General features: G+C 37.9%; 2 protein-coding genes across 8 annotated transcripts in view; one reads left to right on the top strand and one right to left on the bottom strand.

Moving 5' to 3' along the window:
- Nucleotides 1–25,067, top strand: part of LOC136849284 (BTB/POZ domain-containing protein 9-like) — a 35,958-nt gene extending 10,891 nt beyond the window's left edge. For 5 of the 7 annotated variants that reach the window (XM_067122588.1, XM_067122587.1, XM_067122585.1 and 2 more), the window contains exons 2-11: nt 243–437; nt 1,920–2,049; nt 2,230–2,460; nt 7,683–7,841; nt 11,438–11,552; nt 12,064–12,283; nt 15,430–15,659; nt 15,785–15,974; nt 16,289–16,475; nt 19,166–20,184. In XM_067122588.1, coding sequence (XP_066978689.1) covers nt 256–437; nt 1,920–2,049; nt 2,230–2,460; nt 7,683–7,841; nt 11,438–11,552; nt 12,064–12,283; nt 15,430–15,659; nt 15,785–15,974; nt 16,289–16,475; nt 19,166–19,519 — 1,998 coding nt within the window. In that variant the 5' untranslated portion in view covers nt 243–255 and the 3' untranslated portion in view covers nt 19,520–20,184. Of the gene's footprint in view, nt 1–242; nt 438–1,919; nt 2,050–2,229; nt 2,461–7,682; nt 7,842–11,437; nt 11,553–12,063; nt 12,284–15,429; nt 15,660–15,784; nt 15,975–16,288; nt 16,476–19,165; nt 20,185–20,711 lie in introns of those variants that run through there. The other 2 variants (XM_067122589.1, XM_067122584.1) reach the window with 1 other exon arrangement.
- A 13,015-nt stretch (nt 25,068–38,082) lies between these two features.
- On the bottom strand, nt 38,083–57,423 carry MCTS1 (malignant T-cell-amplified sequence 1 homolog). Its single transcript, XM_067122590.1, has 4 exons — nt 57,106–57,423; nt 46,381–46,533; nt 44,504–44,604; nt 38,083–38,456 (listed from the first exon to the last, which is right to left on the bottom strand). Exons 1-4 carry the CDS (start codon nt 57,114–57,116, stop codon nt 38,173–38,175), a joined length of 549 nt encoding a protein of 182 aa, XP_066978691.1. The 5' UTR covers nt 57,117–57,423; the 3' UTR covers nt 38,083–38,172.
- Between the last annotated feature and the right edge of the window lie 14,666 nt (nt 57,424–72,089).

Here is a 72,089-nt window from a genome sequence, read left to right as displayed (position 1 = left end):
CATTAGTTAGGTTCCAGTGAAAAGTTTGTGTGTGTGTGAATTCGCGCAACTCGAATCGTGTAAGATCGAAGTATTACTGTATGGCATTAATGTTACCGAAGGCCTGTTACTTGCTTATATTCTAAATTATAAAAGGATTTAATACCAAAAGATTTCAGAAGAAAATAAGCTAACATTGATTGTGAACATGTGTTTTAAAAGCTTTCCAGATTTGTATAGTTCTCATATGTTTCTTTTTTCAGAGGAAGGACAAGAATGTCAAACATCCACCTGGGTCTCCCTTACCCTGGGGGAGTAGTTGACCATTCAAGTAATTTGGCCCATGATATTGGTGCTTTGTATCTCAACGACGAGTATAGTGATGTTACTTTGCAAGTTAATGGTCAGACATTTCATGCTCACAGAGTCATCTTGGCTGCAAGAAGTCAATATTTTAGGTAAGCTTTCCTTTTAAATACCAAATTTTACATTTAAAGTCCCATCAGTTTACGTGAGCCTATATTTGTGTGTAGCACTCCAAGAGACATTGTCTAATAGAGAATAACAACACTCATCCTCAGAGTTTCACATTTGGGAACCTGAATGCCTCTTCAGCCAGAGCACACCTGTCATTGCTACTTCCATTTTCAAAGAATATTCTTTAACCAGTACATTGCCTAAATAGTTCATGATAGCCCTGAAGAAGATGAAAAAGTTGTAAGGCTTGAGGAGCCTCAAGAATAAAAGTGATTTATTGGATGAAACTGGTGAACCAGTTATGGAAGGGCTGACTTTGATGTGTACTATATAGGATATCATCATAAAGTTGGTCATTGGACCAGGAAGTGAAAAAGTGGATTACATCAATAATATATTTTGCACTATTTTGTGAAAACTGTAGAGGAGTAGGATTGGTAAAATGCATTATGAACATCTTGGGAAAGGTGCAGAAGGATTGACTGAGAAAAAGTGGTATTATTATGCTCAGCTTGGATCTTTGTCAGAAGAATTGACCAAAAAATTGTGCTCTATAATGGTGCAACTACAAAGGAAATGCCACATGAATAGAAGGTTTCTTATTTTTTGAGGGGTGGGATTGGGTGGGAGATGATCTTGGGAAGGTATAGGACATATTGTCTAGACAAATAGATGGACAACAAGAAGGTAGTTGTTACTAAAATGGCTTGAGTAAATTGAATTGCAACACAGGAAGATCTAGAATGAAAAAAGTGACTGTTTTATCAAGGAAGGAATGGAGATAGTGTTGGTGTTCATCTAACATCCACTTTGAGTCTTTTGTTTATTATATGAATGGAGGTGATGGAGAGGCATCTGGAAAGAGCAGCAATAGCATGGATAAAGTGGAAAAATTGCTGACCTGCATATGAAGTAAGTGTTTTAGTGGAACACAATTCAAATGTTTGTGTTTTAACACCTCGGGGACATTGGTTGTTACAAGGATAGTATTGAAGATTTTGGAGGGGTGTGACAACAGATGCTGACATTCATGACTGAAGTGTATTAGGTAGATTGTTTTACATATGAGAGTGTAGCTGAGGGAGATGGTGGCCAGAAGCTTGAAAGTAGACTGTGACGTCTAAGATGGAAATTGTTTACATATATGTAATGAACTGGCTGTTCCCCAAAGGGGGGGAACAGCCAGTTAGAGAAGTGATTGATATAATTCATAGGTCGTCAACCAGTAGGATTGCTAGATGATCGTGGAGAAAATTATTGAAGAGTTAATGTATTATGGAGATTCAGACAGAAAGTAGCCAAGATCAATTAGAGTGAAAAGCATTAGTCAAACGTCTAATCCTGTAAGGGGAAAACTTGACTGGGGAATATGCACAGTAATGGTATTATGCTATATAAAAGATTAAAATCATTTTGAAACTTTGCTTATGATCGTATGATGTGATGTGTATCATTATTTTCAGGGCACTTTTGTTTGGAGGCCTAAGAGAGAGTCACCAAGCAGAGGTGGAAATCAAAGATACAAATCTAACAGCATTTAAAGTCCTCTTGAAGTATATTTACACTGGATGGGTCAGCCTTAGTTCGGAAAAGGTAAGTAGAGTATGAGTCTGCTTCCTTTAATGGCTGATGTAGAGATGGCTAAACCCAGTTGTTATATGGTTGGTCATTAATGCTTAATTGTTCCAAGTACAGAAACCTTGTTCTTACTGTATTGTTTTTAATCATATACCATAATAGTATAATCAAACTTCATGTTTTACATTCTTGTAGGAAGAGACAGTGCTCGATATCCTTGGCCTTGCTCATCAGTATGGCTTTGAGGATTTGGAGTCGGCCATCTGTGACTACCTGAAGGATGCTCTTTGTATTCCAAACATCTGTGTTATATATGACATGGCTTCTCTCTACAATTTGACTAACCTCAAAACTGTATGCGAGGATTTCATGGATAAGAATGCTCTTTCAATTCTTAGCCATGAGTCATTCTATTCTCTCTCACCGGTAAGTTTGATTTTATATAAAGGTACATCTCCCTTCCCCTTGTGTATTTTTTGTCTTCAGTTTCAGTTTTCTTAGGCATTCAAAATAGTACTGTAAATGGTTTTGTATTTTTGTAACTCGTTCCTATTTCCATTTCTGTTTCTTAAATGCTTAAATCTTGCCCTTTATTAAAATACCTTACTAGTAGCTAGCTTTTGTAGTATCAACCTTTTAGTTTTGGTGATTATTTTACACTATTAATGTTGAAGGATATTCTTATGCTCAACCAAATCATGATTAACAATTGCTTAATTAGGGAAATTGGTAAAGTACAAGAAAGAGGACAATTTTATACAGTAAAGGAGTAAGAATAGTTTATTTATTGTAGAAATTATAAAATATCACAAGTATTATACATTTTAAAAGTGTAAGAATAAGCATAAATGTCCTGGACTTAGGATCAGGTTGTGTACTAGGGTGTTTTCTGAGCATTCACCCTTCCTTCCACATGCAAGCACAATATCTTTTGGCAGCTTTTTCCATTTAGAAAAAAAGAGTAGGAGTAAAGATAGACTCACAGTGTTAGTGAGGAATAGGTGCATGGTTGAATTGTGTAATACTAATCTTCCGTCACAGTGCTAGTTTTTAATAACCAAATAGGAAGCAGGAATGTCAAAATTAGAGAAAATGTAACTACATCACCCTAAAATAATTACTTATGTAAATAAGAAATAATTATATATTTGTGTTAGTCACATTGAAGTACAGTACACCCTAATTGTATAACATACATAGTAGTGTCTAATGGGAAAAGGGAATAGTTTTTAAGAAAACATATATGCAGTATAAACTTGATCAGTATGTAAGTACCATATGAAAAGCTTCAGTTCCATATCAAAGTCAGACAGACAAAGAATGTACACTCTTTATTTTCAAAGTTATTTCCTATTTTCAAAACCATTTTGAAAATTGGCGGTTCCAAAATTTGTTTGCGGCAAAGTACACTGATTATAGACATACCAATTTTAAATGTTCTTTTAGTGCTTGTCGTAAATTTATTATGCAGTATAATGTATCTTTTGAACCTGAAAACTTGTACATTATTGTTGTATGCTCAAAAATGACAAGTAGCAAAAAAAAGTCAATGGTATAGTGAAGTTCACCCAAAATTTCTTGTTTCATGATGTCATCTTAGTCTTAAGAGTTGAGAATGGGATTATGTCATTTGACATCAATGGAATCTCAGATGGTTAAGTAGCAAGGTTAAAGATCTGGTATGAAGCATTTTAAATACAAGTTGCAGAGATTTTGAAAGTCCATACCTTCCATATCAGCACCAGCAAATTCAGAGTTGTGAACAGATCACTCCAAAAGTCATACAGGTACCAGTTTGTACATTAGAGGAGAAAGCTGGAAATTAAAATGTCTTAATCATATACTTTAGTTAAAAATGTATTATCTTCTTTAAAATCAATATAAAAAATAAGCCTACCTTATGTAGGTCATTATCTGGGGAGATATCTTGAGAAGTATGTGATTATATCTAAATCTACTATGTATGATTAATAGAAATGTATTTAAGTTATCAATAATGTAATTAGCATCCAGACAGGTACCTGGTAAAATTGTTTCTTAAGCAAAAATATTTTTGCAAAGTTAAGTTTGCTTACTATGATCTTTTTATTTCATTTTCCATTTCATATTTAAATTTATATAAATTACATTGGGAGTATTATTTATGACCAAAAGATTAATAAAACTAAACCTAGGGACAGCATACAAAAATAGTTGTTATAGTTTCAAGTAATGACTTCATACTCAAGTTTTTTCAGAGATCTTAATATACTGTAAGTGAGATCAGTATAACAAATGAAGTGCCATTTGCTAAAAGTAATTTTGAGGTTTTTCGTTTGTTGGAAAAGAAAAACAATGTACTCTCATTTTTTATGGTTTTGCATGTTTTAGCACTTCAAAGTGGTTCAAAATCATGTCAAAGTCTTATAGCTTTCATGTTGATCAATCATGAATTCCTCATCCCCTTTTTTCTGGGTGGGTGTAGTGAATGAAAAATGGCAGTGAGACATACAGACAGTGGCTAATTACTGTACAGTGAATTAGCCACAATTTTTCACGTTGATAATTCATAGAATAGATTTACAGTATGTTATTCTATTTTTGGTGTATCACCCATGCCTTCATTTGGAAGCTTATTAAACGAACTTCCCGAGGAGGAAAAACAGTAGTAAGAAAACAGAAAAAGCATATTATAAAAAGCATGCCTGCCATGCTGCTATATTATTTAATGAAATATGTTTGAGAGAAGGCCTTTTTCCAAATTACCCTGTACAGTATTACTGAGATAGTTTTTTGTTGAGTCGACTGAGGATTAGTACAACCAGCCCATCTCCAAACAAAGCACTCTTTCAACAGGTCTTTGGTGGGAGGGGGCAACAGAATTTAATTTTTTAGTTTTGGTTGGAAAAATTAGCTTAAATTACTTCTGCAAAATATCTTTTAAAAAGAGTGTGTGTCATTTGTCTGAAGGGTTAAGGCTTGTTCTCTGATGTCACTATCACCAACTCGAAGGAAATTGGCCTAGTTGTCTTTTAAAACAATATTTCAAGCTCTAGGTTTAAGAACAAAACTAGAGCAAGTTTGTGCCTCTTTTTCCCAAAAGAATAGTTTTTTTTATTTTTGGCTGAGTGGGTGGTTAAGAGCTAGGCCCCTTCTGTTACTGTGTACCGTTTTCAGAAAACTGGCATGGGTTTCGTACACAAAAAGTTATTACTTTAGTTTCCGAAATAAAGAATTACTGCATATTTTTCAGTTTTTGGCTGGGAGGGAGCTGAAATGCTTGGCCCCTCGTGTTACTAGTTACTGTCTTGGAGAAAACTGGCTCGACTTTCATTCATTTGAAAAAATGAATTTATCCGCAAGGGGCCATAAAACTGTGCCCCTAAAACTATGTTACCATTTTTGAGAAAATTGGCTCAGGTCTCAAGAAAAAAAAAGTTTCCTGTCTTGGCTCTCAAGTTATTACCACAGTCAACTTCCCGAATTAAAATATGAGCATTAACAATTGCATGTTTCTTCTGTACCTGGACCATTGGTCTGATCATTAGATATAGTGTTTTACAGCTTGATCCGATTTGTGAAATAAAGATGATTTTAGAAAAAATTATGTGTGTACATTGTACATTCTTCAGGATAAACTACTAATTGTTAAGGATGATGCATGCCAAGATGCATTTTTGCTTGATGTGTCTTTTTGTAAATTTTTGTTTTGTTTGAAATAAAGAGGAAGACTCAGAATTCCTCGTTTTTTGGTAACTTGAAGTTGACAATTTCAGTATCCTTTCAGTTGTTTGCATTTTGGTAGGATGTACCAAGAATTGTTGACCAATCAAGATTTTCTGTATGACTGAAGTGCATGTTTCATTTCTCTTTTTAAAATGTTTTTCATGCATCCAAATATTGAGCTCTAATAGAATTTCAAGCTCATTTTTATGAGGAGGATCTTGACTGCATATTAGCATCTTATGTATCTTTTCCTTCATGTGCATCAGTAGGTTCAGAGTCCCTAACCAGAGTCATCTTTGTTGTTGCTGGTCACTTTTTGAGAAATAAACATTGCCCATGCACTTTATTAGTTTTTCATGTATGTGAGTAAATTGCGGTACAGCATATACTAGTATAATACTTGACCTCATGTAATAGTCATCCATTTTTATGCAAAAGAATCGTGACTTATCATGTACTTGTGTAAAGTTTTGATTTTGTATGTCATTGGCACTCTGTGGTTAGATTATGTGTACATGTTACACATCCACTTCACAATTAGGCTAGTGTATGTAGTACATCAAAAATAATGACAAACAATCAGACATCATAGCAATTGTTAATATGATGTTTTTACATATAAATTACTATGGAAGGATATCACATAAAACATATATCTACTTGGAAATCAGTAACAAAAAAGAAACAAAAAGTAATGATGAACCATGAACATTGATGAAATGTTCGTTATTGACTTAGGAACCACTTACATATCTGGTATGTTACCTCCTAAAATTAGCAAATGTAACAGATACTTGGTGAACATTGGAAGAGGTAAATCATTACTAAATTCGTTTTGGTTTAGCAAAAAACCTAGGGTTATGCCAACCTTGTCATGTAGCAATATCTGAAAATTTGGTTTGGTTTAACGAGTCTAAATGACAGCCATAACTATTCTTGGCGTTCCAAAAAGTCCAGTTTCTTTAGTAGATTAACCCTTGTTAATACCAAAATATACTAGCTGTTGTCACATTGTTCCTTCTATTTTATGTCTGGCTAATGACTTTTTATGTTAAAATTCATTCTCTTGTTAATTAGTACATATTCCCAAGTTGTTAGTATAACTTAATTTTCTTGTCACTAATTGGCATACAAGGTATAGTCCAAGCAAAATACAGTAGTTCATAGCTTATTTTATATCAGTACCAATTATTTTGAATGTTGAATGTATGGATATATTTAAAAGCAACTTAAAACTGCTACGTAGATGGAATTAACAAGTAATTATTGCAAAGCAACCCAGAGTGATAAATGTTGGACATCAAAAAAAAAAGTTGAAAGGAAAGGCCATGTTGGGGCAGGGATTTTGTTCTTAAAAAATTTGTACTGTACAGTATATAGCTGGAAGTGGTTTTGGTAGTCCTAGATTTTAACATACTTACTTTCTCACAGAATTTGAAATTCAACATTTAATTTTTGAGTTGTTTTTTCTTCAGTGACACATCTCATTATCTTTAGTACAGTTTTCTGGACACATGCACTTAAAAAAATTTTGCTTTATGAGTGTGGGGCAGTATTTGATGTGTTGTGTACTTGAAATTTTTTTCACTTTATGAGTAAAGGTTATTCATAGATTCCAACTTAGATTATTTTTCTAATACTTTACAGTGATATATTTGCGAAAAATAAGGTTCCATAGAATTGAAAAGATTTAATTGCCTTTTACCAAATAGATAGTACTGTATATCAGTAAATCTAATCTGATAATAGAATTTATCCTTTGGTTATTCCCAGTACAAGATGAAGATGTATATTTTAAGATATATGCACTTAGAATCTTTGATATTGTGTACTATATCTTAGTTACTTTAATTTTACTTTTATCTAGCTGTTTTTGCACAAATTACTTTTTTTAAAATTTCAAATTTTGGTACTGCAGTGATTTTATTTCTTTTCTTTTTCAGTCGGCCCTTAAAGCAATAATTGGACGTGATTCCTTTTGCGCGCCTGAGGTACATATTTTTCAAGGCGTCAGCGAATGGGTTGAACGGAACTCCGAACTTTCACAGGAAGAAACACAAGAAATCCTTGCACAGATCAGATTACCCTTAATCAGTCTATCTGTATGTTAAATCTAGATTTTACATTTCTCCTTTGGTTTTATAAGAAACATTGCCATTCATACAATATGCTAAAGCTAATGGTTAAGACATAATAAATATTATATTTTTCTATTAAGAACATATTTTTTTCTATGATTTTCAAATGTCATACAGTTAATCCATACCTGGTGACATGTCAGTCACATACAGTTTTGAGTACACAGTACTGTACTTTAGTAGTGATAGGTGGTTTCCATTTTTCATGTTTATGCTCATGCATTTATGTTGATGGCAATTCAAATAATCTTCAGTTTTGATATATCAACACTGTAAATTGTTTAAAATTTTTCTTGCCTAAGTTTATGGGAATATCATTCAAGTATTTTTTGTGAAAAGTAGACATTTGATTACATTAGTATTCTGTTTGTATTTAGTGTACAGACATTTTTTTCCTAATTTTTGTTTTTTATTAAACCAACGTAGGCATCTTAACTTCTCAATTTTCCTCACAATTTAGGATACCCTTCCCAGTGTAAACATTGGAACTGAAAGGGAAATACTTGGAGGAAGTCTGTGTTTTCAAAGTTAAAATTGAACCCACATATTATATTACTTTCTTTGGCATTTTAGTTTATGGCTGCCTCACCTTAACCTAACATGAACTGGTTTGTATCCCAGTGGGAAAGGTTCGAGTTTCTTCACATATTTCGCCCTAGGATTCAGAGTAAGCTTATCCAGAAGTTTGAAGAAAATCAAGAAGTTACAGCATCTATGCTGGCTTAATAATTAAGGTCTTTTGAAAAAAATTTGTGATTTTTGTAAATCAAAGCCTTTCTTATCAGATAGGAATTAATAATGCTTAAGTTTAGTAAGTAGTAAATAGCGTAGAGGTATGTGTGACTCCCGTATTCAAGAGTTTTTATTGGTGAATGAGTTAACCTGTAAAACAAAACTGACAGAGGAATGGTTCTTGTTTCTCTCTCTCTCTCTCTCTCTCTCTCTCTAAGGAAACTTATGGAAGTATTATGAGTTAGTACATTGCTCTGATTAGTTACAATTGCTAGAAGGCTACTGGAAATGTCGATTGGTCCTTATGAAAACTAAGATAAAAAATGTAAAGATGGAAAGAAGAAAAGAATACTGCCTCTTTTATGAAAAATGGTGATACGTAGCGGGTGATTTGACGAGAGGAACAGGCGCTTGGGGTGAAAGCAGATTTGGTTTGTTGGTGTAAATTCAGAAAAACTTAACAGTTTTTATTTAGTAAAACTGTATGTATGGTATTTCAATATATATAGTGTACCAATTATCAGAATGAGAATTTTAAAAATCTTATTTAGGATTAGAATAGAAAACAATTTTATGCAAGGAAATGTCTAAGTGGGTAGGTTAGTGTTTTCTGTAATTAGAAGGTATTAGCTGCTTGATTCGTCTTTTGAATCACTGCTTTTTCAAGTCCTACCTTCTATTGTAAGCAGTCAAAACTTTCATTGCACACTTTAGCTTTTGCCGTGGTTTTTAATCAGATAGCATTTATTATGTTGTATTTATTACATTTTCATTAACTCATGATAAGATATCTTATGACCTGTATGATTAATAAGATTTTTTGTATCTATTTTTTGTGATCACTTATTGTATTACTTCTATTGCTAACCTTAATTGTACTGGTGGTGTAATTTGAATGTGTAATACACTGAAATTTATGTTAATATTCACTATTTAGTGTAATAGTGATTTATATCATTACATATTAAGTGCTAATGGCTGGTCTATCCACACATTGGCTTGGCGTGTTGTATTTAGGTTGACTACGGAATTGGTTGGATAGTGAATCCTTGGATGAGGTCTCCATGGTGCCTAGGCTTCTCAGATTGACCTGCTTCATGTTTCTGTGATCCTGCTTACTTCTGTTGACAGCTTTGTTGCATGTCTTGAGCACACTGCTCCAGCCTTACCTATGAAATGCCAATCTCATCTGCCTTATTTTACAGCATCCATGCTTGTGTATCTGTCTTACCATGTCTTTTGACTTCCATCATACCTGTGGATCAGGCTAGTTGTTCAACTACTGCTCTTCCAGTGGCATTCCAAGTGGGGACTTGGCAAGGCTAAATGAGATTTTTCTCCTGTTTGCAGCCACAGCTCAAGTAACTGATTGAGGAGACAGCTTCTGCTGTTGCTTCTTCTTCGTTGACTATGCTTATTCCTTCATACCGCCATCTTTGATAGTTCTTGCTTTACCTGATCCAGGTGATTGCCCATAGTAGACATATTCACTCTTTCCAGACTTCCCAGCTCCAGTCACTATACAGGTGGAAGTTCATCACCAACCAACTTACAGTATTGAAGAAATGAGGTACCTTCTTTGGATCAGTCTCTTTGAGCAGGACTTCCTTGTCATAACCTTTCATTTATTCAAGATGCCATTACTTCATATCCACATCCAGAAGCAACTCTTGCCATGTCTTGATCACTTTCTGAAAAGTCTTAGAAATGCCTTATTAAGAACTGTCTCTAGGAGCCTTTATGCTTGATCTCATGTCTTTTCACTGGCATTTACATCGAGGCAAGTGAACAAGATTCATGTTCTGTCCATAAAGGCCACACAACCAAAATTAGTTGTCATTCACTCTTGATTCTGTCATGAAGACTCCAACCACTAGTTGCCAGGCCTTTACCACTACACTCTTACATTCTCTCCTTGCTTTCAGTCTCTTCCAGGAATGACAGTCTGATTCTGTCCATCGTTTTCTCATATTTTTATATTTATCACCTTTTTCTATAACTTATCTTACTTTGACGGTTGATTTCCCTTTGGAGCCCTGTTGGGTTTAGTATGTCGACTCAGTCCATAAGGATTTTCAGCTGAAGATTTAAAGAAACACAGACAGAAAGAGAGGGTAATCAGATAAGGGTATGAACTTGTGGAGTCAGAGCATACGCTAGTTTTGTTGTCTTTAATCATAATTTTGAATTGTCCTGTAGGCTGTTTTTCATAAAAGTACCTGGCGATACCAGTGTACCCTTTTCACTTCTGACATTAGTGGTTTCTGTCTTATGTTGGTGGTAGGTGTACTATGATTCATAATCTGAAAGACTTACCTGATAGACTTATTTACACATTGCTGTATACATGCCTTGGATACATACACATTAGGAATTTAATGGTCAACAGAAATTTGGTTCTTGGCTCTTACAAATTCCATATTCCTTATGTGGATCCTTCAGACTCAGTACTTCTTCCTCACTCCTGACTAGCAATTCGAGCATTACATGATTAATGGGCTAGTGATACAAGCTCATTAATCATGTAATGAGTGGCCTCCTTCCAGTCCCATGGGTCTTACTACCTCACACTCAGTCTTCATGAAAAGTGAGGTTGGTAACAGATACTTACCAGAAAATCTCAGTAAATGAAAGAATGATGAAGCTGGGAGTTCATGGACCTCAAAATATAAGGGGTATATAAATGGTGAATGGGTTGTATGAAAAATCCTTTGCTATAAAATATAGACTTTATTAAGGTACAGTTAGTTCAATCTTTCAGTAGTATTTTATAAATACAGCATATCTGATATGATGTAATTACTGTACAGTACTCTTCATCTTTATAGGATTTACTTAATGTTGTGCGACCAACATCGTTAATATCTCCTGACCAGATTTTGGATGCCATTAAAGCTAAAAATGAATCAAGAGATATGGATCTTCAGTATAGAGGATATTTGAGTAAGTAAATGGAGTTTGCTACTGCTTACCATTTTGGTTGCCTGGACATATGAAGATTAACCTTTTTGCATATACGACTTGAGGGGATGTGTAGGGGCTCTGACAGAGTGGGATATTCAAATCAGTTTTAAAAAAGGAATGAGAAATATCCAGTAAAAGAATAAAAATTGTGAAATTCTTAATATTTGAGGTAGGCTCAAAGTTATTGAATGTGTATTCATAAGCAGAGTATATTTCTGCTATATGAACCCAGCTTCAAAAATGAGAGAAAAAAAAAAAACTTGGATATATGAGACTAAAAAATACAGTACCTCCTTTACATGGTACCACCATACAGTGTTAATTGTTTGTTCATTATCAGTATTGCCAAACATTAAAGATACTGTGATTTTATTTTGGGATGCTTTTTATAATATATTTTGGGATGCTTTCTATAAAAAAAAAGTTGTTCCTTATTGTGTTTATGCTGAAAATGGTGTAGGATGTAACTTTATTTTCACCTTGTTCCCAGTGCCAGGAGAGAATGTAGCTGTACCTAGTAAAGGAGCTCAGGTCCTCCAAGGTGAGATGCGGTCAAATTTGTTGGATGGAAATACAGTGAACTATGACATGGACCGAGGCTTCACCAGGCATCCAATTGATGATAACAGTGGCCAAGGGATCCTGATTAAACTTGGAATGCAGTGTATTATCAATCATATGAGAATGATGCTCTGGGATAAGGATCAACGGTAGGATGATTAATTGACCTCATATTTTTTGTATTATATTTGAATGTGAATTACTGTAACATGTAATATTGAAAAGACTTGTTTTCTGTATAATCATTAACGTATCATGAATCAGAATTCATTACATATCTCATATGTTATAATGTTTGTTCTTTTGCCATCTACCTTTTAAGAAATGATCTATTTTCTTTGTTGCATCACTATATCGTGATCAGAAATAATGAGTAAAAAGTCACAATAATGTAAATGATGGACTGTATTTTTCCAAAATACAAAAAGGATAAAACAGGGGAGGTTTTGACCGTTTGCACAATGGTCCTCTTCAGCCAACTGAATAAAAATACATGTTTATCTTAAAAAGACATAGTGAAAAGAATTTTTGTAACAGTCCAGGAGGAAAACATGAAACAATCTTTCGGCATGAATATAGCAGTTATGTAATGGCTGTTTCCCCGTATCTGTGGGCCAACTGTTGTGATCTTCTTAATGGCTGTTACTCGATCATATGGTGCTCTTTACTAGTGGCTAGGTGATTCGTGGGTGGTGAATGACTTTCAGCATTGGTGCCTGTTATTTCTGCGACAGTGCCACTGACAACCTGTGTGGGGAGAGATGAGGGAGACACAGTATCAGGGGCCTCGAGAAACTGCTTGAAATTTAAATTTATGGAATGACAGACTAGCTTGTCTGTCCTCCTGTGTAAGAGGCTTTATTGTCTTTTTAAGATAACAAGTATTTTTATTCAGTTGGCTGAAGAGGACCATTGTCCAAACGGTCGAAAGCTCCCCTGTTTTATCCTTTTTGTATTTTGGAAAAATTACAGTCTATCATTTACATTATTGTGGCTTTTTACTCATGATGTATTTTATAGGTAAATATCCCAAACTGAATGAGTAGAATAAATTACAAATTAGCTTAAGTTAGAAATCTTATGGAATTGCTGTTGGCTCTGAGATTCCATGAATGTTCATTACTTACCAGACTTTGCCACTTAACCCTTAAACGCCGACTGGACGTATTGTACATCGACTAAAATTGTCTGTCAGGTGCCAAGTGGACGTACGGTACGTCGACTACAAAAAGTTTGTTTAAATATTCGCGGAAAAATAGTTATAGGCCTAGTTTGCGAAAGATTTTAAATCACGTGCCTTGAGGGATGCTGGGAGTTCACGGATCATGCTGTTGTTTTATTTACAAGCGTTACCCAGTTGCGCATGCACGAATTTCTTTCTTCTAGCACTACAAAGCATGAGCGACACATATCAGAAATTCTTTCGTCACTTTGTCGTAATTTTTCCACCGTTTTATATTAGCCGTTACATAAAGTTTTATATATGAAAATGTGCGCAATTTCATATAGAATACAACAAAAAAAACCCATGATTGTAGCTTTTATCAGTTTTGAAATATTTTCATTATTTTCATATAAATCACGATAAGTGCCAAAATTTCAACCTTCGTTCAACTTTGACTCGACCGAAATGGTCGAAAAACTCAATTGTAAGCTAAAACTCTTACATTCTAGTAATATTCAATCATTTACCTTAATTTTGCAACAGATTGGAAGTCTCTAGCACAATATTTCGATTTATGGTGAATTTTTGAAAAAACTTTTTCCTTACGTCCGCGCGCGGTAACTTGGTCGAAACTCTCAGAAATTCTTTCGTCACTTTGTCGTAATGCTTGCACCGTTTTATATTAGCCGTTACATAAATTTTTATATATGTAAATGTGTGCAATTTCATGTAAAATACAACAAAAAATAACTCATGGTTGTAGCTTTTATCAGTTTTGAAATATTTTCATATAAATCACGGTGCCAAAATTTCAATTGTCGGTCAGCAATTGTGAGCTAAAACTCTTACATTCTAGTAATATTCAATAATTTACCTTCATTTTGCAACAAATTGGAAGTCTCTAGCACAATTTTTCGATGTATGGTGAATTTTTGAAAAAAACTTTTTCCTTATGTCCGCGTGTGGTAACTCGGCCGAAAATCTCAGAAATTCTTCCGTCACATTGTCGTAATGTTTGCACCGTTTTATATTAGCCGTTACATAAATTTTTATATATGTAAATGTGCGCAATTTCATGTAGAATACAACAAAACATAACTCATGGTTGTAGCTTTTATCAGTTTTGAAATATTTTCATATAAATCACGATAAATAGAAAAAATTCCACCTATGGTCAACTTTAACTTGACCGAAATGGTCGAAAATTCCAATTGTAAGCTAAAACACTTACAGTCTAGTAATATTCAATCAATTACCTCTATTTTGCAACAAACGGGAAGTCTAGCACAATATTTCGATCTATGGTGAATTTTTGAAAAAAAACTTTTTTTTATGTCCGCGCGTTACAAATCCGTGCATCATTTTGTGATAATATTCTCTGTGTTGCTTTGAGCGTTTTACAATTTGTTATATACCAAAATCATTGCAATTTAATGTACAATACAACAACAAAAAAAAATAGCTCATTATCTTTAACCGTTTTGCTCACAGCGCGATTTGTATACAATTATATATGAAATTTTTTTTTCGCGCTGTTGTATATTTCAATTTTATATAATATTGTTTTTCATTTCTGATGGTTACATACTAAACTTCAGGCAATGACAAAAAAATGAGCCAAAAATGAACTCTTAATCTGAAAAACTAAGCATGCTGTGATTTTTTTAAAAAACTGTTTTCCGCTTCGGCACTAACTCCTGAATGCCGCTGGCATATGGCAGACACTTTTGTAAATAGAGGCTTGGCTTTTAAGGGTTAATAGAAGGCCAAACCTGCAAAGCATCTGATGAGCTGATGGGTTCTTGTAACCTTTTTTGACTTAATCCTTACAAGCAGAGATTGCAGGTCAATGCTAACAATTAAATGTTTTCATGTGAATGTCAAAGCTTCAGCCAACAGCAAATGTCAGGTTCTTTATCCTCTTCAGTACATCATATCATTAAATTTTTAAACTGTTTTAGTTTTATAGTTAAAATTCCAAATATTATTACTTAGTACAAACCATTTGAGCCAGTCTTATTAGAAGTGAGAATTTTAATTTAGCATGTAGCCTATTAAACTAGCTGGTAAGAGTAATAATACTGTAGTCTTTAAATCATTCAAGCAACATAACGTATCTTTAACTTTCAGAGGTTATTCATATTACATCGAAGTTTCCATGGACCAAAAAGACTGGGTTCGGGTTGTGGATCATACTCGGTATCATTGTAGGTCATGGCAGTATCTTTATTTCCCTCCAAGAGTTGTTCGTTACATTCGCATTGTTGGAACTAATAATACAGTCAATCGTGTTTTTCATGTAGTAGCCTTTGAAGCTTATTACTCCAAACAAGAAGTACAGCTACATAAAGGACTTATTGGTAAGTCTTGATATATTTTCATATCTTATATATCAGTAATTATTTTTGTGTCAAATTTCAGTTTTGTATATACATACAGTATGTAAAGAGTAAGCCTTTAATTATGCATGCATGTTTTTCATCAGCACCTACAGAAAATGTTGCTTTGGTCACAAAGAGTGCTTTAGTGATAGAGGGGGTGAGTCGGGCTCGAAATAACCTCTTGAATGGAGATATTCACCACTATGATTGGGACTCTGGTTATACCTGTCACCAGCTGGGGTCAGGCTCCATATGTGTGCAGCTAGGACAACCATACTGGCTCTCGTCATGCAAGTAAGAATTTTGTTTTTTATAGTTATACAGTACTGTAAAAGCTTATCTAACCTTTCTTTTGTAAATGATGAAGGTATTCCAAGGGGTTTTTAATAATTTGCTTCTATTATCATTTTATTAGTTTAGTCATGATACTCTCACTACCAGTCATATGAATTGATAAACCATTTCAGTTTGTGCATTTTCTTTTAGTTGTAAGTATCTTAGGAATAAACTTGTAAAACCTGTGATAATAAGAAAAAGTTTTTGCGCAAGAAATTTGTATTTCTATTCGTTCCTTTGTATTTGCTGTTGAGGATTTATGAATATTTCAGGCTGCTTTTATGGGACTGTGATGACCGCTCTTATAGTTACTACATCGAAGCTTCGGTGAACAACCGTGACTGGGAACTCATTGTAGATAAGACAAGAGAAGCTTGTAGATCCTGGCAGACTTTAACGTTCACTCCCAGAGCTATTGTATATTTCAAAATTGTTGGAACGTTTAATACTGCAAATGAGGTAAGCATCATTTTATGTTACTCAGTAGTAGTACTAGAACCCATTTCAGGATATTTTGGAAAAGGTATTCATGTCTTTGTTAGTCTTTCCAATGGTGCTACAAGGTATTGATGTGTTGAATAAATAAACTTGCGTGACATCGGCCAAGGTCTGGTGCAATGTGACTTTATTTTCTGTCAGGTTTTTATCTTTACTGTTACTTCCAACGAGTAGGTTAAGTTTTTGGTTTGGTTTGTTTTTTAGAGGGATTATTTATTAAGCAGACCATAGCACTAAGCTGATTTATGTGCACCACAGGGCTGGCCAGAATACACAAAAAATTATGTATGTATTTTTTACAAAAATGTTCCAAATGTTACCAAAGGCTGACTGGTAACAGTTGAATAGATTGGCAGTGAGAGGAATGTGGCTTTTTGAGGAGAAACAGTTTTTCAGGGTTGATTACTCAGCCTTGGCTATGGCTGTTGTATCAACAATATTGATTGTGCATGGAATCTGTTTGGCAAATAATGTATTTTCCTCCAAGAGGAAGGTAATGAAGTAAATATTCAGTGGACTTTTACCGAATATATTACAAATACAGGGGTCAGATATGTTGCACACAATTTTCCATCTATGGGGAAAGATACAGTGAATGTTAATTATATCAGGTGATATTGTTGGAGAAGGTGGTAGTGACTGCTGAGTGGTCAGTTTTCTTGTGTATGATACTAATTTGTCAGGCTATCACAAGAAGCTAGGAAGTAACGTAAGTGCTTTTACTTGTCTGGCAACTGGGTAGTTGTCCCTTTGGGGGTTAGTTGTGTTTTGCTGATCTGACACCAAGCCTCATTGAATGCTGCACATCTTACATCAACCTCCTTCCCACAATGAACTCATATCTTATTTTTCCTACAACATTACAAGGAGGGTCAGTGCTGAACCATGAGAATAAAGAGGTACCCCCTTTCCCTACAGGCCACCTGCCAGGTTGCCAGTCATTTAAACTCCCCAAACCTTCCTAGCTTCTTCTGTGATAGCCCAACCATTTTACACCTCACTGAAAATCTATTCAGCAGCTGTGCTCCCACATTCTCCATGAGTCCCTTGACATGTCTACGTAGCAGGCAGGGGAACTCCTGGGGAAGTTGAACTTCACATCAACCAGGGTGGTTACCTAGACCATTAGCAGCTTTTCATCTTTACTTGGAAGACAGCTGGCTGTATGTAGCAGACTCAGCATGAACCAGGCAGCAGAGAATGCCAGGCTTTCATTTAAGGAGGTTTTATCCTTGCAACCTCAACAAAACATCCTGCCACTCTTGTTGCAGGCAGTATACTTAGGGGCATAAAGCTATTGTACTAAGAGGTTCTGGACTGTGGATTGTAAGATGAGGTTTACGTTCCAGAAACAGGAATTGAGGAGGTTGTTGGATGGATAACTCACTTTCCCATTCACTTGTTAGGGGTGTCAAAGGCGACAGGAGGTTGGAGACCAATCATTGACCTTAGCCTATTGAATGAATTTGTGCAGCAAATGACCTTCAGGATGAGAACAGTGGAATTAGTGCATCTATCCAGTGGACTTTCTAGCATCCCTAAAAACTTTACTTCACGTCTCTGGCCTCCTGTCATCAAGGAAGTAGTGACGCTTCGTTTAGGATGGAAAGTTTTAAATCGTTTTTACCTTGCAACTGCTTTGCAAGTATTCACCTGAACCTTGGCACTGATCTGATGCATAAAATTACACAATTCAGCCACAAGCAACAAAATACAATGATTGGCATATATGGTGCAGTGAATACAGTACAGAGTACAGGTGATATTGAAGAAAAAGGTGCATGTCACTCACAGAAACTTTTTAAGATATCAGTTATGGGCAGCAATATGGGCAAAACTTATTTATAAAAAAACCATCACAGATTACTCGGGAAAAATATAATCTAGAATTAATTAAAGGACAGATAAAAGTCATGCTCAGAAATATTAAATACAAAATATAAAATGTAATCCATACCAAATGCCAAAATAAATGAAGCAAAGCAACAAACCCTAAACTGGTACTTTGCTTACAACAGACTAGAGGTAGCGCAACAAAATCTTCCTTATGGTATTAACTAGGCATCAAGTTGTTAGTGCGTTAGTCGTTACTGCATAACATACAACAAAACAGTACACCAGCACCAAATAAGTAAAGAAATATATGAAAAATAGACGTGAAAATACCTGAATTATGCAAAACACTAAGGGCAAAATTCACTGCAGAAAATAAGCTTACGTTAATGACAAGTAGAACTGCAAGTAGCAAAGATCACGCTTTGCACTGATTCATTATGAAAAATTGAAGCCTGAATAAAGGTGGTGAATTAGGAGTGAAAAAGGGCTAAAGAATAATGATTAATGGTATTTGATGAATATTGGATAATTTTGATAGAGCTTCCTCTAGCACTGCAGACTTCCAAACAGTGAAGAGTGTAGCTGGATCCTGCTGGTGAATCTGGATGGGATTTACATGAACAATTTTTTGCTGTTCTCCCCAAGAAAACTAAAGACTGTTTCTGGAGACATTTAAGACTGAATGTGTGCATTGTATGATTAGGGGATGTGATAAAAAAGTTTTAGCATCTCCAGAAAACTTATTATATAAATTTCAACAGAAGCCAAGTACATGCTCAGATTGACATAAAGCCTTTCTTCTTTCTTGTCCACAGGTTTTCCATTGTGTTCATTTTGAAACTCCTTCACAACTAGGTTCGGAAAATCGCCCACGATTACGAGGATTTGACCATGTGGCTCCCATAAGACCACACCATACTGAAACAGGAGATGATGATGACAGGTCATCACCTTCCTCTTCGGTACTTGGAACTGTTAATGTTGTTCAAGATAGGCGGCCGTCAAATGCTGCAAGGCCTGAACCAGTGCAAGTAGAAGGAGCTGTAGGTGGTGTAAGGGGAGAAGCACCAGCTGTCCCTTTAGAAGGGGCAGTTGCTGTTGTTGAAGCTGCACCTGCAAACACTCGTCGTCCCACTCTTCCCCAAGATGGTAATGTAGATGCAAAATAGTTAAGACCTCTCTGAACCATATAACTCTCTAGGCATTGACAAATAATGAAAGGTCTTATGCTGTTTGTATAGGAAGTAATAGTGGCAAATATTTTCATTATAAAAGCATCATGTGTATACCATTGTTAGATAGGTTTATAGTTCATGTTCTTTTAAGAGCTCAGTTTACAGTAAAGTATCTCAGTTTTGATTTAGACAAATATATCTAGAAAGAAACACAAATTGTAGTATCAAAAGATGAAAGATGTCTCATTTTATTTTTATCCAGTTTGGTTGCTACTTATTTCTCTGATGACATATTCATAAGCAGGTCTGACTGTGTTTTAGAATTGCAACTAAAACAATTGTTTATCAGATACTTTCAAATTTACTGCAAGTTTATTTGATTAAAGATTAGTAATTTTGAGTTTGAAATGAATTTGGTAGTTATTCCTGTGTTTGAAAAGCTAAGAAATACAATTCATATGCATACATTTCACTTGTGTATTTGTGAATCTAGTGAATCTGTAATTCTGGAAATTAGTAAATTTTACCTCCCTCAGATTATACAATATGTAGCGTAAGAAGAGTGGTATGTCCTTTTGTTTTTGTAGGGTAGGCTTTAGCTAGCTTCTGTGCATTTCAGTTGTACTCCTATATAGTAGTTATAGTATTAATTGCAAAAATGAATCAAAAAGTACTTTTATAAACTAGAAAGTGTAGTCCTTAAAAAGATGGGAATTTTCTCAGAAAATTTGTCTTGTTGTCTGTTATCTTGTTGTTTAGTTTTATTGAAGTTTTTGGCGTATACTGTATTTTTGTATTTACATTAGAGCTTAAAGTGGGAATTAAAGTATTTAGGTTTTGTGAGCTCAAGTTTTATGCTTCATCTTCATATTTTCTATGTTTTCTTCAGTTTTTAAGTTATTGGAGTGACTTAGTTTGTGGATGAAGTTGTATTTCAGCTCTATATATTCATTATGTGCTGACTTGACGTAAAGAAGGTTCTTTATATACTTTCTTAAAAAAATTAGCCGTTATGACATGGAATTGTGATATAGATCTCATAAGGAGGAAGAATTGCAGGTAGTTAGTTTTCATCCAGAATTAACTTACTGAATGGGTGAAGGCGAGAAACCCAAGAATTTTTCTTTGTGCTTTTGTTGAAGTCACAGGGAAACATCATTTATAACTTTTTCATTTTTATTTTCAGGATTCAGTGCATAATTTTACTCTATAAGTTTTTTAATCAGGCTGTGTGTTCATCAAGGCAAGATATGATGAAAGCTGCAGTAAGTAAAAGAATATGGCTATTTTGATACACAGGAAGTTACTAAAGTACTAATTTTATTATCTCCAAAGGGGCAACCATAAGAACATACAGGCAGAAGATACCTCTTTTCAACATCACAATTGAAATCAGTAGACATTGCCTTCCTACTAGATTACATTGTGCTTTATAATTCCAGTATATCGATACATGGGTATAAGTATCAAGGAGTTTGAATTCCAAGCTTATGTTGAAATTATACTGACAATCAAATGAAGTTCCTTAAAGCAGGTAGTTGAACAGCTAAATGGTTCAGTTAAGCTAAGTTTGCTCTATACATAATCTGTAGATTAATTCACTTCCTTTTTCTTTTATATGGAGCATTATAGCCTTTAGCCTAGCGAGTTATATTGATCTAGCAAATACCCACTTTTATATAATTGACATTTATTTGCCAAAGAATATATTATTGTATTGCATGATCCTACATAAAAAGGATCCCAGGGTTTTAGAATAGGGTATAGTGATGCAAGAGTATCTATTGCTAACATCTTAGCATAATGAATTGTAAGATTAGTATAAAATTGTATAAAGCAGAATATACAACTTCTAAGTTTGTTACTGGCACGATTTTATAAGCTGTAAATGTACTTTAAAGTATTTATGTAATAAGTTCTTGAGTTTAATCTAATCCGGTTTCTCTTTCATGGTCACAATTCTTATTTGTAATATACTGCTTTGTTGTCCATATAAGCCATTCATACATTTTAATATTTATGTTCTCATTCATGTTATTCATTCCTTATGCCCTGATCTTTGTAAATAATGCTTGAGACAGAATTTAAATTAGTACTCTTATCTGTTAATTTGTACATATTAGTTTTGTGCCAAATTGTATTTTGTGGCTCCCAGGGTCCTCTTTTGTTCAGACTTTTTCTGTTATCTTTTATGATAATATTAGTTTAGTATTTTTTTTTTTGTCAGCAATTTTGCTTGATGTATATTATGAACTTGGTTGTTTAACACCATCAGCTGGGGATAAGATTAGGTACATTGACAGAATCTTCTTATATACAGTATGTTGAAATATCCATTTACCAGTTTCTTTATTTTAGAAATGGTGATATTTGATGAACCTTGTCATTTTTAGGAACTCTGCCAGCAAGTTAAGGAAAAGCAGTTGATCCTACTGAAAAGTTTTGCCTGGTATTAGTATATCATTGTTAATTAGATTAGATAATTATAGAGCCTATCCCATGTCCATAGAGATTGATTTTTCATAATTGTTTTTCCCTTTGAAGACATACAAACCTTGCATCAGTTTTTCCCTTTCAAGACATACAAACCTTGCATCAGTACTTGACAATTGTTGCCTTCTTGTCCCTTGCGGAAATTTTGAAATGGGTTTGTTTATGTACCCATTTCTTTGTTTACACTTGTGTGTCAGATTGATAAATGACATTCCATTAGGAAATGATGAAAACAATACTTCTAGATCTGGAACAAGGAAGAACTCCTTGCTTTGTTTAAGTTCCCTCCTTTGAACAGCTTAAATGTTTGTTTTTCTATTATAGTTCTTGTAAGCTGCAAATGACGATTGGATGAAACCTTGATTACAGTTGTATTATCTGTAATGGTGCATTTCTCTGAAAAAATTATAAATGTCAATAGATGATTGATTGGGAAACAGTTTATTTTTTATTGAGAATTGAAGAAAAGGAGCATAAGGTTTAAATACTACGTACACTGTGCAGGTGCTCGTTTCGGTTGAGATGTACTTCAAAGGGACCTGAAAACAGATGATTTTGGCACACTGTCGTAACATGTATTTTTGAGGATGTGTGAAATCTGTTAGCATAGCTCACCAAGGCTTCTCAATAGGGTTAGCGTAAATACTTCGACCTACATTTTATAAATGTTGGTTTTGCTCCTCTAAGGTAAGCAAATTTCACTTCAGTTATTATTTTAACTAGACCACCTAGTTACAATACATACTGGTTTTTCTGTACTAAACCACCTAGTTACAATACATACTGGTTTTTCTGTAATAATTTTGAATGTTATCAGATAAGTTAGAATCTTTCAAGTTTAATAATTGGATAAGTCAAAAAATGGCAGTCTCGGTAACATTTCCATAATTGATTCTTTTCCAAAACTCAGCAATCATTGTTGTCTGAAATGTAGATATTGGGGCAATTTTAACTGCTAATGTTTACATGCATTTCCCTTGTACAGAGACTGGGCCATATGGGCTATTCATCGAGTATCCATGGGTCAAACAAGTGTGACCAATTTGTAAGATTGAATAAATTTAGCTTATTATATCAAATGGTGATAGTAACAGAGCTAGCAGTGATGAATTTTGAGAATCATATACTTTTTTTTTTTAAACTCTTATTATGACATTCTTGAACTCATTTTGTTTATGTATAAAATTGGTATGCCATGTTCTAGTTATTTTTGTTGTACACATCTTTCCAAGTACTGACATTTTTTTCACAAGTGCGGAAGAAAGGATGTTTAGTAGAAATACTACTGTACATGTATCTCTCTTGAGGTTAGTAGCCATCTTCTATGTTAGGTGCTCAAGTACTGCCAACTTTTTTTCTATTATATAATTATACATTTGCAAGTTGTAGGAAGGTTTTCTATAGGTTTAAGGAGTTAACCAGGTAGCATCATCTGTTACACAACTGACATTGATAAAATAACATTTTACAGATGTTTAACTGTATGTTTGTGGTGATTTAATTTTTCTTGTATTTTGGTTGAACAACTTTGGTGTGTAAGGCCCAAATTATAATAGAACAGTTGCTTTAACAGTTTTATCAGGGTTAATAGGGAAGCCCAAGTTTTTCAAAATATAATTTTTTTTTTACGACCTCCAGGGTATTTACTTTAGTCTTTCTTGCACTTTAGTATGACAAAAACCCATCATCGCAAATAATTAGTAGAGTTCGTGGAATGAAGAACTTAATAAAAGATGAAACATGTTATACCAAACATGGTATGTGGCATTTAAACATCAAACTGACATCAAACTTAAGTATTATGGCATAAACAAAAAAGGTTAGATTTCATCATCTTGAAACCTAGGAAAGGACTAAAGAGCCAGAAATAATTAATGATAGTAAATCAATGAGCTCCGGATATTAGAAAATATAAGTAGACTTCACAAAAGGGGGAAGGGGGTTTGGCTGGAATAGTCAAATTGAACTGAATGTGGCGGGGAGGGGGGTTTGGCTGGAATAGTCAAATTGAACTGAATGAGGCCATTGATGAACATGAAAATGTAGGTAAAAGAATAAAACCTTTAAAGAACATGGCAAGACAGTTAAGGTAGCAGGCATTGGACCATTAAGCACAGATATTGAGTGTTTAATATAATGCTGGAAGAGACTAATGACAGTAGTAAAGGCTTATACAATGACAACGCTTTTGAATTATTAATTTAACATCAAGAGCAGTGATGTTAGATCCCTGTTTTTATTTGAGCCTGACTAAATAGCGAGTGGAAAAGGTTCCCAGTATATCGTGTCTTACTAAAATCTTACTGATAGGTTTGAAGGAATTGAAGAAGCACTTAAAAACAATCGTGTAGTGAAGCTTGGCATCATATTCCTAAATTATATTTTTAGCAATAATCTTTGGAAATGGCTTAGTCAGGGAATGTTTTTGTGAAGTCACCAGCGAGTAATAGGGTAAAAAGACGAGCATCACCACCAACCAGATCTTAAATATTTAAAGAATAATAGAAAACTAATTATTATTATTTTGTTTTCATTAAGTTAGGCATTAAAATGACTTCAGCAAGATGCTGCAAAGTCTAGTTAAGAAGGCAAGGTAGTGATTTCATAAGACAGGTTTTCCCAAGAGAATTAGCCAAGAATGCCTGCTATATCAGTTTCATCACTGTGGAAGCCTTCTGAAAGTAAGTTCAAAATTGTTCCAAACTTTGAAAGCTATGTACATTAGTAAGTGGAAAAAATTAAAAACTGAAATTAGTCATTAGGTTTTTGAAAATATAGAAAATTTACATTTTCAGCAATTAGATTTGCATAGTAAAAGTGGACAAATATTTTGCAAATGTACGATAGCCCAGATGTAAAAAATTAGGACATACTTGACCGTATGTGGTAGTGAAGGTGCTTTTTAAAGGTGTTAAACCACAATCTTGTTCCAAGTCCATGTCCACATGTAATATATTCATGGCAACTTTGTATTCTATCCATTCTTAAATTGTAGTTGTCCAAGTCTGTCTCTTTGTATTTTTCTAATGAATAAATTCCTTTTTTTTATTTATTGCTAATTTTCTCGTGTCACTCCAAATTCCATTTGTTTAGCTTTGCTTCTCTCATCCTTTTGCTAATTTTTTGTCTTACTTGAATTTTTTACTTAGATATATTTCATTGTGGAAACTTTAGTTAGTTTAGTACGGTATAACAGTTTTCTCAGTTATTTCTTCCATCTCTCAAAGACTGTTCTACTTTCTCATATTAGCATTATGTCCATTTGTAGTAACTATAAGTTATAACTTTGTGGTATACAGACCTTTGTCTTACAACGGAAGTTACTGGCGCTAGCGCTAACTGAGAGAGAGAGAGAGAGAGAGAGAGAGAGAGAGAGAGAGAGAGAGAGAGAGAGAGAGAGAGAGAGAGAGAGAGAGAGAGAGAGAGAGAGACACAAATATACTACTTGTGATTTTGATCCATATTAATTTTATGCTCTTTCAGGGGCAGAGATTGTTCTGGAGTACAAGTTGGTTGCCAGTACAATGGTTGAAATACAGCTCCAAAAAGATTGAAGGGATAGGAAAGGCTGCTGCTATTTTGTTGGGAGGTAATACACATCCTTTCACTAGGAGCCACCGAGCCCTCCCTCCAATATGCCTTGTGGTTGGACCTTTTGCTCAAAACATTGTCTGGGTTTTCTTTTGGGGAGGGCATGGCAAAGTTCCAAAAATCGTTGGTTTTGTTAGGAGAGACCTGATGTTGATGAGATGTGACAGGGTATGCAGCCACTTTTCTTATCAAATTAGAACCAAGGGCAGTCTTCTGTTCCTCAAACAGATTGGTTACCTAGGTTACCTTGATCCACCTAATGGTAACCTTCAAGGTGCTAGATGGTGTCTTGTAAGGTAACCACAACCAGCGCTTTGGAATCAGCTATGCTATCGACATCAGGGTTGGGATTAGGCTGGCTTCCAAACCCCAGTTAGGGAGTCCAGCACCCTCCTTTTTCTGTTGGGAAGTATGGAGGGCCTTTTTAGCCCTCCCCAGCCCAAAAGACAGGGAAGGTGGAGGAGGCAGAAGGATAATGAGAATGGCAATCCTCCTTTCCTGTTGCTACTGTTTTTGTTGTGTTAATAAGTAATATGGCAGCAACAGGGTGGAGCTAGGGTTAGTCTGCCAAATATGTAGTTGGAGAGAGACAACCTGGCACTGTTAGTCTGGGTGAAGAATAGCCAGAAAAATTAGCCAGGTCTGTCATTGGTAACTGCTCTCCAAGCTTCTATTCTCACCCTTTTGGCAACCAGATGATGGGGATTAGTTACTGATATCTTTGTTGAATGACTTACTATTACAGATGTGGTTCAAGATGAAACTCCAATTTCTATTCCAGCTCCAAGCAGAGATGGTTACTTTGGAGCTGGTTACTTCCTTTTTTTTATATATATATATACTTTTGGGAACCCATCCATCATGACTCAAGGAAATAATGCTGCTCATCTCCCATGGGACATACCTTCGCTTCTCAAAGCCTGTGCTTCAGACTTTGAACACCCAGGTAAATCCCAGGAAATACCACCGGTTCATCTGCTATGGGACATCCCTTCGATTCAATCTGTGCTTCAGACTCTGAACAACCATGTAAACACCTGTATGGGTTTACATAGGTGTTCACCTTGATGTAAGTTTGGACCAGGATCGCTACAGGATCGACTGACTTCTGGCCTTTATCACAATTAGAGCACCAGTGAAATGTAAGAAATCTGCTCTCCAGTCCAGTCCAGATAAAGGATGAAATTCAGGGGCATGCTGATGGATACAGCAAAAGCAAGAATTTTTCTTGTAAGCTCTCAAGTCGCAAACTCAGGTGGTCGGAAGCAGTTTCTGTCCCGAAAGGAACCACTGCCTTAGCTCTGGCAGGTCATGCTCAGTCTGTCTGTTGTTCCTGAAAAAGCTTGTGTAACATAGGCACCTCTACTATGCTTACTGTATTTGCTACCTGAAGCAGCAGTGGTTACCTTCTTTTACATTTCTCCTGGTATCCTTTGCCCCACAACTAAGTGGTGAGGGACAATCTGGATATGGGATGAATGATAGGAACCTTCAGTAAAGGAGTTCTACGGAACTCTCCTTGTCCGGAGATAGTCCTGTTCTTAAGGGATGAGAACCTGGTTGCTTCAGGAGAATGGACCACCAACAACCCTCTGCACTGCTTGTGTTACTGGCATTCTGAAATGTTAAAGGATCCTTTAGTAGGGTTGGTATGAGACAACACTACACTATTAGCATACATCAGTGAGCATGGGTAAAGGGCTGCTTCTACTTTTGTGAATTGGCTAGATGCAAGTTTGGCTAGGTACATAAGGGCAGGAGAAATCTAGTGACATTCATTGTAGGGTCTGCTGAATGGTCCCTATATACTGCAAGGCAAAAAGGCTTTCTGAGCTTTGGGGACCATCATTATAGACGTTTGCCACTTAGCTGAACAGAATCCCTGTATTCTGCTAGAAGACACCTTCCAACATTCCAAGGATCTTGTGGATGTGTTTGCTTTACTGCCACTCACCCCGATTTTCTGAGTGAACAGTTTGGTCACTCCTGGTCTTAGGAAGACTAGGAAGTAGGCGAGGAGGAAAAGAAGAAGGGAGAAAATGAAGTGCAGTGGCATTTCCTTGATTCTGGGTGCTTTCCTCCTCTCCCATGTCTGCCAAGGACAAGGTCAATGCCAACATTTTTGAAGGGAGAGGAGCAGGAGCAGCAGAACATCTGTCGCCATAGCACAATCAAACTTGTGAGCCAAGGCTAGGGCAATTGGGTCCACCAAGACTGATCTGAGTGAGGAACTTTTGGCTGAAGTCAAATGATCTACGAAGGATTCTGGCTACCAGAGAAGACCATGCACCTTCAGCAGCTCCATCTCCTGCACAAGTATTGTAGGAGAGCACTACTACTCTGGGGATGCAGGGACTGAAGCGGGAGTGATAGGGAAGACAGACGCACCAGTCATAGCACCACCCACAGAAAGAGCAAGTTGGTCTGCAAATACCTTCTTTAGACCCCAACTGAGCAAGGGAAGGGTTGGCAGACAAATTTCCCAGCAGAAGCAGCACAAAGAACAGAGAAGGGGGTGATGCTGACCGAACCTTCAAACCTTCTTGTCTTTGATTCATGTCTTTTATGCAAGGTGTGCACTATTGACATCCACAAATTGTAAATATAGAATGAGGGTCAAATGTCAAAATTTCATGCACGTTTGTGGCAAGGATATACGTGTTATCATTCCTGAGGAAGGGTTATTCAGGCTCCATCATTCTAAAATAAACACAATGACCACAATCTACAAACAACCCAAAGCTCTCAAACAAGTTAATACAATTAAAGTTCAGCAGCAGTGGCAGCCACGATGAGAGTAGTGGTGCTGTACGTTTGCACAGTAAGGTGGCTGAAGCAAGTGGTGCTATTTACCAAGTGGGTGGGTGTCTCATCTGTTCAAGGCTTTTTTGCCAAAGGTGATCCATACAAAAGACAAAGGTTTGTAGCATAGTTGGAAGCAGTTTTCCTTTTGATACAGGAACCTTCCACTTACTAATATCTCACCTGAAACCACTGCTGTAACTGAAGAAAAGTGGAATTTCAAGATGGAGGGAGTCTTGACCCACTAGTCACACTTATAACTACCTTGTTAACGAGCTTCAACAACTGCCTTAACAAGTGCTGAAAGGTAACTCCAATTATAAGACTAAGGTTTGTGTATCTATGAAAAGTGGAATTTAAAGGAAAAACTGCAGTTTTCTTTATATATCTGAGAGAAATAGGAATAGTTTCTTCTTGTTAGGTTGTTCACACATTGTTAGGGGCTCAATAATTAAAAATTGTGTGTTTCTTTCTGATTCTGGGTATGGTGTAAAACCAAAGAAACACAACCAGCCACAAAATCTATTGTGAACCAAAGTTTTGTTAACAATGCAAGTTAATATATTTTCTTATGCAAACTAGCTCAAATGCTCTAATTTTATCCGTGGTGATTTGTCTTGAGTAGACCTGCAAATATATATGTTTATATTTCTCAAAAGTATATTTTTTAGCTCTTGCCCCTGCTTTGTCACCAACTGATGGTATAAGTGTAAATCAAGTTGATACATAACCTAAATATGTACCTGGATTGTTAATAGTGTAGTACACAAATTTATGCTATCAAGTTCAAAGGCCACAAATGTGTGACAAACTGTCACGTACAGACTGAAAAGACCTTGCATATATTTACCGATATCATCAGTTACAGTACCTCGTGTCTTCAGAGAATATAAGACCAGAACATATATTGTCATTGCAATCGAAATTTGTGGATTGTAATAAAATTTTCAATTCATTTATGGTTTTTTCTCACATAGATTACATAATTTTCTTCATTAGATTCTCACATGATCAGTACAGAATTTTTCCTAATCTGTTCATCCTGACTGCACTGGTGGCAGTTGGATCGTGCAAAAGTGCAAATCATAAGGTAAGTTCAAAGTTCACCAACACCAGGGTTAATAGAGAAAAGGTACAATGACTCCTTTTACATGCTTAAGGGTTATGTTCCAGAGTCTTTACATGTGTTGAAGGTTTACATAATTGAAAAATAAACCATCATAACCCCTTAAAGCTGGTTTAAGCATTAAAAACACATCTACAGCAAGTAATGGTAGATATGCTTTTTCTAACTTTCATGATGATATTATAAGATGGGAACTTTCATAATGATATTACAAGATGGGTAATTAGCCTGGCCTAACAATTACATCAACTACACTTAATATGCAGCAATCAGCAATTCAATGCACATCTGACATTTATCCAGTTTTTAGTGAAGTTAAAAAATGACAAATTTTAAAAGTAATTTCTATTTTTCCTAACACACAAACCTGAGGTCTTTACATATGGGATTAACACTTTCAGTGAGCTGGAAAACTGGCCATTAAACTTTGCAAGGAGGTTATGGTAATAGCTACCGATGGCGGGGACAGAAGCACCGCCCACCAAGTCTTTGCCCATTCAATTCAATGCAGTTTATCTTTTGACCCAGGTAAGAGAATGAGGGGTAATAAAAGGTGGGCCCTTTATGTAAAGACCTCAGGTTTGTGTGTTAGGAAAATTACAAATTACTTTAAAAATATGTAAATTTCCTACACAAATACAAACCCTTGGTCTTACATATGGGAATCTTACTTTAGGAGGGAGGATTCTGAGTAAATCTCTGAACTGACTGGTAGTTTGGCTCACCTGGGTACTCTCTTCCTGGTCATGAAAGAGCGAAGGAAGGAGACCATACTTCTGATCTATTGAACGAGATGTTCAATTGCCAGACTTCCGGGCATTTCGAATTACTGTAATGGAATCTAATGCCCTTGATTCGAAAAGGTTTGGATGAACCCACAGTGTCGGACTCTTTAAAGCTAAGAATAACCAACTGCTTTGTTCATAGTCAGTCCCTCTCTCCCCTTGCTAGAGAGAAGGAATGATTTGCATCTGCTACTCCAAATGGAGCTAGTTATAGATAAGATACTAAGAAACAAGACAGGAACCATAGACAGGAGCTTCCACTGGTCCTGGAGAGCAAGTCGGGACCAAATGCACTGTCAAAGATCTTGAGGGAGAGGGGGGGAAAACTTGCTAGGTTAAGCAAGAAGTATCCTCATATGACTGAATACGAAACCCTCAATTAGAAACAAGAAAAACCTGCCTTGTCTCATGCCTCTCAATTTACACAACATCTGAAAGACATACATTACAACATTCCAAGAAACTGTATAGTTGAAAATTAAAAAAATTGCTTGTTCATGAAAAAGCACTTCAGAATGAGAAGAACGTCGAAGAAGGGTTCTTAAAAACAAGGTTGAGATGATGTCTAAAAATAGAACAGTTGGCAGTTGAGAATTGGATATCCCTCCAACTCTCCACAATTACACGATAGAATAGAAAACAGATCCACAGTTACGTGACAGTAATAAAAAAGAGAATACACAAAACAAACACCAGGAAATAGGTGTTGGGATTGTGTAAATGTGAAAAGGCAACAAAAAAGTAAAATGATATAGGAGAAAGGCTGCAAAACTTATATAGGCTAAAATGAGTCCATAAGGCTATGTAGCAAGAATAAGTGAACAGTATATCATTAAGGAGACAAAAAGTATGTTGAAATGTATGCAAAGTATAAAAACATTATAAACAATATATTATAAAAACAAATACATTCAAACATAGGACGGCAGGTCGGAGAAAAGAAACGCGTGTCTACTTAATGAGCTGGCAGCCAAAAGAAAACTGCATAGAATTGAATGCACATCGACTTGGTGGGCGGTGCTTCCACCCCTAGCGTCGGTAGCTATTACCATAACCTCACTGCAAAAGTTCAACGGCTGGTTTTCCAGCTCGCTGAAAGTTAATCCCATATGTAAAGACCAAGGGTTTGTGTCTGTGTAGGAACAAATACTTATGGCAGCAACTATATATAATTCAACAAAGATGTCTGAAACTTTCAAAAGGTATCCCTTTTAAAAATAAATACCTTATGTAAGCTTTAAAATTTAATCTACAAAACCACCATATTTATCAATACTGTATCAATGACATACAATAATGCAGTTTACATGAAGGGAAAATGATGCTTACATAATATAAAATATTACACTAAAAATCTCATAGGGTATATAATTAAAAAATTAATTATATATGACAGTGGTAAGTGTACCAATATTACAAATCAACTTGAAGTAATACTTAAAGTCTTTCCACTGAAAAAATTCAACATTACCTTCTTACCACTGAAGAGAAAAGTCTAACATATTCAAACACAAAAATAAACAGGCAATGCACTTTCATCAAAAACTTAGGAAATATGGGTACTGTACTCACAAAAAAAAAGGTGGGGGGGCAAAGCCAGTCTTGAGAAATGGCAGGCAATAACTTCCCAACAACATTCAGATTGCATAATGGATTCTGTTTCAGTGTGCTACCAATGTCCAAAATTTCTTGAGACAATCTCCTGCTGGAAAATGGCAGATCTGTGAGTGGTGGCTTCCTCAACTTCCTCCAGCAGGCACCAAAGGACAATTTAGAGGTTAGACTTTCCTCCTCTGCCAAAGCAAATGGGGAATAAGTGACTCCTTTGGGTCAAAGTCCTCAAGTAGGGGATTACAATTTGAAGTAAGGGAGTGGAACCACCTAAAGAGACATGCCTGCCCTTGCCACAGTAGAATCAGTTGTGTTGAGTGTGTTATTCTTGAGAGTTGGTATGCTTGCATCAATTCACCAAGTTGCAATAGCAACATCAAAGAAGCCTCCTCTTCATCATTTTCCTAACCAAGGATCAGGGCTAGTCCATTACGTCAGTGGCCTAAAAGAGCAACTGTGAAAGGCACTTTAATACTGCCAAGGGCCTTTCTGCCAACCCCGTAAGAGGGTAATACCATCAGTGCACCTTATATGGTGCACTGTAGGGATTAATTCTTTGCAGTGTCCCTTCAGCCCCTAACTGCAACCCCTTTCATTCCCTTTACTGTTCCTCCATTCATAATCTCTTTCTTACATCTTATTTTCCATGGAAATTGACAGTAAAAAGGTTTGAAAGGTGTAACATGAGGAAATTCATTAACCCTTAAGGGATGGGCTAAATATATATCAAGCACACCCCCCAGACCGGGGCAAACTTTAAGGTTGGCCAATTTAAGAAAAAACATCAATGAAAAGAGGAAGATATGCAAATGCACATGGTGTAAGAAAAAAAAAATTCTAAAAATTTTTCCCTACCTTTTCACGATAAGTTGAAAGTGACTACAACCCTGTGTAGGGCCTCTTTTACAACTCTTAAAAATATGTAAATTTTACTAAGTTATACATGTTTTTTCTAATAATTTATTTTATTTTGTAAAATTATAATTACAGCTCACAGAGTACCATAACAGATAAGAACCAAATTCAGTAACAAATTCTGAGTATACTTGTAAAATATTTATGAGATTACTGAGATGGGGAGATGCAGTAACTTTTTGTGAGGTAACTCTTTGTGAGGTATACATGTTTTTTCTAATATTTCTTGGAAAATTACAGTTATAGCTGGCATACAGTACTTTCGTAAAAGATAAGAACTAAAACCAACAGCAATCCCTGGGTATATTTATGAGCAAATAAATAAAAAGACATCCTGCAGCTGCAGGGAGGCAATACATCCCCTGTGAAATCACAAGGCATATTGATCGATGTCTCTCCCATGCCAAGCTAAATAGTTGCCATAAGTCATTTGTGACCCATTGACGCGCTATGAACACCTTTCTTGCTAAATTCATTCAAACAGTATGGTGCAAAATATGATTACTCATGTGAGGAGTAGTGTCCATCACCCAAAACCTGTTATAGATACTCATATGAGGGTTCCTGTCCATTATGGGTTAATCAATTGTTAGCAGTTAGGGGCTGAAGGGATGCTGCAAAGAACCTCAAGTAATGCCTACAGAGCACCATGTGAGGTGCACTGACAGCATTACCCCCATACAGAGGTCTATTCTATTCTTTAATACTGCCAAGGAGTACAGTGTCAGCCTCATGGTAAGGGTTTAGGGCCCAACCAAGAGAAGCAACATTGTTAATAGCCATAGACTGTTCAGGTGTCTTAGAGGTACAGGTAGCTCCTAACATCCACCACTGACACCTGAAATATTTCTCCACTATGTAACCCTCACTTAGTGTAAAGGATACTGAAGGCTAGGGGAAAGAGGCAGATCTGTAAATAGCAAGCATCTTAATGCCTGGAGGAAAAAATAATGGGGTAATCACTGAAATGAGCCATGACTTGAAATGGTTGAGGGAATGACTAGAGCCAGCAGCAGGGTTGCAAAGCCACTAAACTCAGCAGAACTGTCCAGGACCTGTCGCATCTTGATGCTGGAAAAATGCTGAAGCCAGGTACATAGCCAATCAGAATCAAGGATAACAGGAGAAATTCAGCTAGAATGTTGAAGGCCACTGAGGTCAGGAGCATGGGTAAGAGTATTGGGCACAACTAGCAGGAAAGCACTAGAAGATGAATACTTATATCATGAGAGTAAGCAACTCTAAATTGCCGCTGAATAATCCTGATGGGTTCCGGCACTAGGTCTTCAAGACCTAGATTTCATAATCAATCAAGCCACCCCAAAAGTACAACTAGAAGATTGGTGATGTTTAGAATCAGAAGAATTTGGTGCCAGAAGAATAGGTCAAGCCAGGTGTATAAATAGTATAGGAATAAAGAGCAATTATAATGGACCCAAAGAGTATTTAATATTAACAACCTCCTACAAATCTAAACCAATGGAATATCAATCATCTGCCATGACACTTGAACATCAAAGGTGAGGTGCAGGCCCTGGGAAAGCTGCTAGCACCCAAGATCAAGAAGCCAAGTAAAGGGGGAACTTTTTTTTTTGGCCTGCTCAAGGACACATCATGTGAGTGCTGGCATAAAAGCAGCTTAATCTAACAACACTGGAGTTCCAGTGTGGACTTTAGCCTTAAGAAATCAAGGTTACCCTATCAAGAGAGGAAAAGCTACAGTGAGAAAATGAAGACCAGTGATCTTCTATATTCAATAACAAAGCCAAGGTAACTGGAAGATCATTTGAAAGCTGATGCAAGCTCTGCTCTAGTGTTAAGGACAAGTCCTTCATTTGACCTATATTAACTGGAACCTAGGGTAGCTGAGCAAGATGACACTGACAAAGAAGGAGCCATGCCTAAAACCACTGAGCCATACCAAAAACCACTGAAGCTTCCAGAAGCAGTAGCAGTAGCAGCACAAGCATTAAACTTACCATTAAGCTAAGGCACATCCTGCCTAGTAAACAAACACAGTTACAATGAGGATTTTATGTCGACAATACCACAACTCACAACACAGGTATGCACTACACAACATTCATTCACATCATCTGTGGTCCCAGAAGTTTACACTAAAACTAAAGAAATTGACTGGCTCACAGCTTCCCATTAACTTTCCTACTAGTGACAAAATTTAAATCAGAAAACTAGAAGTGTGATTAAATAGTTATATATTTTCAAATGTGCCTATACCAAACCTATGGAAAGCTGGCAGTTTTCCTAAAAGCCTAATGTTCTAATTGATACATATATTTATGAAGTAGATAGTATTACCTTAAGTACATTATTTGCCTGAATGCATATCTACTGCTTCCACACAATGAAAATATCTCCCTTGTGATGATATGCTTCTCAAAATGTAAACAACAAGATAGCATTGCCAGGTGAAGTGCTCAAGTGCCCAGTTCATATACACTGGATAGCAATGTTGAACATGTTTATTCCATTTTCCCAACATGAGTTACCAATGCTCTGGAAGGCTCTGAATTATGAAAGGCAATTTGTATATGAACTGCAATAATAATATAAGATCCATAAAAAGAGCATGCAATTTTAAGAACACTTTGTAAACTAGTATCAGCAGTTAATGTCTACTGTATTACACAATAAATATGTGAATAAAAGAAGTAGGTTGTCTCCCTAAACATAAAGAACAGAATAGGCTCTCTTCCTTTCTCCATACTGTTAGCATTTCACTATGCATGGAAAACAAACTCCAGTTCAACAATACTCTTATCACTTCATATATCACTATGAATTAAAAACAAACTTCAAATCTACAATACTTTTTATCACTTCATAGATCACTATGAAAGGAAAGCAAAGTTCAATTCAACAATACTCATATCACTTGATAAATAATTTGTTTTAGTCTTTTAAAATGTACAGAAAATGCATTCAAATTATAATCTGCATAAAATGTGCATCAGCACTAACAAAATTAAATCAAAATTATAATCTCTCCAAATCTTAAGTATTTACTCATGAATAGACAGATGCAGTTTTTTAATTCAAATAAAAAATACATTATGTGCATGTTGTGCACTTGAATCATTAAAAAAAATGTGTATCATTAAAAAATATACACATGGACAAGTTATAAAACACCAATATTTTCACTAGGAATGCTATGCCAAATGTGTACCAGACTGATTACCTAATATGGCACCAAAATGAATAATGGATATTAAATAATGAATAACGTTAAAAATGAAGATGAAATGTAATGAAAAAATTTTATCCTTTCAAAATTTTCCACTACAAGAAGACGAATCTATTAAAAAAGTCAATAAATACAACTGCCGTCCAAAAAAATCAGAGTAACACTTACAAAGCCAGGAACTGTATAGTAGGTTAAGGCACTTATTGAAAACCATTCAACAACCTATGAACCACTGGACTCTTCACTCAAAAACCTGGAAAATTGGAATTTGACTCTTGAAAATATGCACTAAGCCCAAATGAGTTTTATATGCACAGTTATTGATGATGAAAATGAATTGCTCAATCAACAGAATAAAAAAACGAGCATAGCCAAAAAATGTTCTACTTAGACAAAAGGCAGGCTTTGAAATGACTCTCAGACATAATGCATGCTCTAGAACGACTGGCATTCCTGCCAACTGTTTCACCTTGTGAAGCCAGTTGGAAATGGCGTTCTTGAACACAACCTTTTTCTGCATGTTAGTGGACATGAACAGGCATCAGCATCCAGGAATAGGGCACCGAGTCCAACATCGCACAGCTCGCAACAGACAGTAGCGTATTGTCTTGGATGCTAATAATGAAGTCCCAGAGAGAAGAAATAGTATAAGCTCTCAATCTTGGGTCAGATACTAATGGTTTCTGAGTTTTGCAGAGAACTTGGGAACAAATGGGAATGAGCTATTTTTACCCAACCAGAATGCAGCATACGGTACTAAAGACCGTGTAACTCGCATGTTATTTTCATCAAAGTTTAACTTTGGAGAAAAGTCTTAAGGGTTAAGTCTGGATTTGCAGCTGCTCTCAGATAATTGCAGAGGGCCTTAGATGGAGCACAGAGAATGAGAGACTTCCCACTCTGCAGGCCTGGGTTAACAGGGTGGGCAAGACTGCTCTAAACTCCTCATGAGCAAGGAGATCTCCAATATGGATGAGAAATCCATGGTCTTCAGCCTAAAGATCTGGGCACTGTCTGTCTGGTAGTCCTTTACCATGGACATTGACAGCTTTGTCTCAGCAAAGGAAGATAAAGTTTGTGCTCTGCTGAAGAGTGGCTCCAACCAGAGAGAGACCCCTCCAGCAACACCAATCACAGAAGATTGGCCCACTTCCCCTGATACATCACTGCTAATTACTTTCTGGTTTTCCCACACATCTCTCACACTGCTGCAAGCCTCTCTATCACATGGGCTGCTGTTCTTCAGCTGTGAAGTGAGTCTTCCACTGGACAAGTGTAATTCAACAAGTGGGACTAGTGAAGAAATGTGTCATGGAATTGGTTATTGAAGCTTGTTAACAAGGTAGGTAACTATATAACTCACTTTTTTCTCTGCATCAGGGACTAAGTAGGGTTGGTTTTTGGTTGGCCTGTCATTCGTTCTTGATTTCGTTGCCAAGACCCAAATGGCTAGTACTCGAGATCACACCAATGTTTCATTTCCCATTCCAGCCTAGAGTCTAGGAACAAAGAAGACCATCTCCATTTCCCAGTGAGAACCATCAGTCACAACCTCAATAAGTACTAGACATTTGAAAGGAACAGACAATTAAGCTTCCTGGTGACATTATCACTGACAGAGATTTCTCAAAGTAGTGCCCTACTTTGATTTCATCACACAGTTGCAGCAGTTGATTTTTTCTTGTCTCCTTCAAGAATGAATTCTTTGGGCATTCCTAAGATCTGAGAATACTGAACAGGAAGCCTTATTACACTGCTTGACAAAAGTAACCAGTTTTCAACCTAGAAATAAAAAATGTTTAAATATTCATTTACAATTAACCTTATGAATGACAACCTTGAAGCTGTATTACTTTAATTAACAAAAAATGTTAAAAATTTAAAAATATCTTTAACCATGGAATTATAATTCTCAGTTTCAAATACAACTTGCCAGGAAAATTCCAGCCATCAGTTTGAGCAAGGGTCATTAATTTAGTGTAACCACACTTCTTAAATTAATAATGGTAATAAAAGCACTTTAAGGTGAATACAGATAATTTTTTCTTTTATTATTAACTTTTGGATCATTCCACATTTTACCGCACTTCAACAGTTCTAAACTTTACACTAAAAGTTACTTGACAGGTTTCATATACCACAAACCATCATTAAGGTAATGACAATTTTCAATACCTACACCTTTGTTAGTCTTTGCTATGTCATCAGAAGACAAAGATGTAATTCCAACACACAAGGCATGCTGTTTCCCTTCAGCCATCACAGCTACAACCGTATTTTGGTCTACTTTGGACATCTTAGCACCTGGTGATGTGAGTCCTGGACACATTATATTAGCACCGCTTAATATAAAACGAATGGCACCTTTGTCCACTTGCATCCATGGCAGCATAAATGGATCTGTAAATTTTATATGAAAAGACACGGTTGTTAATAATGCCATGTAAGTCTGTACTACTTTACCAATAAAATACTCAGTGTTCATTTACTCTTTCCGTAATAAATTCCTTTTACTGAAACAAAGCTGTCACAATTAGTTTAAGTCTTGATTTTTAAGATTACATTACAACAAAATGAATTTCTATAGTATCAAGTAAACAGAAAAATCATGTATGCATATTACATGACAACAATATGAATTTCTAAAGTATCACATAAACAGAAAAATAATGTAATGCATTAAAAGAAATACAGTAATTTTAAAGTAATTTTTCTAAAGAGGACAGAGAGAAACCACTGTGAACTTAATCTTTGAACAGATGTTGGTTGTATTGTTCAGATGCATCTAACTAGACCATTATGAGCAAAGGTTACACTGCCAAGTCAGGAAGAAGGGACTGGCATCCACTTGGCCAATCTAAGCCCAACCACCACATTTATGTGAATTACTTTGCTGCCTACTTTAGGAACCTAAGGAAAAAATGTTCCAGATAAAAACATAAAGGTGAATTCGTCTGTCATACTCCATCCTTGATACCTGGAACTGATAGTTCCACCTGAACATGTAGGGTGCAACTTAGGGGAATCAGTCTCTTTGTTCTTATCAGTACTCCAACCAAACATGGGATCAAAACTCACTGAAGTGGCTGACATAACCTCAGAACTGGCACAATAAAGTGCTAGCGGATTGTCAATCTGAGAGTTAAGCTTAAATATGCAACTGAGAACAGACTGAGGAGGAAAAAATCTTGTAAAGAAACTTGAGAAGTTTATCACAGCTGATAAATCTTCCTCTGAGAACAAAACCAAGAATGAGAGCCTATTAAGGTTATTCCTACCTGAGGATACATATCTTTGTCAACTTGAGTTGTTAGAATTACCTGCCTTTTCCTACTGATTCCCCAGATATCTAAGAAATCGTAAGGGAAGCCTAGCCAGATGAGAAGACCCAGGTATTCAACAGGGGAAACCATTTTTGCCGAGTCTCACCATGCTGCGAATAGAACTTACCATACAACCGAGAGAATTACAATAATTCCTTGAAAAAGAAACTTGAAGGAATTAATCAGCCACATCTGTGGTGAACCAAATTGGCATCATCTATCTTTGGGTCAGGCTTGTCTTCCATTTCACCACTGCTAACAAATGATGGTAGATTGGTTACTGGCCCTAGGGAAAAGGGTGAACTGCTTCATCGAGCTTCTGAAGCTAAGCAATCAGCTAAGGATGTCCCTCTCCCTGATACTTGTCATCCTGAACCTATTACAGTATTAGAAAATTTGCATTTTGCTCTAGGGATGTTAAAAAAATTCTGGATAATCTTGATAGCTGGGTGGAGAAGATCCTGATGGTTTCTTACCTTTGTTTTTTTAAAAAAAGCTTTGAGTGTGTTGTCTCCCAAGATTAGTAGATTCTTTAGATTTTTGTGTCGATGTAGTATCTTTGTGGACAAGCGCAACCTTAGTAATACAGTGCCTGTTCCAAAGAGTGGCATAACTGCAGACTGCAGTAACTACAGGCCGATCTCTATTCTCCCTGTGCTCTCCAAAGTTGCTGAAAAACTTATTTTTAAGCCACTACATAAGTATGTGGAATCTAAAGGATTGTTAGCTGATAGTCAATATGCATACAGGAAGCAGTTAGGTACTTGCCAGCAATGCTCTTTTAGACTTGACATGCCAATTGCAAAAGAACCTTGATAAGGGTTTTGAGTGCAGAGTATTTCAAACAGATTTTAGTGCTGCTTTTGATTTACTAAATCACAAGGCACTTATTTATAAACTTCAGAATCTTAGAGTGGGTGGATATGTTCTAGGATTACTTCACGATTTCCTTACAGGTAGGCAGCAGAGAGTGCCTGTGGACGGGATCTTTGGTGAGCCAAGACCTATTGTGTCTGGAGTTCCACAGGGCAGTGTTCTTGGTCCACTGTTATTTTTAGTATATACAAGTGATATGGTTGTTGGCCTGGAAAACAAGATTGTTTAGTATGCTGATGATACACTGACCGGATCAGTGAATGGCGTAGGCGGTGGGGTTTAAAGCTGAATTCCAGTAAAATAAAAACACTGTTGATTAGCAGATCTCATACAGATTTCCCACCTCATCCTCCCCTTCAGGTGGATGGAACTTTGTTGAATGAGTCTGAAGTTTTAACTATTCTAGGTGTAACTTTTGAGAAACGTCTAATGAAAGTTTCAGCAAATGCTGCACAAAAGTTAGGTATTGTTGTAAGGCCTCATATTTTTATAACAAAGTTAGGTATTGTTGTAAGGCCTCATATATTTATAACTGATAAAATCAATGCAACATGTTTTAGGTCATTTGCACTTCCTTTACTAGAATACTGTTCTCCGGCGAGGATGTTTGCTTCTGCCAGAGATTTATCTCTTTTAGAAAGAGTTGTTCATGACTTGGACCATCGATGGATGGTCTTGTTTGTCACTTTTTTCACAAATTGTATTTCAACGGAGATCTTTTAAATTCACAACTGATCCATGATCCCCTTTATCTACTGAGAGCAACCAGATTCACTGAACAGCAGCACCAATATGCAGTATATGTGCCTTGCTGTCAAACTTCAGTTTTACAGGTCCTTTATTCCTCACACTGTTGGACTGTGGAACAGCCTCCTGGAGGATGTCATGCAATTGGAACTTCGGAAGTTCAAGTGAAGTTGCAATCCATTACTACCCAATACTATTCTCCTTGCATTTTAATACATTATCTATTTATTAATTTATTTTTTTCTTTTTAATAAGTGATATCTATTCTTTCTGTATGTCCCTTTACTGCCTCATACTTCTTCCTAATGAACACCATATTCTTTGGAAGCTTGAATTTCAAGTCAACGGCCCCTGTGGGCTTGTTCCATATGAATAGGTTTCATCTACTGAAAAATAATAAAATACAATGGCCTAGAGTCATCATGAGTTATTTTCTAAGTCTAAGGAAGGATTCCCTTGGGAAAATAATGTACTTGTCTACAGCTTGCACCTGAACACAGAACCAACACCCCAAGACAATGATGCAGGTCATAGTTAATGAGGGGTTCATGGTGAGGTCAGGAAGGGAATCCCTTAACCTTTTATTCTCTTCTTAAAAAAAATTAAATTGATAAATAAAATATAATCTTCTCCCCTTTTTTCCCCTCCCTTTCTTTTCCTTTTTTTTTTTTTTTTCTTTCCCTCTTGATTTTTTATTTCATTTTAATTTGTTCCCCTTTTTTATTATTTATTTATTTATTTAATTACTTAATTTTTTACATGTATTCTTTCCCCCCTTCTTTTTCCAGCCCGAGAAGAACCCTAAAAGAGTTCAGAGGTCTGGTTAAACAAATCATTTATAACTAACTAACTGTTACCAATGGTGAACAACTTTGGAGACCATATACAACGGTGCATTTGTTCTACAAGTGCATGCCCGCTGGAAGCCAGGACTGTTTATTTCTCTTATACTACACCATTTATTTCGATCATTATACTGTTTACCTTTAGCATGTATGTACTGAATTTATCTTTTTATTATAAACTTACACATGAAAGTAAAATACTGTGACTGGCTATTGCTGATAATTATATCTATAACAATTACTTATTGCAGCTTTAGTTTCTGCTTATTTACTCATCCACTCATCTATTCATTCTTAAAAACTGAGTGATGCATAAAATGGGGAAAACTGGGGTGATATAGGGAAAGGGAGGCACTGCTATTGTTTGGGTATGATCCACAAGATTGTGTGAGGCCTACATACAGTAATACATTTAAATGGATTGACCTTGAAAGAAAAGCAAGAAAAAGGAATTGTATACGAGTATATACATACTTATACACCACTCTCAACACATCAGCTCTCCTTAAACATTTATTTATGTACTAAGCAGCTCAAGTAAAATTGACATGCTACATATATGTATGTCAAATGATTAAAGAGTTTAAGCCCCATCACAAACGTTCAAACCTCGAAAGGAATGATCTAACCTAAAGAAATTGCAAAGGAGTGGAGACTGTTCCCTACAAAGGATCAATACCAATGTTTGACCCTCTCCTAACATGAAACCTAGGCTGAGATCAAGCAAGTGGAGACAGAACAAGAACACATCATAAGGAAAATATAAAATCAAGTCAGTGAAACAACTTAAGCAACCATCCACACTCACTCTCAATTCTAGTAACTAAAGGGATAACTCCACAGTAAAAACTAGCTTTGTTGCACCAAGTACATGAAAGTACAAGATATGACTGAAGCCCAAATGGAGTGGAATCTAGAGATTATCACAAACAGGAGGCAATGGCAAGAAAAACCTCTTCCTGGTGTCTCAACCCTAAAAAGTGCCAAGAAGAGTTGGCCATGAACCACTTCTGAAGGGTGAGAGAACTCGATCATCATAGCAGAAGTGATTTGTCAACCTTGGTCAAGAACATGCACTCTTATGAACAAAGGCTTCCTAGAGTTGCCTTGTTCCTTAGTCTCTATGAAAATGACTCCTTCCATGGGCATGGGCAGGCAAGGAGACAAGGAGGACAACTAAGAATGAGAAAAGATCCCTGAAAAATCAGGGGATTATCTGCCAGTAATCATCACAAGGCAGCCAACATAAATATCAATGTGTGTGGGATGAACCCAACTGGTGGTTTAAGATAAGACTGTTGGCTTCCCTGAGACCAAGCAGATAGACTAGAGCCCCAGTAATTAAGTAAACAAGATAACAAGATCATCAGAGAAAAATATATTTTTTACACCTTGACAACCTCTTCCCATATAAAAGGCATAAGGAACAAGGAGGCTTTTCAAAAAGATATGCAGACTGCCTTGAGACTGATATTAAAGAATGTCATGCACATTCAACAGCAATAAGTGCTGCTTTTAACACGCCAGCACCAAAAAATTCACTGACTGGACAAGGGAGTCACTGTACCTGAACTTGAGGATGGAAGGTACTAGTCTTCAACACATAGGAACAATGTCAAACAAATGCAGAGGCAGAAACTTATCCCTACTGAAACAAGAGCTGTCACAATAGGTTTCTAGCATCTGGACCATCCAGCAATCAATACCTTAAAAAGATTGGTCAAAAGAACTGGTGGAGCATGGGCACATGAGGGAGATAGCACAAGCAGTGCACCAGCAGTCTTTCTCAGATTTTGGGCATAAAAGTTCTCCTGTACAATCATTTGTCCCATCTTCAAATTTCTGTCATTTTAAGCACTGTATTACACTGCCATTGGAAAAAAAAAATACTGAGTAAATATATCTTACATATCATCACACATCCTAAAGTCTTTATTACCTGTGGTGAGCATTTTATGCTATGTTTCATTCCACTGGTTTTAAATTTGACCACTGCAACCTGTTGTTTCATTACACTATATGTTGTACACCTGGTTATAAACTTATCAACCCAATTTTGGTGCTCTAAAGCCACATTAAAACTAGATTCAATGTTCCATACACCTCAGCATTTCAACACTTTAGCATCTTCACTATATCCTTACAATTACCACCAAGTTCTCATGCCAATTTCCATTTGGTTTTCCCTCCAAGTTTCATGTGTCTTTTCTTGTTCTACAAATTTAATTTTTATCCTTTAGTTTATTTTCCCAAGAGCAATGACACACTTTCAAAAAGTCAGCTTACTGCAGTAACTCAAGTTACATTCTCTCACTGAAATGCAAATTTAGCCATGGTCCTTGGACTTTCACTTTTGACCTTTTATGTATTATTGGAAATAGCGCACAAATATATATTCCTAAAAACGAAGTAAATATATTCTGTGTTTACAGTACTTTTCCCTGTCTTACTCTGATCACATGTATTCTGGCAACCTATCTTTGGCAAATATGCAGGGAGGCAAATTTTACTAAAAAATAAATAAATAAAAAATAAATGAGCAACAAAAATCTGGTATTATACACAATGTTAAGTTTAAAAATACAGTCCAGTAAGCACAGCAAGTCTTTGTATAAGTCCCCTAGCACATCTGTTTGAGATATGTACACATACTCACATTTATGCAGTAACTTCAATGTTGGCATCCAAGGTCCTTCTCTTTGTTTGAAGAATAACAGCTCTCCATCACTTCGTACTAACAATTCTATGTGTTCATGGCTGGAAAAGAAATTTAGGTATGCAAGTTACAATTCTTGCAACTTCTAAGTTTTCAATCCTTAAAAAACTACAGAATAAAAAATTAGGCTTGTTATTACAAACTGCAATTTCAAAAATAAAATTTAATTTTTCACAAACAACCCCATTACTTATGACAGTGCAATCTCTGGGCATAATTCCAAAGTAGAAAAAGTGGAGTTCTGGCTTTCACATGCCTGAGTATGCATCTGGATCTCTCAGTGCCTGTACTGGTGAAGTGGTCTTATCTGTGGAGAGTTAAGCAGCTCCCCTACTGTGCAGTACTGGTCTATAGACAGTACTAAGCCCAAGACTGCAGTTGTGCGTTGACAGCCTCAGAAAACCATGTCAGCGACTGGGCTTGATCTCGGTCGTGCACCACTCATCAGTCACAGCAAGCTCATGAACTGACCCACCTTTGATGAGCTATACACATGCAAAAACTTCCCAGCCTTAAGGGATGCTTTCCTAGACTTCTTCCTGTATTCTCACCAATCCAGAGACTAGGAAAATGAGGAGTAGGAGAAAGACAAGGAGAGAGCAAAGCGTACCTACAGTATGCTTCTTTGACCCTTGATGACCACACGCCTCTAAAACCTCTAGTATGCCCAGCCAGGACAGAGTTAAGGCAGGCATCCCCCAAGTCCAGGAGTTGCAACAGCAGGAACAACTAACAACTGGAAAAGCAAGAACTATCTCCAAGAACAGTAGCAACAACTACCAAAAACAGTCTCGGTAGCAGATATCAAGGCCAAAGCAGGGACATCCACTGAGACTGAGGCAGGTGTTGAAATCTTGGCTGTGGCCACGAACTCCAAAAACAATAATGATGGGAACATCCTCTGTTAACCTGAGAGAGGGCAACGAGCACCTTCAGCAACTATCTCACTGGAATGCATCAAAGAAGCTGGCAATAAAGGAATGGGAGGCAGGTGGAAAAAAGGTTGCTGGAAGTACTGGGAAGGGCCATTGCACCATCATAAGCCCAACCAAAGAGTGTCCAGGTCAAAACCATCCAGCATGAACATACCTTCTTCATATCAAACAAGAAGAGAATGGACACACCATTGCTGCCCCAAATATATGTCAAAGGGGCTTTCTTTGACTTCTTCCTCTTAGGCAATTTGGAGATGGTGTACTCTCCTGCTCTCTTCAAATGCTACACATTAAATGCAGGTCAATGTTTACAAGTGGCATATAGCAATCACAACTTGGTCAAAACCAGAACATCTTCACTGATATGCTTCCCCACACGAAAATCATGCACCACCATTCACACAACAATCATACACATCAGTAAGAGACAAGCCAAAGACACCAAGGGTAACATAAAAAAGTAATATAAATGAAATATGAATCTGTTGCACATATGCCAGACATGCAAATAATGACCAGTTCCACATGTTGACATGTGATGGACACTGATGCATGGTCAGGCAGGTGGAAACCAAAAATCTTCTTCATCAGCTTCAGGGATATGGATTTATGCTATTGTAAAGTAATGGGCTTACTTGGAAACAAACAAAATTTTAGACAAGACTTAATTTATGAACAATCACTAAGAATTACACATCAGTGCATCAAGATATGGGACATGAATATGTTACAGCAACATAATGTACATTACATAAACAGTTTTACAAAATTGGGACAGTGAAATCATTTAATTAACATGATTAATATGAAAGGAAATATACCTTATAAAATACTGGACTAATAAGCACTGTTTTAAAAAATTTTTGCAACAAAAAAAATTACCATTTAACAATCCTAAAAGCTTCCTTCTTGGGTAAAATCTTTTCAAAGTAATCACCAAGTGAAGGGAATGATTCTATTAATTTATTTCTTATCCCTTTCTGCACTGACGATTTCAACTGCTGTGTGCCTGAAACTGATTCCTTTTCATCAAACCTGAAATATGAAAAGATATTGTAAAGCATATAATTCTAATAAAAAAAAAATTTAAGTAAAAAATTACTAAATATCAGAGCATTCAGAGAAACACAGCTGGAACTGTTTTAACATCCCTAACCAACCTCTGAAATACCATACTAACAGCAGTGTTTTGGTAATAATTGAGACAGGTTAATGCCCACATGAATAACATATAGTATAGGCAACAATTAAATTACCTACAGTAAATGAAAAAGGTAAACAGATTTTTCAATTAACTTTTAAAACGTATAACTACAATAGTACTGCAAAGAGGTGGTGTGCCTATGAGACAAAAGCCTTTAAATCTAGCAATCTTCTCAAATATCATGGCATCAAAAACAAATTCCTGGCATACATTAACATCAAGCACATTATAGTAACACCATTTCACCAGTGTACTGTAATATAGGTTTTGATGAATGAAACATTTTATTGTTTTACTAGCCATTAACGTAGCCTTGTCTTTTCTTGAGGGACTCTCTCACAGCAAACTATTACACATTGTATAAAGACAACTGTATGTACTTACTAAATTAATACACAGCCCTCAATAGCATCATAAATTTCACATTTTTATGAACTGAAAGAAAAGCATGATTTGAATTGTACTCCCTGGTCAACACAAAGTACAATTTCTTGACTGGCCACTACTCTTGCAAATTTCAAGCATTTATGGGAGTAACCCTGGATACAAAGCAAGCTGGAAAACAAAATGAGACCTCAAAGACTGATTGTTTGGGAATGTGATGAGGGTTACGGACTAAGTAATTAGGGTTTATCTGGTATGGTGACTACCTAGGTCACTGATGCTGAGAGGATCTAAGAGAAATCTATCAGAGTAGTAGTACAGTATTGTACAGTAAAAGGAAATAACAGGAAAAAATCTGATGAAACAATGATGATGATTCTAGAAAGGCCCTGGCAGCCCCTAAACTTCCCATGGTTAGGTAAAATGATTTGGTGGAGACTTACAGATACAGTATGACATTATGTGTATACATTATTCTTTACATTAGGCCATCTTGCATTCCAAACATCAATCTTTTTGCAACTTTTATTCTGAGACCAATTCTTTCATTAACCGTTGTATTTGCAATTACTTCCCGTATAACAAATTACTCACCATAAAGTTCTTGATCTCCTTCCCCCAACTAATGTCATTACTTTCCTTCATATTTTTTCCCACTTTCTTCCATACTGTACACATGTACATGAAGTCTTTTTTTGTCATGCAACTGCACCTAGAAATAAATATCCTTTCCTCTTTCGCTAAACCTCTCAATTCCTCATCCCACCACTTAACTCTTTTGCGAAACCAGCCTTGCCAGGTTTGGTCTGTGGCAGATTCACTGCCCTTATGGGCGTGCAAATTTGCAAAGTGGTAAATTTTTTTCCTGCTCCATGCAACCTTAGTTTCATACTACATTGATAAATTTGATATCATTGTAAAGCTAAAGAGTTGTAATGTAACAGGATATGTTATAAAACCCTACAACAAATATAAAGCATCCATATCACGAGGTGAAGTTAGCCTTAAAAGAAAATTTAATTTTTTAAAAAATTAGCCAAAATTGCTAAACAGATACCTCATTTTCCAAAAATAGCACAAAATTACAATAAATTGCCTTTCTTTTGATATATAATTAATATATATTTTTGTTAGGTATGATAGGACAAAGCACAATGAATCAAATGCAAAATTTGAACATGAAATTTATGGGGACCACACAGGGTTAGCTCTTTGTTGGGTGAGTCAGTAGAGTTGTGGCCTAGCACTCGCCAGGCCCGAGTTCGACTCTCCGGCCGGCTAATGAAGAGTTAGAGGAATTTATTTCTGGGGATAGACATTCATTTCTCGCTATAATGTGGTTCTGGATTCCACAATAAGCTGTACGTCCCGTTAAGTAACCAATTGGTTTCTTAGCCGTTAAATAAGTCTAATCCTTTGGGCCAGCCCTAGGAGAGCTGTTAATCAGCTCAGTGGTCTGGTAAAACTAAGGTATACTTAACTTAACAATACAGGATTGCCATAGCCTTAGGTTCAAGGTCAGCTATGGGAGGAAGGGGGGAGGCACAAGGTGGAAAATGAATAACTATGTTATGTGAGCAAGCAAATATTGTTTAATATGATATTTTAATGATAAAATAAGGTTTGTTCATACTTACCTGGCAGATATATATATAGCTGTATTCTCCGAAGGTCCGACAGAATTTCAAATTTCGCGGCACACACGAGTGGCCGGTCAGGTGGTTAGTACCCATTCCCGCCGCTGGGAGGCGGGTATCAGGAACCATTCCCATTTTCCATTCAGATTTTCATAGTGCCGTTGTCTCCTGAGGGGAGGAGGGTGGGCACTCATGAAGAATATATATCTGTTAGGTAAGTATGAACAAACCTTATTTTATCATTAAAATATCATTTGTTCATGAAACTTACCCGTCAGATATATATATAGCTGAATCGCACCATTGAGGTGGGCAGAGACAGCATAGGATTGAGAAACAAAACAATGTAGATGATTACACATCTTGGTTCCTTACCTTTTAGCATAGCTGACTTCGTGATTACTGTCACCCAAGTCTGCGTCTGCTTTTACTGGAGTTTCCAACGAGGTAGAGACCTATATGGTTGGAGAGTTCCAGACGATCTGTCAACGGGACGTGACCACTATGTGCCCAGATCGAGCCCTCAAGAAGGAAGCAAAGAGACAAAAATAACCACCTGACCTACCAAACATCGTGACTAGTTAAAACTAAGGAAAGGGAAGACTGCCCCACAGTCTACCCACAACCATAAAAAAACACAACCAAAAAATTTTAAAAACTATTCCTAACCATACATTAAAGGATAGGATGGGTACTGCCTCCTTCTCCCAAGATCGCACCAGCCGAAACGTAAGGTCCCAATGAACAGCAAGACTCATACACTGTTCTTACGCCCTTTAGGTAATGAGAGGCGAACACAGAATGACTTCTCCAATAGGTGGCATTCATAATATCGTTCAGAGCCATGTTCTTTTGAAAGGCTACTGACGTTGCAACAGCCCGAACCTCATGCGCTTTAACTTTCAAAAGTTCAAGTCACTCTCCTGACAACTCTTATGCGCTTCTTGAATGGTGGACCTCAAGAAGAAAGCCAGCGCATTCTTTGACATGGGAACGCCAGGTCTTCTCACCGAGCACCATAACCTGTCTGCAAGACCTCTCGACTCTTTAGTCTTGTTCAAGTAGAATTTTAGAGCCCGAACAGGGCAAAGCAGTCTTTCTGGTTCCTGGCCCAGAATACCCGCCAAACCTTTCAATTCAAAGGACTTGGGCCAGGGGTGAGACGGGTTCTCATTCTTGGCAAGAAAAGACGGTTGGAGAGAACACACTGCATCGTCTCCTTTAAAACCAACTGACTTAGATATTGCATGAATCTCACTGATTCTCTTTGCAGTAAGCAGAGCCACTAAAAATAAAGTCTTCTTTGTTAAGTCCTCAAAGAAGCAGCATGAAGGGGTTCAAAAGGGCTTTGCATCAGGAACTTAAGAACCACGTCCAAGTTCCAAGATGGAACCAAAAACTGAGGCACCTTAGTCGTCTCGAACGACCTAATGAGGTCATGGAGGTCCGTATTGTTGGTGATATCTAATCCTCTGTGTCGAAAGACCGCCGACAACATACTCTTATACCCCTTAATAGTAGAGACTGCCAGCTTCCGGAACTTCCCTAAGGAAAAGAAGGAAGTCTGCAATCTGGCTCACAGTGGTCGAGGAAGAGGAAATCCCTCTGCGAGTACACCACTGCCGAAATACGCCCACTTCGATTGATAAACTGCGATCGAGGATGTTCTCCTGGCTCTCGATCGCTCTTGCCACCTGCTTCGAAAAACCTCTCGCCGCCAGCATTTCGATAGTCTGAACGCAGTCAGACCGAGAGCGGAGAGGTTTTGATGGTATCGTTGGAAGTGGGGCTGTCTGAGTAGATCTGGACGAAGAGGTAACACCCTTGAAAGTCTACCAGAAGCTGACATTACCTCCGGAAACCACTCCTTGTAAGGCCAATACGGAGCGATCAGAGTCATCCTCATATCTTCTGCCACGACGCTAACTTCCTGACCACTTCTCCCAGGATCTTGAAGGGAGGGAAAGCGTAAAGGTCCAGACGAGACCAGTCCCAAAGAAGGGCGTCTATTGACACTGCTCCTGGATCCAGGACAGGAGAGCAGTAAAGCGGAAGCCTGTTGTTCTTTGACGTTGCAAACAGGTCCACTAAGGACGACCCCATAAACCCCACAGTTTTGGCACACCTCCTGGTTCAGAGTCCACTCTGTCGGGAGCAGTTGATGACGACCACTTAGCAGGTCCGCTCTCACGTTCTGAACGCCTGCTACGAACCTCGTCAAGATCGTGAACGTTCCTGGAACTCGCCCACAACAGGATCTCTTTTCGCAAGAAACAGAACAGGAACGAGAATGAGTGCCTCCCTGTTTTTTCAGGTAAGATAGAGCAGTGGTATTGTCCGCGTTCACCTGGACTGTGTGACCGGACACTTGATCTTGAAGAATCGAAGGGCCAGAAAAATCGCCCTAATTCCTTCATATTGATATGCCAGGCCACCTGTTCCCCTCTCCAGATGCCTGACACTTCTCTCTTGCCCAGTGTTGCTCCCCACCCCGACATTGACGCGTTGGAGAACAACACTAGGTCGGGGTTCGAAGGCTGAGAGACACGCCCTCTGAAAGCCTCGAGGATCCAACCACCACCTGAGATGCTCCTTCACTTCGAGGGAAAGTTTGAGAGACAACTCGAGATTTTCCTTGTCTTCCCAGTTGTCTTGCAGGAAGAACTGAAGAGGCCTGAGATGTAGTCTCCTAGGAAAACAAACTTTTCCAGTGAGGAAATGGTCCCCAGCAGACTCATCCACTCCCTCACCGAACAGGTTTCTTTCCTAGGAAGGCCAGGACTTTTTCGTAGCACAGCTGTTGACGTTCGGGGACGGAAAAGCCCGAAAGCCACTGAGTCCATCTGAATCCCCAGATACACGATGGACTGCGTTGGGGTCAGGTGTGACTTTTCGAAGTTGACCAGCAGGCCGGAGTTCCTTCGTCAGGTTTAAAGTTGCTTGAAGATCCTCCAGACACCTCTCCCTCGATGACGCTCGAATCAGCCAGTCGCCTAAGTAGAGCGACACACGACGCCTGCCAGATGCAGCCACCTTGCTACATTCCGCATGATGACGGTGAAAATCATGGGAGCTGTGGACAGGCCAAAGCAAAGAGCTCTGAATTGATACACCTTTCCCCTCAAGACGAACCTCAGAACTTCTTTGACTGAGGATGTATCGGCACGTGGAAGTACGCGTCTTGAAGGTCGAGGGATACCATCCAATACCCAGGTCTTAAGGCTCCTAGAACAGACTGCGCCGTTTCCATCTTGAAAGTTTCTTTCGCGACGGTTGCAGTTCAGGCTGCTGACATCCAGCACAGGTCTCCAACTTCCCGACTGTTTCGGGACCAGAACAGCCTGTTGTAGAAGCCCGGGAATTCAGGTCTACGACCTGTTCTATTGCTCTCTTGACGAGCATTTGCAGAGCAGGTCGTATAGGATCTCTTGTTTTCCTGGACCGCACGACGGAGAGAGGTCCAGGGCTTAAAGGCTTAAGGGAGGGGAGAAAGGAAAGGGATCTTGTATCCTTTCTCTAAAACCGAAAGGGACCAACTGTCTGCCCCTCTCACTTTCCAGACTTCGGAAAACGCAAGAAGCCTGGCACCCACCGGTATCTGGAGGAGAATCACATCACTTCTTGCCCCTACCTCTAGCAAGGGCTTTACCTCTCGAGAGGTTCTTTCCTCGAGAAGAAGGCTTCGAGGATGCTCCGGCACGAAAGGGCTTCTTCATCTTGGGAGAAAGTTGACGGTTTGACGTCGTCGAGGTCACAGGAACCGCAGGGCGCTTCGATGACTGAGCCAACAGGTCCTGTGTGGTCTTCTCTTGTAAGCTTGCAGCGATGTCCTTTACCAACGAAGCCGGGAAAAGATGATTGGAAAGGGGAGCAAACAACAGTTCTCCTTTCTGTGCCAAGGAGACGGACTTCGTAGCGAAGCCGCAGAATAGAGACCTCTTCTTGAGCACTCCAGTCGCAAAGTGCGAGGCCAATTCGTCAGAACCATCTCGGACCGCCTTGTCCATACAAGACAAGACGCTCAAAAGGTCCGACAAGGAGATCGAGTCCTGACTCCGAGACTTAATGTCCAAAGCTCCAAGACACCAGTCAAGGAAGTTGAAGACTTCTAACGTCTTGAAAAGGCCCTTCAAAAGATGGTCCATCTCCGTAAGAGTCCAGGGAATCTTGGTCGCCGACAGATGAGAGCCCTCCTACTCGAATCAACGAGAGAGGCGAAGTCTCCCTTAGATGAGGAAGGAAGACGTAAGCCCAAGTCTTCTCCGGTCTCATACCACATCGCCGCTTTTCCCGAGAGTCTTGAAGGGGGAAGGGCGAAAGAAGACTTTCCTTGAGCCTTTGCGGGGAGTCCATCCACAAATGGACTTTCTTGAAGGCCCGCTTAGTGGAGAGCGATTTAGTCATTTTCAGAAATCCCGGAGCTTTCCTAGACTTAGAAGAAGTCAGTTGAGAAGGAGGGGAGAGAGGAACTGCTGGCAGAAACTTGTCAGGAAACAATTCCTTCAACAGCTTGACGAGGATCTGGTAGTCCGACGACGAGACTGATCCTTCAACTCATCTTCAGACTCCGAGACCCTGAGTCTATCTCCAACATCGGGCGGGAAGAGCAGAGAGAAGTTGGAGAGGAAACACGCCGCAGGGACCTCTGCTTGGAAGAGGAACTGGCGTGCAAAGCAGCTGGAGAACCAGGAACCACACGAGAGCCGACAGCAACGGCAGGTGGAGCGTCTTGAAGGGAGTCAAAAACGTCCATCGGGGCGTCACGTCTGGCAGCATGACGAGCTTCTTGAGCGTCCAGCCGGGCGTCACGTGCCTGGCAGCATGACGAACGCCATAAGCCTGGCGAGCGCCATCAACAAAATGGAGAACATGACGTCTAGAACGAGAAGGGAGGGGAGGACGTCCTGGGGTGACGTCAAGACGATCCTCCCCAACACCCTCTGGGGACGAGAGTCTAGGGTTCCTTCCACGACGAGCGGGCGAAGCAGACGAAGGTGACGAACGAGGAGCAGGAGAAGGAGACCGCCTAGATCTCTTCACTGGAAGTCTAACATCCTTCCGACGAGGACGGGACCTGGACTCTCTCTGCAATGAACGAGGAGAGTTGCTGCTGCATGGAGGCAATAAGGGTCCTCGTTGCAGACGCCTCTCTCTGGAGAATCACGGAACCTAGAGGCAGAAGGACGAGGGGGCGCCCTAATCCTCTTCTCTTGAGGAGGGAGAGCTCTTGGGCGCCAAAAACGTCTTCTTGGGATGACGTCCGGTACTTCTTTTGCGGGGAACGCATCCACAAACTCTGGCGAGGAGCACAGAGTAGGAGAGAGAGACGTGAAGCCGCCCTCCTCCCTAAAGCTTCTCTTAAGAGGGCGAGAGTCTATCTGACGGTTTCCAACCCCTGCGTGGGGGAGGACGTGTCAGAAGACGAGAAGCAGTCCTTCAGGACCCGAACACGAGATCGAGCCTGGGCAGCCTGGGAAACGTCTTCAGGACCTGCCGAAGGGACGCCAGACCGGTGGGGTTCCCGTCACCCTCCTTCGGCTTTCGACATGCTCTCCCTGAGTCCTGGGAGTCCAGCAGAGGTCCAGGCCTAGAGGCATGATGGGGCCGGTCTGACGCCCCCCCTCCACTGCACTGGGGCACTAGTCACTTCACAACACTTATCTTGGAGAGCTGACACTTTAGATTCTAAAGCACGAATCGATTCCATCATAGCGAAAGCATATTAGTCTCCACTGGCACGATCTCAGGGCAGGAGACAAAACCACAGGGTTAGGATCTAAAGGTACAGGGAGTTAGGGCCGACATCAACACTTCCGCAAAGAGAAGCACTCCTGGAGGAAGACCTCCTCAGTCGATCACGCCCAACTTCCTCACATATTTATCATACGCTCTCCATTCATTTTCAGACAAAGAAGCACATTCATCACACCTATCATTCAACATGCATATATGCTTCCTACAGTTAGAACAAATAGTGTGAGGGTCAACCGCAGCTGCAACCTCACCTTACATTCAGACATCACACACGCACGGTAACTAGCAGAGCTAGACCCAGACATAATGATAATCTAAATCAAAACCCAAAGAAAAGTAAAAAAAAGCGTATGCCGATCTACCGATCCAAAGTCAAAATACCAAAAGACAATGAGATACTCAGTAATTTAGAAAAAGCAAATCCTATGACGGAGGTGCAGACAACAGTTGTTGACAACACCGGCGACAGAGAAAATCTGAATGGAAAATGGGAATGGTTCCTGATACCGCCTCCCAGCGGGCGGGAATGGGTACTAACCACCTGACCGGCCACTCGCGTGTGCCGCGTAAATTTGAAATTCTGTCGGACCTTCGGAGAATACAGCTATATATATATCTGACGGGTAAGTTTCATGAACAAATCATGATTTATGGCACTCATTATCAGGTTAGGTAGTACCCTAGGATAGGTTCCATTACGAAGCACACTTGTACATTATTATACTTCAGGATGTATGGCCTCCTGGATCAGGTTGGGTGTGCGCGCGCGCGTGCACATATGTGTCCAGGGGTGGGGATGTGAAGCTGCCAAATCTGGCAGGATTTGTCACCCTCTGTTGGGTTATATTAGGGAAGGTAAGTAAGGTCAGAATGCATCCCTACAATCCCTACACATCACTTCATGATATACAGGTTCCTAGACCTGGTTACATGGAGGAAAGGGGGGGAGGATTCTAGCCAGGCAGGCACTGCTTATAGGTTGGGTTAGGTTTGGATAGATCCGTGTATTTCATTAGCTTTGTATTCTTTGGCTAAAAAGCTTGGTTTATGGCTGTGGTCTCCCATAATCAAAATTTATGGGAGTAGTGATGGGCAAATCACCCATTTCTAAACAATGTCAAATTGATCCAAATCTTCAAAAACTATACCCTATAACTCAAAAGTACTCTTTCCTGGTGATTTGCAAATAAAAACATTCAATTTGGAGATGCTCTTCTAATTTTACCATACTACTAAACTTTCCAACTTGCCTGGTGTCATAGGGGGGGGAAGAGATTCCACCCTATGTTGGGTTAGGGTGTACCCCTGTATTCACTACTATTGATTAGCCGACTAAAACAGACTTTCTACATGGGTGTGGTCCCCACTACTGCAAGAGAGGTGTTATAGTGGGTTAACCAAGCAACTGCAATTAACATAAAGTTCACAGTCCTTAAATTCTATCAGAAAAACAATATTACACACCTTCAGTGCATGCTAGATTTATAAAAAAAGTAATTAGCAAAACTCAATACTAAGAAGCTACTAGGCTTGGCCTATGATAGGGGCGATAGCCTACCATAGGCTGGTCTCGGCCCATGTCTTGGTCAGTAAAAATATAATTTTCCTATTTCTTAAAGTGTGCTCTGAACATTTCCAACATTCGTTTCTTTCTCTGTAGTTTTACTTTAATACCAGCACCACTCCCATGAGTACCGCATTCACTACCAACCCTAGTGGAGTGAATGGTAAACACAAACAAAAGATGGTGAATGTATTGGTAACCAGGGTAGCATAGCATGCTAAGTAGGGAGGCAGGGTTAGGCGTTGGTAATTTCGCCTCTTAAATTTATTCTTGCCGATTTGTATTTGATATTCAATGTTACTAGGGGGGGAGGGGGTGGGGTGGTGAAGCCCCAAGCCAGGTAAGGGCACAGCACCCCTAATTCAGGTTAGGAAAGTAATTTCTTATTGGGTCAGGGCACAACACCCTATTAAAGGTTAGGTTACTTAGGGGGTCCAGGAGGGGTGAAGCCCCACCCAAATCAGGGGATAAGGTCTGGTCAGGTCAAAATATAACTTTCTAGGAAAGATAGACTTGGAACAGTTTCACATCAGATTTCTGATGCCTAACCCTGTCTCTTTACTCTGCATCCGCTCCGGTAACTGTAAATTTGCGATAGATTTGAGCACAAGTCTTGTAGTAATCAACTTAAGGAGACTTCAAACCCCAATATCAAATGTTGGTTTAATGTAAAATGATAGCCAGGGTATTCCAGACCCTATAGGTTTGTAGGTTACCCTTGGTTTAAACAAGGATGGAAAGGGACTCCTTTCCCATAGGCTACTGGGCTATCCTATGTTAGGCTACACCCTTGGAGGTCAAGGGCACATCTATTTAAAGCCCAACAATGGTACACTTCATTTTTTACTATTCTTTATATAATAAAAACCAATAACCGACATAAACTCAGACATAAGGTCAGCCCAGTGGTGTTCTTTCAATCCTGACCAGAGGTCGTAGAGGTTAGGCTAGCCTATGCACGGCCTCGTCTAAAGAACTATAGCCTGACACAGGTTGGCTCGAAATACCCACAAAAAACATGTCAAACAAAATGGACATTTCACTCCCTTACGAAAGACACGTACTTTTTAAACATAATGACGAGATTCTAGAAGAATTGGCAGAGAACTTGCTGGTTAGACTTGGTCCAGAAATTGCCCAGCTCGGAACAGATGCCGCATGCAATGTTGTCGTTCAGTCTGCAGCTCTTCTTCTTTTGCACGTTGCCTCCAGGAGGGGAAGACTCCGTTTTCTTTCTTCGTTTGACAGCAGAGAAAAATGGGGAAATAACCTCTTTTTTATATATATTTTTTGTGAGACTTTTATAATGCAATGACACGTTTTGGAAAATATAAAAATATGCAAATACTTGTGGCATGGACGTTACGCCGTATGGGGTGTGCGTGTGTGTGTGGCTACTATGACATTTTGACAGATGGCCCACTTGTATTCCTTAGCTCGTTCTCATTTATTTAAACTAGCGTTTCGAACGTGCGCCTGTTACAATTTCCTCTTTTTTTCAACTATTAAATAATTTCCCCGTATTTATACCTTTCCCGGCATTGGTTTCGGGAATATATTCTGTTACCCGTGACATAATTGTGCATGTCCCATTTCTGCCCATATTTTAACCCCTGTCAGGTAAATCTAATATTATTAACAAGTAAGAGTAGGCATGAAATAATACCGAATGCAAAGAAGGAACTTACTGACTAAAGAAACGTGAACAGTAGATTACTTCCCAGCAAGATTTAAATAAAAACAATGTAATATGTGAATTATATGGCGCTATGCACCTACGAATGTACTTTGAAGAATTAAAGGATAAAATGAACTAAAGAACGTCAGTTGAAGTACCCGAGATATAAGAGTTGTAGTTGGTGATACGAATGCCATCGTTAGTACGAACAATGAAGGTATGGAGGATGCAATGAGCAATGAATGGTTGGAAGAGAGGGTAAACTAAAACAGGGTGCAATTTATTGAGAGCTTACTTCACAAGGTGAATTTACCTAGGTGCAAGGTGGTTCAGTCGTTAAAGCCTGATAACAATGTAGATAAGTGATTGAAACTTTTCATTAGGTAAAAAAGATGACAAATACGGGGATACTTAAGAGATCGGATTATGATAAGACTCCAGGTTTGTATATCTATGGAAAATGTAAATACTTCAAACAAAATGTGCGGTATGTTCCTAAGCAAACACAAACCTTCGTCTTTGATAAGGAGCTCGCTCACTCCCCAAGTATTTGTCGTATATCTTTCGTATATTCGTGTTACCTGAAACCAGTGTTTTGGTAACACTGTCAAATGTGTCTAAAGAAGCTTAAAGTGCGAATTCAATATTTTTTTTAATAAAGTTTATTCAACTCCATTATTCTCCAGCATGGTCAACATGGATAGAATTACATGATGCTCAGGTGCTGTGTGTATTACGGCTGATGAATGTAATTATTATCATTGCACTTTTCTCAGCTGCATCGATGATCTTATAACAATTAATCCTAAAAGCAATTGAACCCTCAAATAACCTTGGCATTCCCGTAAATTTTGTATCTCCTAGTATATTATCTCAACACTGACTGCACTACTTTTGAAGTAAAAACACCGCAGAGTGAATATATGAAGACTACCAACGAGTCGACTCAGCATGTCTAGTAAAAATAAAAAAAAAGTAAGCAGAGAAAACAACTGGCTATTTCGTGTAAACTGAAAAGACATCCAAGAGACTGTCGGTTTGGGGCTTTAACTTCACAACCCGCCTGTTAGGCCGTTTGTTGTGTTTGAACAACTGGCAGGGCTTCTGTTAACTATGAGCGCTTGCTCGAAATCTAATAACCCACATCAGAGGCTCAGAGCTTACTAGCTGCATCGTTGCCAGAAAGCCTTGAGATGGTTTAGCCGAGTGCTGCATCCTACATCACAGCAACTAGCAAAATGAGAGAATCTGAAGTGCAGCAGGAAGGCGAAAGCAGATGGTCATGCAACAGTATACAAGAATATGAGTAAGGCAGTCCAAAGTGACTGATTACCAGACTGGGGGGAGCAGATGCAAGGAATGGAAATAAAGGGAGAAAGTTGACTCGAGGGGCCGACCCTTGCTGTACAGTGGGAATAATAAGGTCGAAAGAAGTCCAAAGTGACTGATAAAAAGGGGAATATGTTGACAACTTGCAAGCAGATCTGATCTGAGAATAAACAAATACAAATCTGTCATTAGTGAAATAATGGAGAAAGAAAGGCTAACAACCAAACAAATCTCAGAACGAAAAAATAAAGCAGCGATGACGTCAGGTAGAGTAAATATTTTGGTGTTGCTGAATGTGGACAGGAGGGAGTTAGTATGATGCAAAAGTGAAAGTTTGAGACTATTTACGATAATAACATATGAGGATTAAGGAGGGGTAATTAGAGGGTTGAAGAATGAAAAAGCATCAAGGGTTGATGGGATTAACAGTGAGATGTTGTGGTACGTATCAGGAAGATTGGTTGCATGGCTGGAAAGCTTGTGTAAAGCCTGTCCCAAAGAAGGGCAGACACTAAAAGATTGGGTGAGAGGAATAAAAGTGTTCCTTTGTATAAGGGTACAGGTGCCAGAAATGACTAGGAACTATAGGGGCATAACAGTGCTTAGTTTACTGGGAAAAGCCTGTCGTAGGATCTTAATAAAGTGGGTTTTACAGCAGAAGGATTGATAGGGGAAGAACAGTGTGCACACAGACAAGGAACAGGTGTGAATCAGGTATCCGTTATGAAATATAGTGTGAGAAGTTTGACAGTTAAGCGAAAAATGCATGTCATACATGGACCAAGAAAAAAAGTAAATGAAAACTGACAGAAAGATTACTAAAGTGGGGTGACCCCGTAGGGTGGTAGCGCCGTCTGTGCACCTCACGCAGTGCACTGTAGGCATTACTTAAAGGTTCTTTGCAGCGTCTCTCCGGCCCCTAGCTGCAACCCCTTTCATTCCTTTTACTGTGCCTCTGCTCATATTCTCTTTCTTTCGTCTTACTTTCCATCCTCTCCTAATATCTGTTTCATAGTGCAACTGCTTTGAGGTTTTCCTCCTGTTACACCTTTCAAACCTCCCTCCTTACTCGCAATTTCCCTTTCAGCGTTGAATGACCTCGTAGGTCCCAGAGATTGGCCTTTAACCTAAATTTTATATTCCATTTAAAAAAAAAGGGTCTAAGTTGATAAACTGCCCTGTTTTGAACACTGTTCTCAGTTTGGTCTCCAACAACTGACTCGCATCTTAAGCTGTTGGGAAAAAAACCCGAGTTCTAATAAATCTATGATCCTTAATCTGGTATTAATTTCTGATACTCGTTCAATTAGGTCACTGTGTAATTTTCATTATCCTGATCGCCTGCATTCAGATCTTCCCAGACAATAACGTCCACCAGGTAGTAATGGATATGCAGTTAATTTTAAGTCTTGTCTTCTGTTACGTGAGATTTCATACCACACTTTTTTTTGAGGATTATGTCCTGCTGTGACCAAATAATTATTTTCCTGATCATGCATTTGAGCCGTCGGAACTTCAGAAGTTCGTACTCGGTGTAAATTTATTTATTTCTTTATTTATTTTTTGAGCGGATTGATTTTTCATAGCTAATTTGTCATAAACTGTGTTAATTCCAATCCGTTATTTTAACTTATATACTTGTTCCTTTCCGTTACTTCTCTCCCATAGTATAGTCTTCTGTCTCGATTTCTTCTTCTGTACCGAGATGTCACCGAGTTCCTTCGACTTGTAATAATGACGATGACGCTGCTGATAACATAAGTAAGAGCATTATAAAGGAAAACAATGCAACCTACGACAGAGCTTCATGAGAATAAATGTTATATAGGTCATGTCCCCTTTCCTTTCGGCAACAGACACGCCGAGGGGCATGACACTTCTGAACCTGAAGAGATGATCTGTCATGAGGTGAGTAGGACACGGTTCAAGACAAATAAGCTTACGGCAGGATTAATTCCCCTGTAAAGTGAATAACGTCTGGACCACGTCATTCGGGCTGCAGTCAATTAAAGAAGAATAACAAAAGAGACTTGACTGATTGTGAAACTCGTAATGTGATACTTTTAAAAGACTCCTGACCCATTACCGTAATTCTGGTGACATTTTGCACTGATGGGTGGCTGTTTGCTTTTTCATTCCACAGTATTGTCCAGCTTTGGAATTTCCTTCCTATTTCTGTTTTTCCTGACTTTTATAGTTCATTTTCCTTTTAGGGCCAAATTCGTTCCTAATACAGCGTTTTATTTTTTCTTTCTGGACTGGAGAAAAGTGTGATGTTAACACCCTCATCTACTGATACTTGATTCTCTACTCTTCTGGCGTCGCGTCCCGTGAAGGGCAAAAAGCACTTCTCCATCCTGACTGCTCCATATCATTTTCCCTCTCCTACGATTGATCTCGGAGTCTCCTGTATGTATAGCGGGGTTGATAGCTACTGGACCTGGACCACAGAGTATGTGTGTGTGTGTGTGTGTGTGTGTGTGTGTGTGTGTGTGTGTGTGAGAGAGAGAGAGAGAGAGAGAGAGAGAGAGAGAGAGAGAGAGAGAGAGAGAGAGAGAGAGAGAGAAACCATGAGTATATATGTAGGTTAACGCACACATTAACATGCAATATATATATATATATATATATATATATATATATATATATATATATATATATATATATATATATATATATATATATATATATATATATATATATATACATGTAAGCCTAACATACACCCGTAAATATACAGGTATTTATACGTGAATGAAATGCATAACTATAACGTGTACAGTCTGCTATTTTTCTCTGTTCAAGTAATACGGAAGTATATTTTTCCATAGGACATTTAATTAAATAACTTTTTCACCCAAAACCGGAAAACTATTTACTTTTCATGCGAGCCACAAACGCAACTCATTTGCATAATTCGAACATTGAAATTCACTTCAAATAACTTGACGTCTCCGATAAATTTTGCAGAGTATAAGAGTCTCATTACCAGAGCTAATTTTCATTCACGAATTCTATTTTCAGCGCTGTATTCATGCAAGTACATACGTGTGCATGATTAAAAAACATTCCTTTTTCTATAACCTGTAATGCTTAGACATGGGAAGTGAGCGGTGAGGTTCTTGTCGTCTTTTGTACAAATAAATCGGGTGAATGTGACGAATTCTAAGTAGCTACTTTTTATGAAAATGATGATGAAGCTTAACGTCACCTGTTTCCTAAGTACTGTAGTATTTGCCTACATTTATTCTGAAACATTGCCAAGAAATTATCAGGGCACTTGATAACGAGAGGAATTTTTCAATAGATATGAGTGATTATACAATTCAAGTACAATCATATTTTGCTGGATTATATGCTCCAAAGGTTACAATGTTTATCACAGCAATTTTCCTCATCAAAAATACAGAAATATATCATTAGAAAAAAAAGTCTTCCGATTAGGAGCGAGTATTGTCGTTTGTTCAGTGGCGTCGCATCAAAAAAGGTCTCCAAGAGACGTTATAACTAATTTAGTATAGAAGGCTAGAAAATGCAAGGATGGCCCCCATAGAGGGGGTAGTGCTGTCAGCACACCTCATGTGGTGCACTGTAGGCATTACTTAAGGTTCTTTGCTGCGTCCCTTCGGCACTTAGCTGCAACTGCTTTCAGTCCTTTTAATGTACCTCCACTCATATTCTCTTTCTTCCATCTTACTTTCCACCCTCTCAAAACAATTTATTCATAGCGTAACTGCTTTGAGGTTTTCCTACTGTTACATCTTTCAAAACTTTTTACTGTCAATTTCTCTTTCAGCGCTGAATGACCTCATAGGTCCCGGCGCTTGGCCTTTGGCGAAAATTACTTACATTCTGCAAGGATGCCTTCAAGGAGGAGGAACATCCGTTAAAAAAACTAGCCATTATGACTTCGCCCAGCTGAAACATACTGTAGACTCATGTCTCATTCCCTATATGATATTGATATTTATGAAAATTCGGGTTTACAGATTAGTTGTGCCAAGAAAAATAAAAAAAAATATATAAAACGCTTGACAATGAAATAATTATATATACAGACACAATCCTCATTTTCTAGAACTCATTAATACACCAACAATGAAGTTTTGGTCGAAGTACGACAGGCAAAGGTCATAACTTTCCAATCTCTAGAATTTATTTCTTCCCGTTTTTTTCGGCTTCCTTTTCGTTATTATTCATTCACCTCAGTTTATCAAGCTTTCGTTGTCTTATGATAATTCTTTTTCCTATCTTTATTTGGCTGTAAAGTCTTATTCTAGCTCCATCTTCTATTCATCTTTATTCTCTTTCCGCCATCTCTATGGCTCTACGCGTTTAGTGGCATGTTTCACCTGCTTCTTATTCTATCCTTCTCTACCTCCATTTCATCCTTTTCAGGTTTCTTCTTCTTCTTCTTCTTCTTCTTCTTCAAAGCACGCGCAAGGAATCTCTCATTCCTTTACAAATCCAACAAGAGCCTTTGATTACGAAAACCCAATAGCCTAATTGCCGCCTTGGAATATGCGCGTCCCTTCTTGGGAATCTGAATGGGAATCGGTTCCAGGGGAAGGGAACGATGTTTGGCTGGGCGTGGGCTGGTGCGGCCGGTGGGCCAGGGAGAAAGGGGGTGGTGGGGGTGGGGAGGGGTTCAGGATGAATGAAAAAGATTCTTCCGCAACGACACCGGAAGCGAATGGGACAAATTTAGAGCTCATAGTAAAGCGCATTTCTCTCTCTCTCTCTCTCTCTCTCTCTCTCTCTCTCTCTCTCTCTTAACACCAGTAAGTCAGGAAAAGACAACAGCTTAAACTCTCTCCCTCTCAGTAAAATTAACCTTTGACAATATGACGACAGTTTAACAATGAACAGCTGACCTTTGAAACTGTGATGCCAGCTGTTGAAAAACAAAACTCTCTCTCTCTCTCGCTAGTACAACAAAAAGAGTGGAAGTATACACATAAAAGGAAATGTAAATAATGGCTTGGAAATAAAGTCGAAACCGGTGTGGGGAACGTATCCATGTAATGGTATATTACCGTATATATTGTGCAGAGTTAGGTTAAGGTTTTCGCTCTTTCTTTCATCTCCCACTTATTACTGACTTAGTGCGGAAGTTGTTTTGTTTCTCTCTTCTCCTCGGCGCTTTCTCTCTAAATATCGTTTACGTGGCTGTTAACTGTGAGTTTGAATGGGAGTTTTAAGTGAATGTGTTCGTGCCCTCAGCCAGTAATTCGAGGATGTGTACAAGTAATTCAGTGTAATAAATCTAGGCATTTACGCTGAATTTTTCAATTACCCCCTCAAGAAAGTGTATTCTGTCTATGATGCTGGTAAATCTTACTCTTTAGCTTGCAAGCTGTCGTAGTAAGGGTAATTTATTTATTTATTTATTTATTTTTTGGAAGGCTCAGAAAGTGTCTGGAAATGTTATTCGAACTTTAAAATAAAAAACCAGCTTTTGATAAATTATCTTATCGGGACATGTGTGATAAAAGAATCACGTACAAAAGTGATTATAATCATATATATATATATATATATATATATATATATATATATATATATATATATATATATATATATATATGATTATAATACTTTTGTATGTGATTCATTTATCACATATTTATATATATACATATATATATATAATATATATATATATATATATATATATATATATATATATATATATATATATATATATATATATATATATATATATATATACATACATTATATATATATATATATATATATATATATATATATATATATATATATAAATATATATATATATATATATATATATATATATATATATATATATATATATATATATATATATATATATATTTATGTGTGTGTGTGTGTGTAGATATTTCCATTCCGTCTACGCTTTGCCTCCTTCTGAAAACAAATTCCCACCAAATCAATCTTCAATCTCCTTCCAAAGGAAACCTGCACAATACGAGCTTGAGCTCCTTGGAATGCCGCCGTTCGAGTAGGAGCATTCCAGGATTGAAAAGACATTCCAAGAAACCTGAAAAGTCTCGGGGATAAGAAGACTGAAAGGAGAATGGGAATTCCTCTCGCCTCCTCCTGTGATCCTTGGGCTAAGGGGGCGTGTCCCCTTGGTGTCTCTTGATATGATCTTTCATCCAAGACAAAAGGAAGTTTGCTCTGTGGAAGTCTTTGAGCTTCCTAATGATATCCTTCCATCCTTTCCAGAATGCCTTCCTCCTCCTTCTTCTTCCTCAATCCAGCCTGGAATCCTTTGAAGACGAAAGACATTCCCACTCACGGCTTTTTCACCTTCTGTGTTAATGGTCCTTTCGAAATCTCTCCCATCATTCTTATGGCATCTCGTCTTCTTGCTTTTCTCCAATCGGGCACCTGAGAATGTAGGATACTTATCGAGCCTTTCGTGCGCTCCCACCCACCTCTTCCGAAAGGGCTTCCTTCTGTCTAGCATAAAAATATCTTATTTAAGCTCTGTCTATTATCTTTCGAGTGCCATTTAAGAAAAACTTTCTCTCGAGAACATCGTTTTCATTCTCCTTTCTAAAAACAAGGCCAGTGGTTGGCACAGAATTCCAGACGACTGAGAACACGTGAAAAGGAATTCCAGATGACGTCAGATACAGACTCGGCCAATCTCGGCTACTCGATCGTGGATTTCAGCCAATCAAAGCGAGGCTGTGTGTTCCAGAAAGGTTTGTTTCTAGCGGTTCTTCGCGACATCTCGAGAGACCAACAACACCTGGGAATGCGTTCGATACAAAAGGCAAGTGCCTTAACATAAACATTCGGTCTTCGAAAGTATGCTACGAGGCTGCATCCCATTGAGCCGGAAATCACATACCTTTAGGGAGCTATCCTCACCTCTAAGAGCGCATTTCCTTTAAGACCCCGGAACCATCGGCCATTTATGTCTTGGGGTTTGAACGTGGTCGCTTCTGAATGGTCTCGGAGGTGCTCTACCAGTCGCCGGGTTTTTCTTGAATGGTGAGATGTTTACCAATGAATGGGGGCGTCCCCTGCCATCTTCAAGGCTGAATGGGGCGCCAGCTGCTTACATCTCCTTCACTACCATTCCTATTAACGCCTCTCCTGCCAGTCAGGCAGCCCCTGGCCTCTGGCGAGAAGAAGGAATAGCTGGAAAAAAAAGTCTTCCTCTCTCCTTCCTTGAATTTCCTCCTCCAAGTTTTTGCTTCTTCTTCCTGTATAAACCTGTAGGATATAAGACGCAATCTGCGCCACAGTTCCAAATACTTGCGTTTCTCTGGGTTCTGGTTTGTCAGTTGTTTTTTTGTCCCTCCTGGGATTAAACAGCATTCTACTCATACCCCGTTCTGCAATATATACAGAAGTTTATGCAACACATAGGCTGTATCTGCACATATACGATGTTTTGACACTTAACTGTTCTAGACTCATTTACCCACGAGCAGCTATGCACGTACACGAAGCCACGCGCACGCGCACACACATATCTATTATGGCAAGGAAATATGTATACAATAACATGTATACTGTATACAAAGGAAATGTGTATACAGTGACATGTATGCTGTATATAACACATCAACGTTAAATTTTAACAATACATTTGAATATGATCACTTTCAAATGAATTCATTTTAATAACAAAGGTAAACTTTCAGACTATATATATACTAAAGTTATTCTAAATTATACGGGACATATAATTTATTCTAAATTATATGTCCCGTTCTATACAAAATGGCTATTAATTGCTACCTCATCTACCAGCTACCTTTACCATCTCATCAATTGTACATTGGTTCATAATGATTTACTGATCCATTCAAGAAAATTATATTTTTTTTTGCTCAATTAATACGTTTAATTCGGCAATATCTGATATAAAGCTGCACTCACTAACTTTAAACATTCAAGTAATTCATCATAAATACAGTTTATGATAAATTACTTAAATCACTGACGTAATTACGTGATTCTCGATATATATTTGTACTGAATTGAACTGAATATAGAATTTAGGCCAGAGGCCAAGCACTGGGACCTATGAGGCCATTCAGCGCTGAAACGGAAATTGACAGTAAGAAGGTATGAAAGGCGCAACAGGGGGAAAACCTCCCAGTTGCACTATGAATCAGTTGTTGGGAGAGGGTGGAGAGTAAGATGGAAGAAAGAGAATACGAAAGGAGGTACAGTAAAAGGAACGAAAGGGGTTGCAGCTAGGGGCCGAAGGCATGCTGCAAAGAACCTTAAATAATGCCTACAGTGCACCACATGAGGTACACTGTCCTCACTAACCCCCCTACGGAGGCATATTTTGTAAATAACCGAACAAAATCATCGTTGCTTCTAACAGTACTCGTAATATCATTACTATTTGTTATTATCATTTTATTATCTGAGACTGTCATGAGAAATGTTGGATATCTTGTCAAATGAAGAAAAGTGTACCACAAAGTCCTCAGTATATGTTGTTTAACCAATGAAATCAAAGAACTTTATTCCAGAAAATCTGCTTTTGACTTTCAGTCGCTTCTAATACCTTTCCTGTCATCCGCCAGAACTTGGTCGTAGTCAGGAGCTCAGATTTTCCCCCGAAAATGTATCTTTATTTTGTAGCAGCTTGTTTAGCAAGTCAGTAGCCATATCTGATCGCTCCACTGAATAATAATAATAATAATAATAATAATAATAATAATAATAATAATAATAATAATAATAATAATAATAATAATGTTTATAAATTTAGACCTAACATAATATAATAATAATAATAATAATAATAATAATAATAATAATAATAATAATAATAATAATAAGCCCATAAATTTAGACCTAGCATGCACCCATCAAATCCTCTCTCTCTCTCTCTCTCTCTCTCTCTCTCTCTCTCTCTCTCTCTCTCTCTCTCTCTCTCTTTCTTTTCCACTGTTTTTTTATCATTTTTTCAACTTCCTGTTATTTTCCAAAACAGACCCTAATCCACTAGCCTCCTTTCTTCCTTGTCCTTCCCTTTCCTGCTTCAAAACCTTCTTTCCAGAGAGATTCAGCACTTGAAGTCCATACCACTTAACCTACATTTTTTTTTTTTCCATGAGAGAGGAGAGAGAGAGAGAGAGAGAGAGAGAGAGAGAGAGAGAGAGAGAGAGAAGTATAACAGAGAGAGATGATGTTTAGAGAGAAACTTAAAAGAGATGATGGTTTAGAAAGTGATCGGAGCCATTGAGTTTGGCCAAAGTAAGAAATGTGATGAGAGAAGAATATTCTTAAAACTTCCTTTCCTCGGTGACTGGACACAACCTCTTAGAAACCAACATACAAAAGGTTTCGAGTAACAAAGGAGAATTCTAGGAACACGGAAACTCTAAGATAACTTGATGAAACTGGAGAATTCGATGAAACAGGTTCATAATCCTCGTTTCATCTATTGCTTAAGCCCAGTACTTTTAGGAACTTGGAACCGGAAGCGCATCACCTGGACAAGGAAGCACCCGCATGGAAGCACGAGAACGTCGACCTTTCGGCGGAACTGAAGTGATCTAAACCGGAAGTAAACTCACGATTGATACAAGGAGAAAACTTTGAATCCATTTCCACTCTTTCTAAGACACAAACGAGTGGAGGCACACGTATCGAAGGGAGCTATTTAGGATGAATCACGGCAAACCACATTAAGTTTTGGTAATTAACAAACTATGATAGACAAAGAACTAAGTAAAAAAGAAATCCTAGTAACCAGGTAGTCTGCAGAGTTATCAGACGCAGCGATAACGAAGAAAATTTGTTCTGCAAAGACAAAGTGACCTCAGACAACAATGATCTTGACGACCACAATTGACACTCTTTCTAAGGTAACGTCAGGTCACTTGGCTCTTGACGTAAACTAGAATCACGCGTCACGAAAGTTATATATATATAAACAGATCTCCAATCCTATTAAATGTAATTTAATCAATGTGTGAATCAAAAGACTTCGAGTTTTTATTATTCGTCTGATTTGAGGAGGCGTGCACAGGCCATTCTTTACAAGATATAGAAGTCCACGGTTTCTCTCTTGTGTAATTCACCTGAGCATTCTTCTTCTTCTTTATTGTGGACTGTCGCTGCAGTTTTTACCGTCTGTGTATAGAAAAAATGTTACGAGTTTCCCGTAGTTGAATTCAGCACTGAAATGCCCTGTTTTCCAATAGTTTTGATGTTTCGAAAAATTTTGACATTCGTTTCAGTAGGAAATGTCTCTTTTATTGATTATATCTACTATGACTCAGCTTACAGATTTGGGGAACCTAAGAGGAAACAAGGGTTATTTGGTATAAACAAAAACAAGTGAATGAAATTTGGGGAATGGACATATCCGGACCTATCCCAGGCGCAATTTTCCAACGTTTCAAATAATTAAGCGGGCACTTGGTAAAATTTCACTTTGTATCAAAGACCAGAGAAGAAAATCTCACGTAATCAGAACATCGATAAATCATATCAAAATATAGTTTAATTTAATAATAATAATAATAATAATAATAATAATAATAATAATAATAATAATAAATTTTATTTCAGCTCGATGCCATATACATGGAATATGCAAAGTAGAGACAATAACATACACAATCTAGATACTTGAGATAACATGATAAAAATTAATAAGTCAGCAATATCCACACAGTTGCTGAAGAAGCATAAAAAATAGTATTCATAATAATGGTGATGACAGTAATAATATTGAGAATAGTAGTTAAAAAACAAAAATGATTTATTTATACAATTTTCGATTATTTTTCGAAGTCAAAGATAAAAGGAAGCTATATAGGCTGAATATTATTATACGTAAATGTGATATTACTATAAAATACATATGTAATGTGAGGAGAAGGGGAGATGATCTATTAAAAAAACCAAATAAATTTTATTTAATTTCTTTGTGGGTTTAACTAAAAAAAATGTGATACTATATTACACATAATGACATCAGGTTAACTTCCTACTGTTTTTCATCAATCACTTTGCAACCTGAAAATAAGGTTATGCATGACATAGCAAGAACAATCTATACAAAATTAATCAATAAAGAAAAATACTGTTTTATCATAAACACAAAACTTTAGCACTTAATGGGGCAGGTGGATACATTTTGGAAAAACTTTCAAGATAAAAAAAAAAAGCTGCACTCTGCCTTTCTCGAGGGATCACAGATAGAAAATGCTACGTTCATGCCAACCGCAATAAACGGATTATTTTTTTTTAACAATTCGAAGAGCAAAATATAAGTAGATGCAGAAAGAAAATAAGAGACGAAAAACCCTTAGCCACGAGTTAAAGAAAGAGTAAGAGTGTAATGCTCATGGCAATTTTATGGTGAGTTAAGTAAGAGATCGTCACACAGCAACAGCAACAATAATAATAGTAGGAAAAACATCATAATAATAATTCTTCACGCACGGAGTTGTTGTACAAGAGCGTTGCATCAACTTGTTGATTTCCAGTTCAAGACAGCAACAACTACAAAAAAATAATAGTTTAAAAACATATCAAAATAAATGTGTAATGAGGTACTTTAGCCTCACTAAATAAAATATATTTTACAACATAAATCTAAGTCTAAAACGTTTACGAAAAACGCGGGCACAACAACTTCCCCTACAGTACTCCTCTCCTACTCCCCTCGCCCCAACCACCCTCCTCCCCCACCCGGACCAGGAGAGAGGCGGAGGAGCACGTGCTACTGTCAACTTATTTTCCATTTTCGCTTCTTTTAATATCGAGTGGCATGGCCCAGGGACTTCCGTTCCGTCACCTCCTGCGGATGGATCTCCCCCTCGAACACGTGTTGCCCTTCTAAAGAAAAGGCTGGAATGGAGGGAAGAGGGGTCGCAGATGATAAAGAGGAAGGAGAGGGGGGGGGGAGAGGGAGAAACGATCACAGCTCTTCTTTTTCTTCTTCTGCTGTGCTGAAGGTAAACACTACTGTGAAAAAGTCATCCGATACTTTTACTTTCTCTCTCTCTCTCTCTCTCTCTCTCTCTCTCTCTCTCTCTCTCTCTCTCTCTCTCTCTCTCAATCTAAACCTTGGCAAGTATTGCTGAACACGTATGAGGTTGGTAACACTGCGAATTATGAGGGTGAATGTGTCAAGGAATGAAAATAGTAAGATTATTATTATTCAGTAGATGAAACCTTTCATATGGAACAAGCCCACTAAAGGGGCTACTGACTAGAAATTCAAGTTCCAAAGATTATGGTGTTCATTAGGAAGAAGTAAGAGGAAGTAAAGTGAAATAATGAAAGAAGAGATACCACTTATTAAAAAAGAAAAAAATAAATTAATAAAGAGACAAATAAATAAAAATGCACCAAAATGCAAGAAGAAGAGTATTATGGTAGTAATGCATTGCATTTTCGCTTGAACTTCTGAAGTTCCAACTACACGACATCCTCTGGGAAGCTGTTCCACAGTCCAACGGTGTGAGGAAAAAGGACCTCTGGAACTGAGAAGTTGGACAGCGAGGCACATTTACTGCATATTGGTGCTGCTGGTCACCGAATCTAGTTGCTCTCTCTCTGCAGATAAAGGGGATCAGGGATCAATTGTGAATGTGAAAGATCTCTGTTGAAATACAACTTTTGAAAATGTGACAAACAAGAGACCATCCGTCGATGATCTCGAAGTCATAACTGCTACTGTTAGGAAACAGAAACCTATCACCACGAACCACTGTATCTAAAAGAGATAAATCTCTGGCAGAAGCAGATAATGATTGATATAAACATGCATACAAGTTTGGTGGAAAATAAATACAAGAGAAATATGAAGACAGAGTTCCATTACTTCAGCCGTCTATTGTCTGTATAAGGAGCACTTGACACAAAATTACATAAATAAACATATGCACGCACACACGCAAAAACCTCGCATAAAAATATTACTTTAAAAAGAGGCAAAACCAGAGAAAAACGTGCAGGTTATCAACTAGTTAATATGAATAGCCTCATTGCTAAGTCAAATAAAATTCCTTAGCAGTACTTCTTGATATTCTG

Source organism: Macrobrachium rosenbergii, chromosome 20 (genome assembly GCF_040412425.1).
Source record: "Macrobrachium rosenbergii isolate ZJJX-2024 chromosome 20, ASM4041242v1, whole genome shotgun sequence".
Lineage (NCBI taxonomy): Eukaryota > Metazoa > Arthropoda > Malacostraca > Decapoda > Palaemonidae > Macrobrachium > Macrobrachium rosenbergii.
The sequence above is the reverse complement of the archived record's forward strand: the minus strand, read 5'-3'. Positions and strand labels throughout refer to the sequence as shown.

Excerpts from the sequence above, each read along its gene's own strand:
- MCTS1 (XM_067122590.1), bottom strand. Across the intron at positions 44,605-46,380 it reads GCTTTTAGGATTGTTAAATG|CCATGAACACATAGAATTGT; the intron begins GTAATTTTTTTT and ends TTTCTTTTCCAG. Across the intron at positions 38,457-44,503 it reads ATTGAAGTTACTGCATAAAT|ATCCATTTATGCTGCCATGG; the intron begins GTGAGTATGTGT and ends TAAAATTTACAG.